This window comes from Cervus canadensis, chromosome 8 (genome assembly GCF_019320065.1).
Source record: "Cervus canadensis isolate Bull #8, Minnesota chromosome 8, ASM1932006v1, whole genome shotgun sequence".
NCBI classification, from domain to species: Eukaryota; Metazoa; Chordata; class Mammalia; order Artiodactyla; family Cervidae; genus Cervus; species Cervus canadensis.
Window position 1 is genome coordinate 31070092 of NC_057393.1, and position 63718 is coordinate 31133809.

The 63718-nt window shown below is 50.0% G+C and overlaps 2 protein-coding genes across 18 annotated transcripts; both read left to right on the forward strand.

Annotated features, from left to right (window-relative positions):
* The first annotated feature begins 7066 nt into the window (after positions 1–7066).
* On the forward strand, positions 7067–31091 carry HPS1 (HPS1 biogenesis of lysosomal organelles complex 3 subunit 1). 16 transcript variants are annotated; one of them, XM_043475760.1, is made up of 21 exons: positions 7068–7177; positions 8836–8942; positions 12044–12164; positions 12261–12377; positions 15746–15883; positions 16093–16235; positions 17209–17317; positions 18347–18507; positions 18984–19086; positions 19744–19836; positions 19978–20047; positions 21534–21589; positions 22898–23065; positions 23145–23324; positions 24410–24471; positions 24944–25078; positions 25157–25222; positions 26219–26363; positions 28454–28567; positions 29793–29875; positions 30374–31091. In XM_043475760.1, the coding sequence occupies exons 4-21, from the start codon at positions 12261–12263 to the stop codon at positions 30534–30536; spliced, it is 2106 nt and encodes a 701-aa protein (XP_043331695.1). In that variant the 5' UTR covers positions 7068–7177; positions 8836–8942; positions 12044–12164; the 3' UTR covers positions 30537–31091. The 16 variants fall into 16 exon arrangements, with proteins under 16 accessions (XP_043331700.1, XP_043331695.1, XP_043331694.1 ...); XM_043475759.1 differs by having other exon boundaries at positions 7131–7181; XM_043475762.1 differs by having other exon boundaries at positions 7162–7181; positions 8833–8942.
* A 1798-nt stretch (positions 31092–32889) lies between these two features.
* Positions 32890–57532, forward strand: PYROXD2 (pyridine nucleotide-disulphide oxidoreductase domain 2). 2 transcript variants are annotated; one of them, XM_043475773.1, is made up of 17 exons: positions 33006–33093; positions 36875–36952; positions 37100–37119; positions 39800–39893; positions 39974–40047; positions 44824–44979; positions 47114–47267; positions 49473–49534; positions 49627–49724; positions 51134–51275; positions 51638–51772; positions 53031–53103; positions 53357–53513; positions 53885–54039; positions 54764–54870; positions 56392–56512; positions 57280–57532. In XM_043475773.1, exons 2-17 carry the CDS (start codon positions 36934–36936, stop codon positions 57348–57350), a joined length of 1638 nt encoding a protein of 545 aa, XP_043331708.1. In that variant the 5' UTR covers positions 33006–33093; positions 36875–36933; the 3' UTR covers positions 57351–57532. The 2 variants fall into 2 exon arrangements, with proteins under 2 accessions (XP_043331707.1, XP_043331708.1); XM_043475772.1 differs by lacking the exon at positions 36875–36952 and having other exon boundaries at positions 32890–33093.
* Positions 57533–63718: the final 6186 nt, after the last annotated feature.

Sequence of the window (63718 nt, forward strand, 5' to 3'; positions counted from 1 at the left end):
ACCAGCTGAGCCACCAGTGAGGCCCAAGAATACTGGAGTGGGTAGCCTAGCCCTTCTCAGTGGATCTTCCCAACCCAGGAATCGAACTGGGATCTCCTACATTGTAGGTGGATTCTTTACCAGCTGAGCTACCAGGTAAGCCCTGGAGAAGCAATAGGAGAAGCCCAAAAATGCTGGTTCCAAGTGCCCTCAAATATTTGACTGACTTCTGAACTGTGTATGCGCAGAGTGAGACTCCAAAACTCTAGCAGAAAAAGAGCCAGAAGACTGAGAGCAGCAGAAATAGAAACTGCTGCTCAGTGCTAGGGAGAGAGTTTGAGTTCAAGTCCTACCAAGTTAGGGGAACTTGGTAAACACTTCAGACTTCCCAGTAAAACCCCCAAAAGCCCACACCTTAAGAGTAAGGATCACACCCTCTTTAGGATTAAGGAAGAAAATGAAATAGCCATTCTAACAAAGCCTAAGATCAAGCCTCTACAATCAAAATGAACTACCATTGATTCAACTGCCTCGTAGACCAAAACTCAACACCTCAGTGGAAAAGAACAGAATTCAGAGTCTTTTCAATGCATCCCTTACAATGTCTAGTATAAAATATAAAATTAATAGACACACAAAGAAGCAGGAATATGTGACTCACAGTCGGTAATAGTGTTGTGTTGAGCGATATTGGAGCCTGAGGCAATAGGAAAAATCATAAGTAATGATCATGTTTATGTTTGAAATTTTGATATTTTATTCATCATGTGTTTTATATTAATTTTGACTTTTAAAAACATTAATTCATATAGTATGTATCTTGATTACCAATTTTTGACATCCCTTTAAATTTTGCATTCATGATGAGTATCACATTCTCACCCGAATCCTAGTCCTGAAGCCAGCAAAGGAGAGAATACAGAACCACAAAAACACCAATAGATTTCTTGAACAGGCATAAAAAGATGAAAGAAGAAACAAAGAACAGACAGGACAAGTAGAAAACAAATAACAAGATAACAGACTCATAAACTTAAACCATGTTAGTAATCACAGTAAGTTGGCTTAACATACAATCTGACAATTTAGTCTGGCAGAGATTGTCAGTCTGGATAAAAAATTAGATCTAACTATATGCTGGCTACCAAAATACACACGTTAGATATGAAAACAGAAGTATGTTAAATGTGAAGGGATGGAAAATTACATATGTAGGAGAGGGAAAGGGACTTCCCTGGTGGCTTAGCAGTAAAAAATCTGCCTGCAAAGCAGGAGACCCAAGTTTGATCCCTGGGTCGGGAAGATCCCCTGGAGGAGGGCATGGCAACTCCCCCCAGTATTCTTGCCTGGAGAATCCCATGGACAGAGCCTGATGGGCTACAGCCCATGGGTCACAAAGAGTCACAACTGAAACAACTGAGCAAAGCACAGGGGAGGTAAAATTTCCCCCCAACCCTCTGAAGATTTCTGGCTGGGACTGACATAAACGGATTAACAGGAGAAAGGCATACAGCTTTTATTTAGTAATTTTTTCACATGCACATGGAAGCTCCCACAAGGAAAATGAAGACCCAGAGGAGTGGCAGGGTCAATGTGCTAATATACTAGGTTCAACAGAGTGTGGCAATTGTGAAAAAGTAACTAAACTATTTGAGGAGACTACAGAAAGCTAAGAATTTTTTTTAACAAAGTCTGTTTGTACAGATTTCTCTCCGCCTGGACTCCTCATTTCTGGAGACAAGGATGTTTCTTTTCTCCTGATAGGAGGAGGGTGTATTTCACACAGGAATTTAGTTTCATGCCCTGCTTTTAGGAAGACAAGGGAAGTGCATCTGCTGTTTTTTCGAGTGCCTTTAGCTCAAAATAATCAATATACCAAAACGGCATGTCGTGAACTTTACATGCCATGTTAACACTAATCAAAAGAAAGCTGTGATAGCTATACTATTCTCAGACAAAGTAGATTTAGTGCAACAAATATTACCAGAGATTAAAAGATAATTTCATAATAGTATGGGAGTTAGCACATTGATAATAATGTACTAACATAATTATTATAATTATTATAACATAATAATTATAAACTGAAAGTCGGTCAGTCGTGTCTGACTCTTTGTGACCCCATGGACTGTACAGTCCATGGAATTCTCTAGACCAAAATACTGGAGTGGGTAACCTTTCCCATGCAGGCGGATTCTTTACCAGCTGAGCCATAAGGGAAGCCCAAGAATACTGGAGTGGATAGCCTATCCCTTCTCCAGTGGATCTTCCTGACCCAGGAATTGAACCAGGGTCTCCTGCATTGCAGGCAGATTCTTTACCAACTAAGCTATCATAATGGTCTCATAAATATAATAATAATAATGATAAACACTTATGCATCAAATAACAGAGCTTCAAAATAATATGAAACAAAAGATGACATAACTACAGGGAGAAATAGACAAATCCACAATTATGATTAGAGTTCAAAACCACTCACTCAATATTTGATACAGTAAGTTCACAGAACACCATTAAGGATATAGAAAACTTGAATACTGCTATCAGTCAACTTAATCTATTTAACATTTATAGATCCCTCAACCCAGCAAAACAAGAAACCATATTCTTTTCAAGTATACGTGGAACATTCGCCAAGACAGACCATACGCTAGACCATCAATAAATGTCTTGATAAAAGTACTGAAATCACACAGAGTATATTATCTTATGAAAGTGAATTGAAATAGAAACCAATAACAGAAAGGTATGTGGAAAACCTCCAAATATTTGGAAATTAATAACACTTTTCAATAACTCATTGGTGAAAAAATCAAAACAAAAATTAGAAAGCATTTTGAACTAATGAGAAATGAAAAGACAACATATCAAAAGTTGTGGAGGCTGAGAAAGCAGTACAATGGGGGAAATTTATAGCAGTAAACTCTTTAGTTATAAAAATAAAACCTCTCAGATCAATGGTTCAGTTTCTACCTTAAGAAACTATTTTTAAAAAATAGCAAATTAAATCCAAAGTAAACAAAAGAAAGAGTAAATATCAACATAGAAATTGGTGAAATAAAAACCAGACAACCAATGAAAGCTGATGAAACCAATAGCTGTTTTCTTCGAGAAAAATCAGTAAAATCCTTAGTGTGACCTGAATCCTTCTAAATTTATTGAACAGAATAGAGCCCATAAATATATCCACACATGTATGGTCATCTGATTTGAGACAAATGTGTCAAAGTTAATTCAGTGATGAAAAGATATTTTTTCAGCAAACGATGCTAGAAAAACTGCACATTTGCAAAAACAAAAAACCAAGCCCTTCCTTTACACCACCTACAAAAATCAATTCAAAATGGATCATTGACCTAAATGCAAATCCTAAAACTAAAAAACTTCTGGAAGAAAACACAGGATAAAATCTCTGTTACCCTAGCTTCAGTTCAGTCGCTCAATCGTGTCCGACTCTTTGCGACACCATAGACTGCAGCATGCCAGACCTCCCTGTCCATCACCAACTCCCAGAGTCTACTCAAACTCATGTCCATTGTGTCAGTGATGCCATCCAACCATCTCATCCTCTGTCGTCCCCTTCTCCTCCTGCCTTCAATCTTTCCCAGCATCAGGGTCTTTTCAAATGAGTCAGCTCTTCGCATCAGGTGGCCAAAGTATTGGAGTTTCAGCTTCAACATCAGTCCTTCCAAAGAATATTCAGGACTAATTTCCTTTAGAATGGACTGGTTGTATCTCCTTGCAGTCCAAGGGACTCTCAAGAGTCTTCTCCAACACCACAGTTCAAAAGCATCAGTTCTTTGGCACTCAGCTTTCTTTATAGTCCAACTCTCACATCCATACATGACTACTGGAAAAACCATAGCTTTGACCGTATGGACCTTTGTTGGCAAACTAATGTCTCTGCTTTTTAATAAGCTGTCTAGCTTGGTTATAACTTTTCTTCCAAGGATCTAGCGTCTTTTAATTTCATGGCTGAAGTTTACCACCTGCAGTGATTTTGGAGCCCCCAAAATAAAATCTGTCACTGTTTCCACTGTTTCCTCATCTATTTGCCATGAAGTGATGGGACTGGATGCCATGATCTTAGTTTTCTGAATGTTGAGTTTTAAGCCAACTTTTTCCACTCTCCTCTTTCACTTTCATCAAGAGGCTCTTAAGTTCTTCTTCACTTTCTGCTGTAAGGGTGGTGTCATCTGCATATCTGAGGTTATTGATATTTCTCCTGGCAATCTTGATTCCAGCTTGTGCTTCATCCAGTCCAGCATTTCTCATGATGTATTCTTCATATAAGTTGAATAAGTAGGGTGACAATATACAGCCTTGACGTACTCCTTTCCTGATTTGGAACCAGTCTGTTGTTCCATGTCCAGTTCTAACTATTGCTTCTTAACCTGAATACAGATTTCTCAGGAGGCAGGTCAGGTGGTCTGGTATGCCCATCTCTTTAAGAATTTTCCACAGTTTGTTGTGATCCACACAGTCAAAGTCTTTGGCATAGTTAATAAAGCAGTAGATGCTTTTCTGGACCCTAGCTTAGGTGAAGACTTTTTAAATAGGACACAAAAAAGCACAAAGATTTCTCTTCTTCAAAAGTCACCATAAAGGGAACAAAAAAACAAAAAGACAGATTGGCTAAAACAAGTAAATAAATAATGATAATAATGCAAAACAGATACCCGATAGTTTGTATCTAAAAATATAAATTATAGAAATAATAACAAAAATGATTCAATTTAAAAATGAGCAAATGATTTGAATGCTTCACCAGAGAAGAGATACAGATGGCATATAAGCACATGAAAAGGTCAATGTCATTAGTCCATTTTCCAGGAAAATGGAAATCAAAACCACAATGAGATACCACTGTATACCTGCTTGAATGACTAACATTAGAAAAGGGCAATATCAAGTGCTAAGGAGGCTACAGAGCAACTAAACTCTTAGTCTTGCTAGAGGGAATGTAAAATGGTGCACACACTTTTGGAAACAGTTCAGCAGGATAATATAAACATACACTTACTATACAGCCCAGCCACCCCACTCCTAGGTATTTACCCATGTAAAATAGAAATTTATCTTGACACCAAAACTTGGACAAAATACAAAATTAGTAGATAAACTGAATTACAACAAAATTGAAAATTTTTGTGCCACAAGTGATAACATTAAGAAAGTGAAACGACAACCACATAACGAGAGGACATTTTTGCAAATCTTATATCTAAAAAAGGTACTTGAGTGCAGAATATATAAAAGACACTTAGGACTAGATAATAAAAGGACAATATCAAAACAGGCCAAGAATTTGCATAAACATTTCCCCAAGAAAATAGCCAAAAATCACATGAAAATATGCTAAATATCAAAATTAGTCTCAGCATCAAATCTAAATCACAATGAGCTATCAGTTCACACCCACTGAAAAGTTAAAACAAAAGTCATTCAGTCCTGTGTCTGACTCTTTGGAACCCCATGGACTGTAGCCTGCCAGGCTCCATGGAATTCTCCAGGCCAGAATACAGGAGCAGGCTTCTCCAGGGGATCCAACCCACGAATCAAACAGGGATCTCCTGCATTGCAGGCGGATTCTTTACCAGCTGAGCTACCAGAGATAGCTAAATTAAAATAGACAATAACAGGTGTTGGTGAAGATGCGGACAAACTAGGATGCTGATATGTGGGAATGAAAACTACTAGTAGCAGAAGTAAGAAACAGCAGCACATTCACTTGATGGAATTTATTCAGCCATTGAAATTCATGCTCAGGAAACGTCTGACAAAGAGAAACATGAGTGAAAAGAGCAGGATATAGAGGGCGCAGCCAGAATGGCCTCAACTGTGGGCTGCAGAGAGAGATGCCTGCAGCGGGGCTATGTGCTGTAAATGGAGAACTGGAAGATGTGGGGCTTACGGTGGGCTGGGAGGGGCGGGCGCCGTGGAGGGGAGAGTGACACTCCCCTGGTGGAGGCATTAATTCTTGGCCCCGGCCTTGTCCCGAGTGGTGCTCAAGCTGCTGTACCCCGGCCAGTCCTCACAACTCATTGCTTGCTGGGCTGTGCTTAAAGCTCCCAGGGGGCACCGGGGCATTAACAGGTGATTTGCGTGGGGCTTTCGACCCTGCCGTAATCTTCGTCACTTTTCCCAACCTTCAACCAATAAAAACATACACAATTTTAAGAGACTCTAGCAAACACAGGTTCAAAACAAAGACCCTAATGTCCACCCCATCCCCCAAATGAATTGAGAACCCTTATAAAGAAAGTCTAGTGTTGGAACTCTGGGGATAACTGGGTCCTTCTGCAGATTGTGTCTCTTCTGGGGATAACTGGGTCCTTCTGCAGATTGCGTCTCTTCCAAGGAAACCAGGAAAGCAGTCCTCACCCTAGAACTGTGGTTCAGCGCACACACACACACACACACACACACACACACACACACACACACACACACACACACACACACACACACACACACACACACACACACACACACACACACACAAGAGGGTGAGGAAGAGACCAGCGAGGAGCCAGGACACCTGCGTTCTGATACTAACTCTGCCCTCAACAAGTGATTTCTCTCTGGGCCTCAGTTGGAACTCTGGAGATAACTGGGTCCTTCTGCAGATTGCGTCTCTTCCAAGGAAACCAGGAAAGCAGTCCTCACCCTAGAACTGTGGTTCAGCACACACACACACACACACACACACACACACACACACACACACACACAAAAGAGGGTGAGGAAGAGACCAGCGAGGAGCCAGGACACCTGCGTTCTGATACTAACTCTGCCCGCAACAAGTGATTTCTCTCTGGGCCTCAGTTTTCGCTTCTGTAAAATAGGGACGTTCCCAGAACCTAGGTGGGGAGTGGCTTGCGCTTAGGCAGGTTGCGGGGCCCAGCGCAGTGGCCGATGCAACGGGGGCCTCTGACGGCTGCCGGGGAAGCCCGCACACTGTGGGCCTCGCCGCCCTCCTCGTTGACCGGAGGGCCGTAGCCACTGTCCCGCAGGAAGTGAGGGTCGCAGTCAGGGGTCGACGGTCCCTGTTACTTAGCGGGAGCAAACTGCATGGCGGCGGGCAGAAGCCTAAAAGCCAGGCAGAGGCGGAGCGAGCTTCCAATCCGGCCCCAGGCGGTCACGTGGGCGGTCACGTGACCACACCCGGAAGCGCGGCGCGGACTCCTGGCAGGTCGGTAGGTGTTTGGCTACGACTCGGTGCGCACAGTCCGAGGGCCTCGGTGGGCTACGGGGCTTCCTCCGGGACGCCGGCGCGGCCCTCCCGGAAGCAGAGTCCCCACCGCCAGCCTCACTCACCCGGCGTGGAAACGTGGGCGGGTCGCTTCACTTCTGGTAGCCAGAGTTTCTGCAGCTACGAAGTGGGGCGGTTGCCACTCTGAGGTTCGGGGAATTGGGGGGTGAAACTTCTGCGTAAACTGTAAAGTGCAAGGCAAACAAGAAGGCTGCCAGTGGGCAGGTTCTACTGCTGCGTCCTCCAGCCCTTCAGGGGCGGCGGTCATAGGGGCAGTTTGGGGGGAGAATGGTGAAAATGAGTGTTGAGGGGTGCGGGGGGAGAGAAGGGGCAGACAGGTTCCCCAAGTTGCCCCGGCTCCATCTAAAGCTCCACTGAGTCCCTCCTTAGAGCAGAGAGCAGGGAAACCACAAAATAACAACAGTGAGGTCCTCTTTCGAACAGACCTTTTGAAACAAAAGCAGAACTTAATGTCCACTAGAGAGTATTTCCATGTTAATGGGAAGATGGCTTAAGGTCAGTCATGGCAGTGATGTAGTAGTTAAGTCTCATGTTGCAGAAGATGCTGAGCCCTTCACAGCCCTTCTTGCCTTTTGTTTGCTTACAATGTTTGGCTTCCTGATTAAGGTAAAGCTTTATATTGTTCCTGCTTTTTATCATCAAAATAGGAGTGGTTCTGGAACTAGTTTAGTTCACCCTGTTTTTGAGGAGGGGAGCTGGGAAATAAGCATAGTGACTCTCCTACCTCACCTCTCCGTGTGAGAAGAGCTTTCCAGGTGGCACAGTGGTGAAGACTCTGCCTGCCAGCGCAGGAGACACAAGAGATGTGGCTTCAATCCATGGGTGGGAAAGATCCCTTGGAGAAGGAAATGGCAGCCCATTCCAGTATTCCTGGGTGGGAAATACCATGGACAGAGGAGCCTGGTGGGCTACAGTCCATAGCGTTGCAAAGAGTAGCACATGATTGAGCACACACCTCTGTAAGAAAGTAGTTTGCTAAGGATGTGACTGCCTGGTTGCTCCCTGACTCATTAGAACCCTGGAGGGAGATGGAGCCAGAGGTTGAGCCCAGAGAGGTGTAAGTGCCTTGGCAAAGCCAGAACTAGAACCAGGTCTCCCATGCCTGTTGTATTGGTTTACTGCCATTCATTGGAGCATCCTGGGATATCTCCTGTCTTCCAGGACTGAGTCTCTGTCTCCCTGGGATGTACTGTGCTATTTCCCAATAGTCACTCATAGCAGGCTCCCTGGGGGTGCCCAGGGTAGGCTTGCTGACCACACCATGGTTCAGAGTGACCCACAGGGAAGTGAGAGCGCTCAGGAGGAAACAGTAGGTGAGAATTACTGTTTGTGGCCACCTGCTATGTCCAAAGGACTGTGCTTGCCGGGTCCATGTTCTCCATTGTGGGAAGGCAGGGGTGAGCAGTATGCGGAGCACTGGGACACCTCCTGGCAGTGGGGAGTGTGTTCTGAGCAGACTCCCCAAGAGCAAGAGAGAGACCTTTGACCACTCAGTCCTCCACCATCCCCGGAATGGGCAGCAGTTGAAATGAGAGCCTCTGCTTACTCTTACGCGCCCCCCACCCTGTTTTAAGTAGGTCGTGGAATGCTATGCTGCTCTCCATGAGCTGGTTGCCGAGTCTGTCTGCTGCAGCCCTTTCTGAGCCTTCGGCTGTCAGGAAGCTCTGCTGTGCTCCTTGCCACGGTAGGTGATTCTGCCTGAGATGGAGGCAGGCGGCACCCACCCTGGGGCTGCTCGGACTATGGGAGGTGGACAGGGTGAGGCAGGCAGAGGACTAAACTCTCTCAGGCTCTGCAGAACTGTCTCAGCCCCATCCCCTGCCTGCCCCAGCTCTGCATCCTCATGTCACCTTTGCCTGTTCTGTTCTTCCTCCCTGGCATCTAGGTGATCATCACAGCCTGTTGTTGTTGTTTAGTTGCTAAGTCATGTCCAACTCTTTTGTGACCCCATGGACTGTAGCCCACCAGGCTCCGCTGTCCATGGGATTTCCCAGGCAAGAATACTGGAATGGGTTGCCTTTTCTATCTCCAGGGGATCTTCCTGACCCAGGGATCGAACCCACCTCTCCTCCATTGGCAGGTGGATTCTTTACCACTGAGCCACCTGGGAAACCCCATCACTGTCTTCCAGACCTCTAAGCTACACCTTCTGAATCAGCCCCTTCTTCCTCTGGCCTTCAGCAAGGAGTGGACCCACATTACCCCACACCAGGATAACTGGCCTCCATAACCTTGACCCCACCCATCCATGGCACACACCCTTACCAGCCTGTAGGGACTCTCTGTTCACAATAGTACAGCCCATTATTCTCCAACCCACCCACTTCCTTCCCATCAGGCCAGCCCCTCGAGTCCCGAACTTTGCCAGGCTCATCTGGGAGTCCCAGGGCAGCCTCTTTCGGGCCCACCTGCCCTCACGCAGCAACCTTTCCTTTCACGCCCCATTGCTTTCCTGGTCTCTGCTTTGTGAGTAACAATTCCGTGGGAGTAGGCTACGTTCTCTGTTTTTCACTGTGCTGGAAACACTGTGAAGTTACGTGCTCGGAGTTAAAGTTGATAATCCAACTGGAGACTGGGGAGGAACTCCGTAAGTATCACCAAGTTGGTCACCTAGGGGATCCTGAAGAGTATAACTGAGTCTGAGACCTCGAGATAACAACAGTCCTTCTGAGGAAACTGGACGTCCACCCATGGCAGAGTTAAGAGCAGGGCTTCCTCATCACTGTCGTGTCTTAGCACACGTGTAATGTGCTCGTGTCCGTGTGACATGCTGAGGTACAGCAGAATATCTGAAGCCCCTGCCTGGGGCAAGCAGCTGGCCCAAGAGCTCTGGCTTCACCAGACGTGGCCAGGCTGCCCCAGGAGTTGAGAAGGTCAATGTCTCACTGTACCTCAGGAGGCCAAGGCCCAGAGTAGGAAGCTGTGGATTAAAAATCTACCCTGGTGAATAAGAAAGCACATTTTACATAATCAAGCATTGTGTGTTGCAGAGAGGGTACATGTGTGGGTGATGGGGAAGGAGGTCTGAAAGGGCAGAGGATGCTGGTGGAGGTGGCCGAGGAAGCAGCAGCTAAGCAGGGGTGAGGAGAACTGGGGCCAAGGTCACACAGCCTCTGTGTCCACCAGGGCAGGAGGAACTTGTGATTGAAACTCCCATAATGCTGGACCCACTGCCTGTGGGCTTTGGAGCTGATACTCTGGAGCTGTTTTTGACTTGAGTAGAAGTACTGGACCACCCAGAGTCAGGTGCACTAGCCCCCCAGTGTTCCAGACGAGGCCCTGACTGCCTGCCTCCCTTGTGCAGTCGACCCTGTGTCCAGATCATGAGCTGGGTCCTTCTTCACGCTTGGCCCCGGTAGGCTGGTAGTGTGTCTGATGCTGTGTTTAGAGAGCCTGGATAACACAGGAAAGGGCCCAGCCTTGGCATTCAGTTCAGTTCAGTTCAGTCGCTCAGTCGTGTTTGACTCTTTGGAGCCCCATGAGCTGCAGCACGCCAGGCCTCCCTGTCCGTCACCAACTCCCAGAGTTTACCCAGACTCATGTCCGTTGAGTTGGTGATGCCATCCAACCATCTCATCCTCTGTCATTCCCTTCTCATCCTGCCCTCAATCTTTCCCAGCATCAGGGTCTTTTCAAATGAGTCAGCTCTTCGCATCAGGTGGCCAAAGTGTTGGAGTTTCACCTTCAACATCAGTCCTTCCAATGGACATGCAGGACTGATCTCCTTTAGGATGGACTGGTTGTATCTCCTTGCAGTCCAAGGGACTCTCAAGAGTCTTCTCCAACACCACAGTTCAAAAGCATCAGTTCTTTGGCACTCAGCTTTCTTTATAGTCCAACTCTCACATCCATACATGACTACTGGAAAAACCATAGCCTTCACTAAACAGACCTTTTTTGGCAAAGTAATGTCTGCTTTTTAATATGCTGTCTAGGTTTGTCATAACTTTCCTTCCAAGGAGTAAGCGTCTTTTAATTTTCATGGCTGCAGTCACCATCTGCAGTGATTTTGGAGCCCCAAAAAATAAAAGTCAGCCACTGTTTCCACTGTTTCCCCATCTATTTGTCACGAAGTGATGGGACCAGATGCTGTGATCTTAGTTTTCTGAATGAATGTTGAGCTTTAAGCCAACTTTTCCACTCTCCTCTTTCACTTTCATCAAGAGGCTCTTTAGTTCTTCTTCACTTTCTGCCATAAGGGTGGTGTCATCTGCATATGTGAGGTTATTGATATTTCTCCTGGCAATCTTGATTCCAGCTTGTGCTTCTTCCAGCCCAGAGTTTCTCATGATGTACTCTGCATATAAGGTAAATAAGCAGGGTGACAATATACAGCCTTGACGTACTCCTTTTCCTATTTGGAACCAGTCTGTTGTTCCATGTCCAGTTCTAACTGTTGCTTCCTGACCTGCATACAGGTTTCTCAAGAGGCAGGTCAGGTGGTCTGGTACTCCCATCTCTTTCAGAATTTTCCACAGTTTATTGTGATCCACCCAGTCAAAGGCTTTGGCATAGTCAATAAAGCAAAAATAGATATTTTTCTGGAACTCTCTTGCTTTTTCGAAGAGCCAGCAGATGTTGGCAATTTGATCTCTTGTTCCTCTGCCTTTTCTAAATCCAGCTTGAACATCTGGAAGTTCACGGTTCACATATTGCTGAAGCCTGGCTTGGAGAATTTTGAGCATTACTTTACTAGCGTGTGAGATGAGTGCAATTGTGTGGTAGTTTGAACATACTTTGGCATTGTCTTTCTTTGGGATTGGAATGAAAACTGACCTTTTCCAGTCCTGTGGCCACTGCTGAGTTAAAAATAGGAGTAACTGAAGATTCCTGCTTTGCTGTGAGGGTGCTGTGAAGTAACACCAGGAAGGCCCTCGTGGTAGTGCCCAGCACACAGTAAAGTGCAGTAAGTATTTGCTGGGATTATAATTTTTTTTGTTACTCAGGCTGAGTCTGTGGGTGTGGTGCTGGAGGGGACCTTCACCTTGCTTCTCCTTGGCAGATGAAGTGCGTCTTGGTGGCCACAGAGGGTGCGGAGGTCCTCTTCCACTGGACAGATGGGGAGTTTGAAGAGAGTCTGCGCCTGAAGTTTGGACAGACAGAGAATGAGGGAGAAAAGGTGAGTGCAGGGCAGGAGGGTCAGACAGGAGGGACGAGCACAGCGCTGTTGGGAGGCAGGGGAGCCCGCCCTCCCGCCCTGGCCCAGGGTGAGCAAGGCTGCCTGTGTCCTGGCGCCTCTCACACCCACACATCCTCAGAGATTAGCCCCTGATGCTCTGGAGGCCCGTGACCCACCCTCACCCCATGAGATTTTGAGCATCTTGTCATGTGCTTATTTTCCACTTTATATCTTCATTTGTGAAATGTCTCTTCAGGTCTTTGGCCTACTTTTTGTTGCATTGATTGTTTCTTATTATTCTTACCGAGTTTTGAAAGTTTCCTAGGTGTTATGGATATGTCCTTTAGTAGATACATGTTCTGCAGATATTTTCTTCCAGTCTGTGTCTTGTCTTCGTATCTACTGCACAATATCTTTCAAAACAGATATTTTTAATATGATAACTCCATGTTATCCACTTTTTGCTTTTATGGATCATACTTTTGGTGTCATATCTAAGAAACCTTTGCCCAACCCAAGATCACAAAGAATTTTTCCCATATTTTCTCCTGGAAGTTTTCTAGTTTTAGGTTTTATATTAGGTCTGATGATCCACTTTGAATTTTTGTATGTAGTGTATAGATTGAAGTTTATTTCTTCGCATATAGATATCCAGTTTAATACTTTAATGTGACAACTTGACGATAGTTGTCCTTTTCATTTAGATAAATTCTACTGTACATTCTAAAGGAATAATTTATTTTGAAATTTTTTCCAGATTAATTTTGTATTGAACACTTTGTTATTGAGGATCCAGTAGAAAGTCCTTGCATTTCTACAGCCACACAGACTGGTTGCCTCTCAGTGTCCTTCCTGGTCCAGTGGGCCTGGTCATCAGCTGAACCAGTGCCATGTCAGCAAGTTAGTTCACCTCAACATCACTGATGCTCTTTAGGAATAATACAACGTATCAGAAATCATAGACATTTAAGTGATTTTATTTAAGCTAAAAACAGGTCTATCTGTTAGGCTCCTTTATTTTTTAGTAGTCAATATACATAATTTTTAAATTAAGAATTTTTAAGTATTTTAGTTCTTAAACCATTGCATCAATATGGTCTAAAAATTTAAGAGGCAGATGATTTGACGGTGTTTCTCTTCCTCTTTTTAAAAACCTCAGAAAGGAACAAATTCTGATTTTTCAGTTCCTAAATGACTAGCATAAAGAAAAAAAGTCTTCAAAGTTTTATTTCTCTTGGATAAAACACTTTTTTCCCCTGGTCCTATAAATAACATGACTTAATTGTAGGAAATTTGGGAAGTAACAGAGAAATAGTTTTTAAATGACCCATAATTCTTCTACCTCAAGCTATTAGCTCTTCAATATATTTTCTTTGGGTCTTTATCTTTTACAAATAGTTGAGATCATACCACACTTACAGTTTTAATTCCTGTGTTTTTTTCACTTGCCATTATAGCAGAAGCATTATTCCATTTTGTTAAATATTGTCAAAAGCATAAATCTTAATAGAAACATTATATTCAGTATATGAATAAATATAGCATCATTTATTTAGCCATTTCCCTGGTACTTGGCATGTATATTGCTTCTAGTTTGCTATAGCTATTGCTGTTGGGAACATTTGTGCTTGAATTTTATCCCACATCTCATTATTTCCTTAGGATAAATTCCTAAAAAAGAATCATTGATTCAAAAGCCATTCAAAGATATTGTACCACTATATAACCACACCACATATCAATAATACAAGAGAATTCTCTTTACACCCTAACTACACCAAAGATTATCATTCCCCCACCACACCACCAAAACAAAAGAATTCCTGTCATACCTGTATACCTAGTGAAAGCTACTACTTTTAAAATGAGTTGCTGTATACCATCTAGGTTTTTAAGTCACATTTCTATTAATGTAATTGATTCATGACAGTTCCAGAAAATTATGGTACATGAATAATTCAACCAGCATTTCCCTATGGGAAGGGATATTTATTCAACAAATACTAATCGAGAATCCACTATTCGCCAGCCTCTCGGGGCCAAAGCAGTGAATGTAGCAACATGACCCTGCACTCGCAGAATTTAGAGGGTAAAGATGAACCAGATGGCAGATACTGTGGGTTTTTTTTTAACCAGAGTGTGGGATGGGGCAGGCTGGGATGGGGTGGGCCTGAGGATGGTCAGGAGAGGAGCCACCTGAGCTAGGTGACTGGCAGCCCCTGCAATAGTGGACACAGGCCTGGGTTCCTGAATGTCCAGTCTGTGGGGGGAAATTACGCCCCACATGCCGTAGCCCCCTTTGTATTTCAAGTGCCACACAGTACCCCTGGCCACTTGCCTGTTTTTCTTTTCAAGGCCAGGTCTTACTCAGCTCCTTGTAGCCAAGTTAAAACTAGGACTCTGCTTCCTCCCTGTTTCAGTCAAGGCCCCTGAGATCAGCATGGGGAAGGTCAGCTGTGCCCTTGTACCTGTTCATTCTTGTGTCAAGAACTTGACTTATTACCATTCGCTCTGACCTTATTCCATTTTCATTCACAGATCTTCAGCACATCTGTCCAGTTTCTTCTTGGTTTTGTTCTGTTCTTTATTTGGAAGGCAGGGGGAATAGATGAGGGAGGAGATTATAAAAGTAAAGGCATGCTTGTCACCGAACTAGGAAAGTATAGAAAGATATAAAAACTAGGGGGAGAAATCATTCCTAATCCTCCTGTTCAGAAGCAATCACTTTAATGATGTTGAATTTTTAAATATTTTTCAATACTTTGTTTTTCTGTGCGTTTGAAAGTACAGAGCATTTACAACCTTTTTTTTTAAAAACCTGACCCTGTATCGTAGGAATTTTCCACGTCACTGAGGTGCTCTGATATTTTAAGTGCTTTGTATCTTCTCATTGTTCAGATGTACTGTTGTATATTTAACTCTTTCCCTGGTACTAGACATTTACATTCTCTGCAGTTTCTTCTGCTATAAATGATGCTGCAGGGAGCATTTTTGTGCCTGTATCTCTGCCCTGTTTCTGACTGTTTTCCTGAGGATGCTTTCCCTAAAGGAGACTTAACTGCAACAAGGGGCCTGGACTTTGGTGCACATGTCAAACTTTCCTAGAGTCGGCTTCCTCTGTGGAAGCGTGGCCTAATTCCTTACCTTTCCTTCCAGAATTAAGGCCTGAACAATGCAATTAGCTGCCTAACCTTTCCCAGTCTTCCTGACCCAAGATTTGGGGCAGGGTCTCCCTGTCAGGACAGTGACAGTCTCCTGGGTGTGTCTAGAACTGTGGAGCCCTTGACGTCAAGTTCCGGGTCTTGTCCATTCCTTCGGCCCCAGTGTCTGGCCCCCTGAGCAGTGTTGTTCTCTACCCCTGCTTGCAGCCTCCCGCCCTGGAGGACCAGCTTAGCACCCTCCTGGCCCCGGTCATCATCTCCTCTGTGACCATGATGGAGAAGCTCTCCGACACATACACCTGCTTCTCGACGGAAAATGACAATTATCTGTATGTCCTTCACCTGGTGAGTGTGCCGCCGTGGGGCCCGTGTTCCTCTGCCCCTTGGTTCCTCGGACAGTCCACACGCCTCTTCCTCATCTTGAACCGCAGACTCCTTTAGAAGGCAGATGCTGCAGCTTAGCAAAATCCCCTCGGAACTGACCGCCCCCCTGCCCCTTCTCCCATCTCTGTCCCTGGGGGCTGGCTGACATCAGCTGATTTCTGTGCCTGCAGTTTGGAGAATGCCTATTCATTGCCATCAACGGAGACCGCACAGAGGGCGAAGGGGACCTGCGGCAGAAGCTGTGCATGCTCAAGTACCTGTTCGAGGTGCACTTTGGGCTGGTGACCGTGGACGGACAGCTCATCCGAAAGGAGTGAGTCCTGGGGTGCTGTGCTGAGCCCCTCTCAAGGCATTGGTGAAGCTGCTGGCCCCACTCTGCCCCTGCTCCTTCCTGGCACCTCCCTGGGGGTCTCTAGCTGACGTTTGTCATATATGTGTGAGCGAGAGGCTGAGAAGTGAGGTGAGTTGCTCAGGCACCTGCCTCCTGGTTCCACCCCCGTCCCACTCTGCTCCATGGCAAGAGCGCAGCCAGATGCACCCCCACTGTGTATGGGTTCCCCGGTTGTGCTGTGTGGCCCCTCCAGGTGTGCTGTGGAACCCCCCCCCAGGTGTGCTATGGGACTCCCCCACCCAGGTGTGCTGTGGAACTCCCCCCCAGGTGTACTGTGTGGCTTCCCCAGGTGTGCTGTGCAGTTCCCCCCAGGTGTGCTGTGCGGTTCCCCCCAGGTGTGCTGTGTGGTTCCCCCCAGGTGTGCTGTGTGGCTTCCCCAGGTGTGCTGTGTGACTCCCCCCCAAGGTGTGCTGTGTGGCTTCCCCCGGTGTGCTGTGTGGTTCCCCAGGTGTGCTGTGTGGTTCCCCCAGGTGTGCTGTGTGGTTCCCCCAGGTGTGCTGTGTGGCTTCCCCAGGTGTGCTGCGTGGCCCCCCAGGTGTGCTGTGTGGTTCCCCCAGGTGTGCTGTGTGGCTTCCCCAGGTGTGCTGCGTGGCCCCCCAGGTGTGCTGTGTGGTTCCCCCCAGGTGTGCTGTGTGGTTCCCCCCAGGTGTGCTGTGTGGTTCCCCCTACTCCCCCCCAGGTTTGCTGTGTGGTTCCCCCCAGGTGTGCTGTGTGGTTCCCCCCAGGTGTGCTGTGTGGCTTCCCCAGGTATGCTGTGTGGCCCCCGGCTGTGCCGTGTGGTTCCTCTGGGTGTTTGTCACGGGAGCTTGCCCAGCTCTGACAGTGAGCCCAGGCTGCTCCTTTGGTTAAAGCTGGGGACACCACTTTTCTGTGGGTCTCCCTCGCTCTGCCCCAGGCTGCGGCCCCCGGCCTTGGAGCAGCGTGAGCAGGTGTGGGAGCGCTTCCAGAGCTTGCTGTGGACCTACAGCCGCCTGCGGGACCAGGAGCAGTGCTTCGCCGTAGAGGTGACTACTGGGTGCGGGAGTCCTCGGGCCACAGAAATGTCAGGCCACGGGGGCCAGGCAGCGTTGAGACCATGCTTTGACATCTGTCCCCCACCCCAGTGAGTGAGGGCACCGGCAGCCCCTCAAGCTCATGCATTTCAGAGGGTTGCTCTTTCTGGCTTCACAGTTAGGCACTCTGATGGGCCTCCCTACAATAACACGGCTAGACTTTGGGTAAAAGAGACTTCTTAGTGCAGTTTTTGGGCTCTCAGTAAATTATGGAAATTTCTGAAGTTAGCTCCCTCGCCTCTGATCCCTTCCCCCAAATTATATTGAGCTGAAACTAGAGTAGAAAGTAGTAAAAAGTAAGCAGCACTAAAGTCAAGATTGCCTGAGTGCAAATGATGGTACCAACCTACAGCCAGCGAACTACGCCTCGGGCCAGCAGCGGCAGGGGAGCTGAGCCTCAACTCCTACTTAAGCGCAGATCTGAGGAGTAGGCTGGTCATCAGTAGCACCCCCTTGCTCCCTATTGTAGACAAACACAGATTCTCTGTAGGTCAGAGAATTGGTTCTCCTCTTTGTATGCATCAGAACCATCTAGAGGACTTTTAGGTGCCTGGGCTTCACTTTCTCAGTCAGTTAGGCATTGAGGGTGGGAGGCTCTATAATTTGCATTTGAACAAGTTCCCAGGTGACGCTGCTTATGCTGGTCTGGGAACTACATGTTGAAAGCCACTGATTTAGAGGAGAGATGAAGAGCAGCAAGTGTGAGCTCACCGTTAATAGTCAGGTTCACAGGAGAATGAGCCATGAGCAAGTGTCAGGGGAAGCAGCCCCCGACAGATGTAGATCCCCCAGGAGCTTGATACTCTGGTACAGACCGAGCCCCTCAAGGGCACAGCCTGTATCGGTCTGAGCCTCTGTGCTCCCAAGCTTCTGGCACATGGCATGCGCTTACTATGGCCCGAGTGAATGTGTCACTAGACTTTGGCTGGGACAGGAGGAATTGGGGTGACATGGCTTCCATCCCCCTGCCCGCGTGCCCAGGCCGTGGAGCGGCTGATCCACCCTCAGCTCTGTAAGCTGTGCATCGAGGCGCTGGAGCGGCATGTCATCCAGGCCGTCAACTCCAGCCCCGGGCGGGCTGGCGAGGAGGCCCTACACGCCTTCCTGCTCGTGCACTCCAAGTTGCTGGCTTTCTACTCCAGGTGAGCCCCAAGACCCCTCACATTCACCCTTTCTTCCAACCCCTTCCTGAAAAGCACCACCTCCTGGGCCAGGGAAACCTTCCAGACCTATCACTTCCAGGAAGCGTTGCTTCTTAGATTCTTAGTTCTTCATCCCCCTCAGTTCACTCCCCTCTCTGATTTATTCCTTCCTGGAATACTGTCTCAGAGTCTGAATTTAGGGTTTCCTGATACGCCGTTCCTGGTCCCTGCTGGTTTTCCACTGGTCATTGTCTTTTTTTCAACACAGCCAAGTTTTATTTTTAAAACTGAATGAGTTCATTAATTTTGTATATTCCATGTCTTTCTCAGAAGAGGATAAAGTCAGCTGGCATGTTTATAAACTGTGGAGGGCAGGGATCCTGCCCCAGACCCCCTTACCTGCCTTCTCCCATCCACTGCCACCTGTGGGCAGGGGCAGTGGGCACATGCTGACCGGCTGCCTGTCCTCTCCACAGCCACGGTGCCAGCTCCTTGCGCCCAGCCGACCTCCTGGCCCTCATTCTCCTGGTGCAGGATCTCTACCCCAGCGAGAGCACAGCGGAGGACAGCGACCCCCAGGTCTCTCTCGGGGCAGCTCTCTGGGCAGTGGGAGGCCGCCAGAAAGGCGACTTGAATGGCCAGTCTGGAGAGCGCTGGGCAGGCAGCTGGGGAGACTGGTTTCTAAGTCTCAGTCCTGAATGTGTGGTTGGGCATGACTTTTCTAGCTGCTTTCAGGTGCAGGGAATTCTAGAAGGGAGGTGGATTCATGGGTTAAAAGTGCAGGTTTCTGGAGTCACGTAGTCCTTTGCTGTGCAAGTACTCACTCCATCGGAGCCTCAATTTCCTCATCTGTGCAATGGGACAACCATGGCATCTACTTCTCAGGGTTGTCATGAGGAATAAAGGTGGCAGTTTACTTGGAGCCCAGCGGTGCCTGGGGCATAGTGAAATGCTCAGTAGGTGCTGGCCAGCGTGGTTGCCACACCATCCTCCTCATCAGTGGCAGTGTGGCAGTGATTTGGATGCCAGTTTGTTGGACTTTGTAGAATTTCTGTGGTTCTGGAGAAAGACTAGAACTGAAACACCCCTGGGAAGTGAGGGCGCGCACTCAGGGCTGTGCAGTGGAGTAGGCGCAGGGGCTGGTGAGTCCCCCAAGGGCTGTGCCGTGAAGCGCTGGGAGGAAGAGGAGCCAGTCAGGCAGCTTTAACCAGCATCCGCCGGCCTGTCCTGTCACAGCCTTCCCCACGGAGGCCCCGCCGCAGCCAGAGCATCCCCGTGCAGCAGGCCTGGAGCTCTTGTTCTGCAGACCTAACCAGGAATTCGGGGACCGTATGTGCTTTGTACTGCGGGGAGGGGCCAGGAGGGAAGAGGAGGGGAAGGTCTGCCTCTCCTCGGAGAGCAGGGTCCAGGGCTGGGCCCCGTGGGAGAGCCTCCCTAAGGCCTCAGCCCAGTGCCCCTTCTCTCTCCCAGGAGACAGACAGCTTCTCCCCCATTGAGGAGTACTTCACACCAGCTCCTTCCCCCGGGGAGCAGAGTTCAGGTGAGACCTACAGTGGAGGAGGGACCCTGGACGGTGAGGGGGAGGAGGTGGGTGCCAACTGGGAGCCCTGGGAATCTGTCCTAGGGGTCAGTGGATCCCAATGCTCTGTAAGAGCCCAGGCACAGACACCCACATTCCTAGAGCCCAGGACGCTGTCTGCTGCAGCCTCTCTGTCTGTCTTGCCAGCTCCAGCTTGAATTCAAGGACTACTGAGGCCACTTCAGTGATCCATAAAACTTCTTATGACAAGTCGATTTCATTTAAAAGTTCAACTTGCATATGTGTGCTCTCACCGCCTTCTCTTTCTTTTTTGTAGTTAATAAGTAATCAGCTAATTAATAGTTTATTTCCAACACAATGGTTTAAAATATCAGTATTCAATCTGTATAGTTTATACTTTACTTCCAAAGTATGTGGACAAACAATAAAAAAAAACCCAAAAATGTTTGAAATATTCTTAACAAGGCAAAAAAGGAGCCTGGGACCTCTGAGGCCACGTGGCAGCTCATCTCTGCTTGTCCACTTCTCCACGGCCAAGGTCACAGCTCTCCTGGGTTTTGTAAGCTTGCCACGAGCCCAAACACATCAGAAAGCGCTATTTTGGGGTGATGGCTGAAGTTCCGTTTTCTTCTCACTGCTTCCTCCCCTTGTTCCTCCTCCTGACCCCTTTCTCTCAGAAAGAGTTTTTTCATGCCTCAAAGCTGTAAATAATTCCTGTTCCACAGTGCACAGAAGTCACAGCTTACGAACAGCTTGAGTTGCTTTCGTCCATTTTAAGTCAGGTGTTTGAAACACAGATACAGGCTTTCCCCAAGAAACGCAATTATAAATGATGGTTTTTTGCAGTGAAATATACAAGAGAACACAATTAGTACAAAGCTATAATATTTCAAATATGTACTTGGTTCAGTAGTTTTTGTGAGCTGTCCTAGGAAAGGAAATCTAGTTCAGTTCCCAGCACACAGTAGGTACTTCAGTAAAAGTTTGCTGATTGACTAAATGAGCGGGGAACTGTAGACGGTTTGTGCTGCCTCCCAGGGAAGAGTGAAGAGGCACTGTTATAGCCAGGGAGGGGCTCACAGGGGCAGAGAGGACAGAGACAGGGAGGGGATTGGGGGCTGAGGAGGGGTCTGAGGGACCTGCCCCACCACTGCGAGGTCCAGGGACGGGAACTCGTGCCCAGCAGCCAGCTTGGGGGTGGGGGGGGGCGGAGGGGGGTGGCCAGGGGTGCCTCTCCTCTCCAGCCCAGGCTGCCCTAGCTGTGGTTCCATGGAGGGAGCTTGCCCTGCACTTGCCAACTTGGGGTAGAATGAGAAGGGGAAGGCTCTCCAGTTCACACTGAGGTGCTCTGCCCAGTGAAGTGCTGTGAGCTGCCAGCGGGGGAAGGGCCTCTGTTCCATCCTCCCCTGCTGACAGGCTGTTGGGCCAGTATTTACATTTTCCTACTGTTTCTGTCATCCTGTTATCATCTATGGTCTGTCTGCAGGTAGCACCATCTGGCTGGATGGGGGCACCCCACCTACTGACTCTCCCCACGTCCAGGTGAGTTTTTCCTGGGGGCCCAGGGTGCTTGGCCAGGGTACCAGCTGATCCGAGATGCTGCAGTGGGCCCTGGGGACTCTGAGGGCTTCTCCTGGGGTGACTCTCCAGCCATGCCAGTCTTCCTGGTACTGTCTCACGGCTGTCCAGCCAGTGCAGGGGACAGAACTCAGCCCAGAGGTGAGGGCCAGGGGTAGGGTGAGGAGTGGTGGGTGAGGGTGGCCTTCTCCCTCCCTCCACCCCTCCTCCAGACACACAGCCTCCACTTCTGAGAAATCCCCACCCTCACTGTTCTTGGGAGTGAAAGTCTAACTTAATTTTTAATGGTTTTTGTTTTTTTTTTTAAATAAAAGAGTAAATATGTTCACTGTAGAAAAATTGGGGAAAACAGAAGTAAAATATGGAAAAGGAATAAAAATCACTCAGTCCCAACCCCAGATGTTAGCTTCTGTTGAACACTTTTGGAGTGTTTCCTTCGAGGCTTCCCTATGACTTTATAAATGTATTTATACACACACACACACATATTTATTTTTTCTTTTACCCAATTTGAATCCTAACGCTCTTCATTATTTTTTGTTTTGAGCATTTTCCCATTCACGAGGCACTCCTTGGCAATGTGGTTTTTAACGAGACTATTAAGAGTGCATCGCCTGCATTATGTTATTATTTACTTAGCAAATTCTTGGAACAGCCAGTGCGTTGCATCCAGTCCTTTGCTGTCATCGTAAGACTACCATGACTTACTTACAAAGAAGCTTTTGTGGCATCCCTAATGATTCCCTTAATTTTCCGCTTCTGCCCACTGAAGACTCTTACTCAGAGCCCTCCTGAGGCTGGAGTCTTCTCACTGAGTCCTGGAAGCCCTCACTTGTACCTTTAGAATGACTTTTGGAGGTCTGGAAGGCAGTCAAAGGATCAACTGTTAATAGGCTTTAAACCATTTGTGTACTTGAAGTTGGGGAGGAGCCTCCCCCCCCCCGCTCATGCCATCCCATCTGCTTTTCCCACTTTGCTTTCTTCCTTTTCCCCTTTCTTACTACCCACCACCTCTGTGTGGCGTCCAGTCCTGACTGCACAGAAGGGCCCCGAAGATGCTGAGAGAGACAGACAGACAGCAGAACGGGAGCTGCCAGGGGAACCTCAGCAGAAGGCCAGCATTTAGGAACTGGGACTTTGGGGGCTAGAAGAGTTTGTCCCTCGAAGTTCCGAGGGAGACAGCAAGTGGGCAGCTGTGGGGGGGACCCAGCCTGGGGAGGACGCCCGACGACTGCCCCTCCTCTCCCACTGACAGCTCCTCTTCCTCCCCAGATGGCTGAAGACACCCTCCAGACGCTGATCCCTCCCTCCCCAGGACCCTCTGGCCCCAGAAGGATTTTCCTGGATGCCAGCGTGAAAGACAGCTACTGCCCCATGGTGCCACACACCATGTACTGCCTGCCCCTATGGCCAGGCATCAGCTTGGTGCTCCTGACCAAGGTATCAGTGCCCCCACCTGCCCTGGGGCCGTCCCGGCCTGGATGCCCACCCCACGGCCGCCCTGCACATCTCCCCACAGTGCCCCAGCACGCCCCTGGCCCTGGCCCTGTACCAGCTGTTGGATGGGTTTTCTCAACTGGAGAAGAAGCTGAAGGAGGGGCAAGAGGCTGGGAGCACCTTGCGGTCCCACCCCATCATGGTGGACCTCCGCCAGAGGATGGACAAGTTTGTCAAGAATCGAGGAGGCCAAGAACTTCAGGTGAGACGCAGGCCCCGGACGCCCTACCTCGGGGAGGGGAGGCAGGGCCTGTTCTCATCACACCAGAGGGGCCAAGGCTTAGGGGAGGGGGCCAGCCTCTGCCCCACCCCCACCAGAGGACTGTGCTCCTGATCCCCTGCAACGCAGCAGTGCCATTGATATTTCCTAAACATTCTTGTGTGACTTTGGCAGAACACGGGTTCCAGCTCCCGTGATTCAGATGAGGAAACCAGGGCGGGACACAGATAAACGATGATTCAGCCAGAGTTACCAGACGGGTGAGCGGTGGAGGAAGAGCCCAGCTCGAGGGCTCAGTAATGGCCAGTGGTCGGCCCACCTTGCCCCTCACCACGGGGCTGGGCTCACAGGCTGCAGGACACAGGGAGACCGTTCCACCCACAGGGGCTTAGAGCCCAGGCGGGGTCATGAGGCCCAGACACAGGGACAGTATCTGAACAGAGGAGGAAACCAGGCACAATCCAGGCAGGAGCCGAGGAGGGACTCGCCAGAGGAGAACCCTGGGCTGAGATCGGAGGCCGTTCATGTAGCTGGCAGGGCTTGGGTCTGTTTGAGGAACTGAGATTCATTGCGGCTGAAGTTTGCTCTGGTTTGAAAATAAGCAAGGGATTAGATGAGGCAGAGCAGGCGGCCGAAGCCCAGTCAGTCCACAGCGCCCCATGTCTCTTGGTGCCCAGCATGCCCCAGTGAGGTCTCAGGAGGCAAAGATCCCTGAAGGGGATCAGCAACCCCGCCCTTGTTTCCAGCCACCCCACCCTCGAAGCACTGACCTGTCTGTCCGACAGCACTGATTTACATGTCTGCCAGCGAGGCCAAGAGCCTGGGACTCGAACCCAGAAGCTGCTCTTTAAGTAAAAGCCTGCTGAGTGACTGGACCACGGTGTACAGTGGGCTGTAGCCTGCTGGGGGCCCTGCCAAAGACCCAGCCTGGCTGTGGACAGCAGCTGTGTGCTGGGCCTAAATAAGCCATGGAGATGGGGAGCCTTCTAGAGCCCGACATCAGAGCTCCCCTGGACCTCACTGTGGGAACACTGTCAGGAAGACACCTGTCACTTGTCTGCTTACAGAGAACCTGGCTGGAGTTCAAGACCAAGGCCTTCTCCAAAAGTGAGCCCGGCTCATCCTTGGAGTGAGTGGTGGGCTCTGAGGTCAAGGAGGGCATCGTTTGGACAAGGGGGCAGGTTTCCTCCAGGTCCAGGAGGAAAAGATGCTTGGACAGAAGGGGTCCTGGGAGGGCAGGTCCAACCCCACGATGCTGAGGGGAGGCTGGGGGCAGAGAAGACAGAAGTTGAAGAGCAGGGCCTGAGGACCCAACACCACTAGCAGAGACCCAGCTTCCGCATGGACCCAGCGTGACCTTGGGCAAATCACTGCGCCTTGTTTCTCCATAAAATAAACCAGAAGGTTGGAGGTGATTTGAGTTTCTCAGAGCCCCATGCTGGGGGAACATGAAAGCTGACTCCCAGCTCAGTGAGGGCCAGGGTGTAGTTCATCAGCTGCGTCCATCAGTCCAGGAGGAGGGTGACCACAGGGATGGGGCACCGTTCTGGGTGTGCCCTCCAGGATCCTTCCCTCTGTGACAGTTCATCTCTGGCCCCCAGGCTGCTCCAGGCGTGCAGGAAGGTGAAGCGGCAGCTATGCATTGTCTATCGGTTCAGCTTCCTGACCATGACCCCTGGCTGTGGGTGCCCCCACCTGCCCCAGCACCTGCAGGACCAAGTCCAGACGCTCATGCAGTAAGTGGTGTGAGCCCTTGACGGCTGGGGCGGGAGCCGGGCAAGCCTCACCTTCCTGTTCCCCTGCTCCCTTGGCAGGGAAAAGCTGGCGGACTGGAAGGACTTCCTGCTGGTGAAGAGCAGGAGGAACGTCACCATGGTGTCATATCCTGATCCCCAGCCCTGGGCTGCTGCCTCCTCTGCCTACTCACTTGAAGGACCGCCACTTTAGGGAAAGAGAGCACATAGTTCGCATCTCAGCTTCCTTTTGCTGAAGAAAGTGAGGAGACTTTAGTGTCCTGGAAGTGTCCTATCTGTAGGAATGCTCTGAGGCTGGAATTTCGGAAATCCCTGGTGTCCCACGATGACTTCATAGAGATCATCTGTGTAGGTGTTGTCCAGCCAGCAAAGTGGCAGTAGGTCTCCCAGGAGGGGCAGGGGCCTGGGGTCAGGTAGGTTTGAGGGGCTGAGTCCCCCCTCCTTAGATGCTACAGTACAGTGGAGTATGAAGGCTCTGAGAAGGCCAGCAATAAATGTGTTTATCGGTCCCTGTTTAAAAGCCATCTTTAAGATTTACCCTTTTATTAGAGAACTACTTTTATCAAATACTGGTCTTCCCTGAAACTTTATATGAAGAATCTTTTTCAGTATTAAAATTTCCTGAGACTTCGGTCTTCAGCGTGCAGGTAGAAGGGGTGACAGAGGGCCTTGCCAGCCACCAGCCACTGCCCGTCCTCTCAAAGGACCCTTCCAGCTCAAGATGAGGCGTAGAGATGAAGAGGACTATGGTGAGGCGTGTGGGTGGCGGCCAGTGGGGCTCACTCTCAGCTCTGTAGCTCTGCTCACCCTGGCCTCACCATGTGTGTCATTTAAACCCATTCAGCCTGAAGATGGTAAACCATAAACATGCTGTGTTCCTTGGGAGCAGAACTCCCAGCGTTCAATGTGCCAGAGCCAGAGATACATTGTACTTGCATCTTAGGCCTTCTCGGGGTTGGGAGTTCAAAGGGAAAGTGAGACCTGGGAAAGACGGTATCCTGGGAGGGTGGCTGAAAAGGAAGCCTATGGGGTGAGGGGGTCAGTGTTTGAAGGAAGCCTAGGTGGATGGAGGAGCTCCTTCCCTGGTTCTGGCTTCAAAAGCACCTTAACTCAGCCCCTTACCTTCCTGGAAGACTTCCCAGGCCTGGTGCATTTCATCTACGTGGACCGCACCACTGGTCGGATGGTGGCCCCTTCCCTCAGCAGCAATGAAAGGACTTCATCAGAGCTGGGCAGGGGGCCCCTGGCTACCTTCGTCAGAACCAAGGTAACCTGGCCCAGCCCAGGCCCTCTCCCTGCGTGTCAGACAAGGTGTGCCTCAACCCCTGCCTGGGAGGGCTAGTCCCCGCCCTCAAGCCCCCGGGAAACTCCAAGCACCCCCATGGGAACCCTTACTGCATTCTTCCTACCTCTGCGTCTAGCTTTGTAGGCTCCTAAGAGAACGGTCCTGTCTTTGTCACCCTAGGGCCCTGGCCAGTGTGTGGGGCCACCTCCCCAGATGTGTTAATGTTCCTGGAGCAACAGAGTCTGGATAGTGAGGCCAGTGGGGGAATGGCCGGGTCCCAGTAAGGGTTTGTTGAGTTCACTAAGACAGAAAGAGGACACACAGGTTAATGGATTTGAGTATCAGGATGTAAAGGTAGGTTTCTACAGAGGAAACAGTCTCCAGGCCTCCTTTTATTTTCTTTGATTCATCTTCATAGCAAACTAGTATTTTTGCTGGGGAGGCCTCTGCCACTTTATAGAAAACTATATTTTACACATTAATTATACATATTAGGTTACTATGTATTGTACATGTTACATATATTTTACATTATTATATATTATATATGTATATTTTCTATATCCAAGTAAAGTGTGTCCACAGTGGTGAAAACAAGGTCACTGACAGCCCATTGGAGACCCAGCTCCGCCCCTCACTAGTTGTGTGGCTTGGGGCGGTAGGGAGTCTTAAGTTTCAGTGGCCTCTTCTATAAAAGAGAACAGTAACACCAGTAACGTCGTGGAGTTAGTGCACAGATTACAGATGCACACACACGGTGATGCGCAGCATGTGGCACCGAGCGTAGTTGGGGTTGGTTGAGCATTTCCTGGGACCATCCACACTGGCATCTTCATCTCCTTCCAGGGTAGCTGGGGTTATCTTGGTACATTTCTCTCCGTCGTTTTCCTGTGCAGTTTGTTGTAGTTGAGGTCATCCTTCATATGCAGTGTGTTTCCCGCATTTTTACTTCACTTTGTATCTGGTGCATTTCCTCATGTCATTAATTCTTTATCAACATGATTCTCATCAGCTCCACAGCAGTCCATCATGGGAACGCAGCATCATGTACTTAGCCATTTCCCCAGTGTTGAACACTGAGATTGTTCGCAGATTCTATCATAAATAATTCTGGGGCACACACCTCTAGGCATTTATCCTTGTCCTCATCTCTGATTATTTTCTCAATATGGGTTCCCAGAAATGGAATTATGAAGTCAAGTGGGAGGAATTGTTTTTAAGGTTATTGATATACGTTGTCGAATTGCTTTCCTGAAAAATAGAGCAAGTCCATGGTATTTGTTTGCATTTAATTAGATGCTGTGTGTGATCAGGTTAGGAGTGGCTCGTGTACACCTGTCACTAAGCATCTTGGTCAGAGTGCAGCAGGCCTTGGCCAGCCCTGGGAGGTGGGGGGGTGGGGGCAGAGGTGCCCCCTGCTGCCAGCTCCTCTCAGGCAGCTCACAGGCAGTGGCGGAAGTCCTTGAATCAGGGAGGAGAGCCTCGCAGAGAGGACCTGAGGCACGTTGACCCTTGGTCACTGTGTTCCCATCGGTGCCTTTGGTGAGCCCTCATTCACACTTCACCTCAGAGCAGGGGATGTCCCAGGGCCAGGGCACTGTGCATCCAAACACTTTTCTAGCACTTTCCTGGCATAGAGCCACGCCAGAGATCCTCAGCCCTGAGGGGGTCCGTGTGAGCCCTCGACATCAGAAGTGTTCCAGGTGGCCACCCTCTCATCTCTTTGCGTCCCTGGCTCTGTTCTGGCCTGGAAGATGAATTTTCTACTTTATAGCTTGTGTATATAGTGAAGATTCATAAAGTGTTGATACGTATGTTTTGTCCTTGCAGGAGTGAGAGGGATAGGTAGTCCGTCCATCCATCCATTGTCCGTTTATTACTAAGCTCCTGCTCTGAGCCAAGGCTGGGCCCAGGCACCAAGGAGGAAGATGAGCAGGAGAGGCCCCTGGCCTTCCAGGAGCTCCTCCTCCAAGTGCTTTTCTTCACTGGGATTTGAGAGCTGGAGCCCAGTCCCCGGCGTGGGGCGAGGGCCACCCTCAGGCTGCAGACACAAGCACTGTCCCCTCCCCCAGGTCTGGTCTCTGATTCGGCTGGCACGCAGATACCTGCAGAAGGGCTACACCACGCTGCTGTTCCGCGAGGGGGATTTCTGCTGCTCCTACTTCCTGTGGTTCGAGAATGACATGGTGGGTGTGGCTGGCCCAGGCAGGGCAGTCCTGCAATTCTCCCTTTCTCCTGGATTCTGTTCAGTCTGTCTCTCCAGCTGTTCTTGTCACCAGTGGGACTAACAGTGAAGCCCAGCTGGTTGGGACCCAGAGCTCAGGTCCACCTTTGCAGTCAGGCTCTGTGACCCATGCCCCTAGTTCTCTGAAAAACTCATGCTGTTGTTCAAGAGGCATCCAGGTGACACATGAACAGACCGCCATGCCCCGTGTGAGCAAGGATGCTCAGCCTGTACTTTCTGTGGTACAAAGCCTCGCTTCCTCTTCCCATTGCTGAGACAGGTAAATGGAGGCTGAGAGCAATCTGCCCAGGGCAAAGCTCGCATGCCCTGTCTCTGCCCCTGGCAGCACGCCCTCCTTCCTCTTAGCCTGAGGTCGTGGCATCCCTTTCCACGGTGCAGTGTGGCTGTTGGGGTCTCACCGCTCTCACAGCCTCACACCTATACAGCCCATGTGTTGGTTGGGATGAGTGTCTCCGATCCCATTTTGCAGATGGTGGAACTGAGGCCCTGAGATCAAAAACCACGGCCAGGGCACCGAGGTCCTAAGTGATGACGTCAGAACCCAGGCTTGGCTTCCTGACCTGCAGGCTCCCATCTTTGCTCTGTGCCCTCCTCAGAGGTGCCCAGGACGTGGGGCTGAGCATCACCTCAGCCTCTAGGGAGAGACAAGGCTCTCTGTGTGTGTGGTTGGCCTCATGGGGTAATAGGCGGGCCTCACCATCCCGGTGGGCACAGGACTGCAGGAACCCCATGACTCCGCCTGGCACATGGTGGGAGCCCAGCAGAGCCTGAGTCGCTACCCCAGCGTGTCCCACCCTGGGATTCCCAGTCCTTGCAGGGAGAGACTTGGCCTTTGGTTACACTTTGCTCTAACTGACACCTCCCCAGTCGCCGTCCCTCACACTGAGCCAGGTGCAGTGGTTGGTGGGAAAGAGAGCTACCACCGTGGTGCCCGCTATGGCCCCAGGAACTTTGTTCATCACATCTAATATTCTTGGGAGTTTATTCTTACCCCAGTTCACAGATGAGAAGAGAGGGTAGAAAGAGGTCAGTGCATTTTCCCAGCACCAAGCACTTGCTAATCAGGGCTGAGCCGGGCCTCAGACCCACTGTGTCTGACTCAGGCCCATGGTCTTCCCACCATGCCGACCGCCTCCCCACTCACGAGGTTCCTCCTCCTCCCCCAGGGACACAAACTCCAGATCATGGAGGTGCCTGTGCTGTCTGATGACTCAGCTCCCGTCGGCATGCTGGGAGGAGACTACTACAGGTGACGCTGACCCAGAGGGCCGCTGGGGGACAGAGGGGGACAGATGACAGATGATAAGTGCCCGTCTCAGCAGAGGGAGCAGCCCCTCCTTCAGGACTGTTTCCTTGCCCCCCACCCCCGCCCCTAGCCCGCCCCCCTTGTTAGAAGCTCCTCACGGCCCGGCACTCAGAGGAAGAGAGTGGGGTGCTCTTGGGGTTCCTCCCCTCCTGTTGCACACCGAGACAGCATTTGCAGCTGCCTCTGCTGGGCTCCTGGGACCTTCCCTAGCTGGCTCTGTGGCCCCATAGCTAGGGCCGTGTTGTCCAGGGTTGGGATTCCAGGGGGTGGGCCATGGCGGCCTGGGGCTGAGCCTCAAAAATGGGGAGTCAGCAAGGAGCAAGGAAGTCCTTTCCAGCCTGGTGCTGGAGTCCAGTGAGGGACCTCATGCCCATGTGGTGCTGGGAGAGGCCCCTGGCCCGGCTCCCTCCTAAACGCTGTCCTCCTCCCCCTCTCCCCCAGGAAGCTCCTACGGTATTACAGCAAGGGCCACCCGGCCGAGGCTGTCAGCTGCCACGAGCTGCTGACCCTCCACCTGTCGGTTGTACCCACGGACGTGCTGGTGCAGCAGGCCGGCGAGCTGGCCCGGCGCCTGGACGAGGCCTCCCACATCCCCCTGCTCTAGAACCAGGAGGGCTGCCCCGTGCATCGGCCTGTGCCCCGGTTCCCCAGGCCTGCCTGGCTCACAGACATCACCAAGGCAAGAGTCTCCTCCTGTCCACGGTGGCCCCGGGGATGGCACGGTCCCCAGGGCAGCCCCAGGATGTCTTAAAGAAACTCACTTAGAGCCACCTCCATTGCGGGTAATGAGCAAACCCCCAAAGCCTTCCTTCTGGAGAAAGAAGAGGGCCAGTCTCCTTAGAGCAGCTGTGAATGTGGGCTTAGACCCAGGGCCACCCCACTTTGGCAACCACCTATGCATTCACCCCAGGAGACCGACAGGAAGTGCCCAGCTGTTGGAGTGGAGAGAGCGCCTCAGGAAGCTGTCTCCTCCCCGCGTGAAAGGTGCTCCCCTGGCTGGGTTGAGCTCTGGCTCTGCTATGTCCTCGCTGTGGCTCTGGACGGGTGTCCCCGACCTCTGAGCCTGTCTCCCCACACACAGTGTGACTGCGCCCCCGTCAGGACAGTCGTGGGGCTGCAGGACGGGCGGCAGGCACGCAATAAATTCTGGTCACAGTTACTGTTGTGGTCCCAGCCCCTGGCCCGTCTTGGTGGCCTCTTTGTTCCCTTCTTGGTTCTTGACTCCTGCCCCAGCCCTGCCGCAGAGGTCTGTGTCACTCAGTCCCACGGATCCCAGGCTGTGAGGCTTCTCAGAGCTTCCCGGGGAGGGGGCGGGTGGGGCGGGGTGGTCCTGGTGTGCCCTGGATTGAGAGCACTGCCCTGGGTGCAGCCCCCCACCTGAGAACAGACACAAGGACAAGAGGCCGGCAGGGCCTGGGGCCTGGGAGCGCCCACTACTCAGGCTGAGAGGCCACGGCTGGGACGGAGGGAAGAGAGGAGGCGAAAGCGAGCACGGCGCAGTGGAGCCGAGGGTTCACGTGTGACACCAGATGAGAGCCGAATTTCACGCAAAGACTGTTCTTTCCCTTTAAGTGAGAAGCTTGCGGGGCCATGGGTACTGAAAAAGCTAGAACCACACCTTGGGCTAAAGGCCTCAGAAGGTGGCAGTGAGGGACAGTCAGGCGGTGACGGGGACTGCCTTCCTCCTTAATGTCCTGACTTCACCAATGGGAATTGCCACATGATTGTGGAAAATACAGAAGAGCAAAAGGGGAAGAACTAAAGCCTAGATTCCACTCTTGTCACCTACTATTTTCCCTTACCTGTTAACCGCTATGTGATGTGGCAAGTCCAGTTTAACCAGTCTTTTTAGTTTTTCAGTATTATAAATAACACTGAGGAGAAGGTCCTGACTTGTATTTTAGCAGAGACACACAGAGTGTAAATTTTCCGTGGCGTGTGGAGGGGTGTCTGAGTTGAGAGTAGAAATGTCCCCAGAATTCCCTCTTACCCAGAGGCAGTTTTCCACATTTTCTCCTAATTGTGAAATGCACTTCTAATAGTGGGTTTCTAGAAGGCTGACACATGTCAGAGGTGTACAGAGACTCCCAACCCCTAGGGTCCTTTTATCCTACATGGGGAATGGCCTAACCAGTGGGCAGGGAGCAGAGGGGCCCCTAATTCAGGACAGGGCACAGGAGAGTGAGCACTTAGCTGAACATTTTTACAGATGTGGTCTTTAAATCCTTGAGGATTCTTGGGAAATGAGACAGGTACCAAAATACGCAAGAGAAATGTTCAGACCTTCAAAAGAAAAAGGCAGACCCCAGAATCACAGAGAACTGAACTAGCCCCCCAAACCTTTCCAACTTTGTGAAAGCCTATGAAGCAGATGTCATTAAAGCATTTGGGCAAGGACGCGGGGCTCTCTGGATGTCCCTGGGGCAGATTGCCCCCCTCCCCCTGCAGTGTTGCAGAGACCCTGGTCCTTCAGGCAGCGGGTCCCTGAGCCTGCTACAGGCATAGAGCAACTCCCTGTTACAAGCTGGAAGGACAGGAAGTTGGACCTGAGTCCATCTCTTTACTTGGATTCCCACCCCCAGCTCATCCTGGACATTGAATTCCTTAATGAGAAGCAGGACAGCGCAGGGGAGGGGACGGCCCTTTGGAACACACATGTACCCGCGCGCGCGCACGCACACACTCGTCTGAGCCTCAGTGCTCCGCGTCTGGGGCCCACATGAGGGGTAGCACGACGGGTCGGCACAGCGCCTGGCACAGCAGAGCCCTGGAGAAGGAGCAGCACAGTGATCGCTCTGGAGGCCTGGAGGCGCGGGACCTCTGCCAGGTCAACAGGTGACCGCCCAGGACTCTGCCCCGGGTAGACAGGCCAGGCCGCGGGCAACTCAGTGTCCCCATTTAGTCGTGGCCCAGGGCCAAATACGGCAGCTGGGCTGCAGCTCCTCCTCTTCCTCCTTCTCCCTGCTCCTCCCCCTGCCTGGAGAGGCACAAAAGGCTGCTTGCAAGCAAATTCCCAGCCTAGTCCTAGGCAGAAATGACCGCATATGGCCGAGGGCTCAGCAGGGCCATGGGTGCCTCTCCCCACCCCGCATGGAGACGAGCTCTCTCGGACACCAGGGGACGCCTGAAGCCTGAGTACGATGCAGTGGTGGTAGGCGCAGGTAAAGCGGGCTGGGCTGGATTTGAGGGGCCAGAGGGCAGCCTGCTCAGAATCCTGGTCGGGGGTCGGGGGCATCCACGCCCCTGCCTTCTCACTGCTTTGGCACAGGCTGGCCAGGATTTGGGGTGAGAGCAAGTGCTAGGGTGAAAACTCCACCCGTCTGCGAGCAGGTGCCAGGATTCTGGAGCTGGCTCTGCCGTCGATGTGCTGTGTGGCCTGGAGCAGATTTTCGCCCTCCATGGGCTTGAGTCTTCCCATCTAAGATGACCAGGGGGGCTAAGTGAGCTCAGGAGTCTCCATGTATCTCCTGTGAAATTAGCTAGTTGCTGCCACATTCTTGGAAAGCAAATGGTAGATAAGGCTTGCAAGGAAGGAGCCCTGGTACAACAGACCTGTGAAATCCTGCCAGCCCAAGTGTTCCCTGGTGGCTCAGATGGTAAAGAATCTGCCTGCAGTGCAGACCTGGATTTAATCCCTGGGTTGGGAAGATCCCCTGGAGAAGGAAATGGCAACCCACTCCAGTGTTCTTGCCTGGAGAATCCCACGGATAGAGGAACCTGGCAGGCTACAGTCCACGGGGTCACAAACAGACATGACTAACTAGTGTGAGCAGTTAACACAAGTGACCTGAGTTCTGGTCACCAGCACCTGACCACTGAGGCCATCCTGAAGACACTACAGTCATTCCGTCAAGGGGAGTTAGGGAAAAGTGACACGAGTCCCAGAGGTCCTCCCGCCTATCTGCAGAAGTGACAGCCGTCACTGCCTTGCCCAACTGGGTTGTACAGGACCCGCTGCAGTGATCCTGCCGCACTTTGCTGAGCCCCAGGCTGCAGGGCACTGGTTCCACCTTGAGCCTGTGAGGTACCAGGCCAGGACCAGGCTCCTTTTCTCGGGGCCTTCCACTCACAGGGAGCCTCAAATTCTGCTTCTGACATTTCCAACTGGGTTTATACAGAAAGGGGATGACAGGCCTGCAAAGACCTGCTCATCACACAGCTTTAAAGCTGCATCCCTTTTTGCGCCTTTCTTCATTTTCATCCCTACGGAGAGCTGTCCTGTGCTGCTAAGTGCTTACCAGTAACCTCTCCAGGGGAGAATGTATGCATATATATCCATACATAAGTTTATTGTAAATACTGAAGTCAAAGAAATGTAGCACAGTTTTGCAGATAAAATAGACAATACTCTAAATTCCAGGCAGCCAGTCCACTCTTAGCAAGTGCTTGTGACTTTTGCTGAACTCAGTAACCAACCTACGGCTGCAATTAGACAAATGAAAATAGTTCTGAAGGAAACATTGTTTGATATTTTTATTTTCTTTAAAGAGCAGAAGGAAAGTGAAACAAAGATTTATGTCAGAACTTCTCTCCTCCTTCAACAGTTGGAATGATCTTGCTCAGTCAGATAATATTTTGCAAACAGGAGAAGAACAATTCCTCAACTGTTTGCTCTGTTTCACAATGTAACTGCTATGGGCACAACTCTCAGTTAAGTTTAATTTGCATTATTAGCATTTTCTCCATCACTTTCTTAAGTCTAACAACCAAAAAAAAAAAAAAAAAACCCAGGCCCTGGTGTGTAGTGTTCGTGGATTTCCATGGTATGAATACTCCCACTGCAGCCTTTTTCTAAGTTACCAATGTGATGTCTCTGGATGTGAATTTGGGAGAGAGATGCAGCCAGGCATCATCAGGTAGCGTCGCCCCTGTATGTGTCCATGGATGTAAATAACCGTGAAGGCATAGACAACAGGAAAATATAGTAAAACAATTAGGAAGTGACAAGCTTTGAGTGAGATTACCTTTGTTTTTAATATCATTATTTCATTATGTAATAATATCATTATTACATTATATGTAAGTTTATATAATTTTTATCAGGGGCTGTGTTTGACAACTGTCTCACCAACTTCCAGGGCTGGGGGACTCCAGCTCCAGTGCCCACTGACTGGGCTCAGTAAACGGAAGTTACTCCCCCTTTTCTGCCCTTGGAGACAACTCACCCCTGCTGTCTCTTGGCAGAGAGAGTTGATCCTAGGTCCCCAAGTACCTAGGTGAATGGCTCACAAGTGTGCGTCCCAGGTGTGAATTTTTCTTCAATGTTGCTTCTCTGATTGCCAAGCAAGGCAGGAAACCTGGTTTGAAGGCTTATCCAACCTGAGTGAGGAGCACAGCAGCATCTTCTGAGATGCAGATCATCTCTGCTCCCTGAAGTAACACCAGTAACATGGGCATCACCCTGATTCAGTTATTTGACCAAATTTGCCTAAAGGATGACCCAAGGAGCTTGTTAAAATGCAGTTCAAGGGCTCCCTACCTGGTGATTAGGGTTCTGAGGGGATCATCACACCTAACCAGCTCTTGGAGTGGATCTGATGTGGCGCCTGCAGCCCACACATTCGGGAACCCACGTTCAGCACACGCCTCCCCCGCATCCCTCTGTGCCTACTGCCTAAGGAACCCTGCATTCAGGCCTGGAGATTAGCTGAGCCCGCAGATTAAGACTCCTTCCAGGGGAAGAGAGAGGTCACCAGAAGCCTCAGGACAAAGTTTCAGCCACAGCTAGAGTGGGGGAGTGGTGGAGGGGAACTTGGGCTATTGGATCCCTGCCCTTTGCCATTTGAGGTCTGTGTGTTTGCGGGCTTACATGTGATGACTGAACTGGACCCTGTTGCCTGGAAGCCTTTATTAGTTTTCCAGGATTTATGATCAGCACTGATTATGGGTCCGCTAAGGCACAAGTGCTTTAGGTATATTACTGGTCATCCTCCCTGCGACACTGCAAGCCCAGTAGGCCCTCTGTTTATACATGAAAAAGACGGCAGACACCAGGGTGAGCCCAGGACAGTCTGCCTTTAATTCGCTGTATGTGTTTGAGCATGACTTTTCAGACTTCAGATTGCAATTCATTCATAATTCCCATCCATCACACTTTTTTAACTTTCTTAAGAAAATTATCAAAAGCAGGTAAAAACAGTACTATATCAACCAGCATTTTTAAATGAAATATAATCAAATAGATCATGACATGCTTATCACATGATGATTCAATATTAGTTCATAAAACACGTGCTAGGCCTGTGAGTCTGAGACCACCTACATCTGAATGACCAGGGAGCTTCTGTGAAGTCCATCCTAGTCCCTGCCCCCAACCTGCCCAGTCGATTCTGGGGAGGGCTCCAGGAATCAGTGATGACACACGTTTTCAAGTGATCCTGAAGCTTCTCAGAGCTGGAGGGGCACTTGGCTAGCCATGGACTTGGTGTGGGACATGGGACCCCAAACCAAGTTCAGGGCTTGCACCCCAGAGGCTGCCTGCCTAAAATTTTTGAAAAGAAACTTTATACCAGACAAATCTGCACAATCGTCTAGCACCCTGAAGCACACTCAGCAATTATAGCAAACGTTGAGGTTGTATATGTTGAGTTCATTTTGAGCTCTTCTGTCTCGGGAACACTGGAAACTGACAAAGATTCCCCTTCTGGAGCAGTTGCACGGCCTGCTTGGGCAAAGCAAGCCCTGCTTGGCAGCAGCTGTCCACATGACCAGCACTCACCTGGATGACCAGGGACACCGGCCTCAGAGCACAATCATGCCTCCCTCTCTTCCCCTAGGTCAACTCTGACACTCCCTCCGACAGTCATCTTCTCATCCTCCCTTGCTGGAAGCCCAGCAAGGCTTTGTGGGGTCGCTTTCATCTAATGCCTGTGGGTTCCCCTTGTCCCCACTCCAGCATGAGCCATCGGCCAAGCCAAGGTGACAGGACTTTTTTCAATTCAGGGCAAGAACCAGGGTTTTGTGACTCCCCGAAGACCAGGTGTCTTACAGTATCAAGCTAGATGCTGTTCCAACATCCAGGTACAGGTGAGGGGGTCCCCCAAGTTCTGCTATCTCGCCAGGATCTTCATGGGCATGGGGACAGGGGTGGGTGGCCACACTCCTCAAGCAATGTATCTGCGCACTGACCAGTGTCACTTTCCTCCCCTCTCCTCTGTCTCGTTGCAGGACACAACGGGCTGGTGGCTGTGAGTCCCTCCCCCTCCGCCCCACTTCACTGGCCCCTGGGTGTGTGGCTCCCAGCAGGAGTGTGAGGAAGCTGGCAGGATGAGGGTCGCTGAGGAGAAGCAAAGGCCAGCTGGTCCCCTCACCCTGGTGCTGACCAGTGACTGGCTCAAGTGGACATCCACAGTCCTTAAAGACGATATAGGATTGCTTGCCTCTCCTTAATGCTCATAGGTTTCCCCCTTGACCTTTCAAAACCAAGGTGATAAATGGCTGGGAAAGTGTGTAACAGACATAACACGGGAGGCAGGTTGGAACCTTAGGGAGCAGGTAACTGGGGCTAGGGGCCCTGTGACCCCAGATGGTGGGCTGTCCTTGTATACAGAGCCAATGTTCCCCAGCTAGGTCTAGGCCAGGCACCACCTTGGGGAACATGCAGCTACACATGGTCCAAGGTGCACCCTGGAGACAGTGAGGGAGCCAATCCAGCAGAGGAGGCAGGGCCCTGCCCGGCACAGTTGGCATCTGGGTCCCAGGCTGACCGCAGGCCAGGGTGACCCTGAGGCTGTGCTTCTCAAACCAGAGTCCATGTACCCCTCGGAGGCCATAGTGTGTGGTGGAGGTTCAGGCCTCAAGATTCACACAGAACATTCTCCTGAGCAGCGTCTGCTCTAGAATATGAGTGCAGGGGACGCAACAATGTGGAGAGCCAGGAGACCTGTGTTACGTCTTAATACTTTCCCCCAGTATAGCAGTTTTATTCGAACAAGTTACAGGAGACATTATTTAACTCAAGTGAAAGTGAAAGTCGCCCAGTCGTGTCCAACTCTTCGCGACCCCATGGACTATACACCCCATGGAATTCTCCAGGCCAGAATACTGGAGTGCGTAGCCTTTCCCTTCTCCAGGGGATTCTCCCAACCCTGGGATTGAACCCAGGTTTCCCACATTGTAGGTGGATTCTTTACCAGCTGAGCCACAAGGGAAGCCTAAGAATACTGGAGTGGGTAGACTATCGCTTCACCAGCTTATATTCCCGACCCAGGAATCAAACCAGGGCGTCCTGCATTGCAGGCAGATTCTTTACCAACTGAGCTATCAGAGAAGCCCCCTATTTAACTCAACTGATCAATGATTTAAAACACTGATTTTTATATTAATATGAACATGGGTTTGTCTCCCAGCTCAGCTACTTTCCACCTGTGAAGGTTAAGGCCAGTCAGCTTATCTCTCTGACCCATGATAAAATGAGAATTAAAATGCCCACCCTCACTGAATTGAGGGGAAGGGAAATAGATGATATGCCCTGAGGGCCCGGCTCAAGAAGCCTTGCACAAAAGGTGACCTTGGGGCATCCCAGGATGAAAGGATATAGGAGGAACTTACTCTAGGTTGTGCACTTCGCTGGATGATTTGGGGACAGCCTCAGAAAGTAGGGAGTTGGCCCTAGACTGGTTACTGTCAGAGAGAGGGGGGCATCTCTAAACCGTGTCTGCAGGGAGGGGAGATTGGCGTGCAGAGAGCAGTCACCACGCACGCATGGCATCGTGCATCTTGGCCAGGAGAGCCAGTGTTTGGGATCTTGAGGTGATCCACAGATCTTGTCTCGTCTTTGCTGAGACACAATTGTGAAGTGGCCCTGCTCTGTCACATGTATCATGGTCTCAGACCACCTCTGTCTGTAGTCATCACTGTGGGACTGTTGACGTCTAATGGGAGAAACATGGCTCACCTCTGAGGCCAGGCCAGTTTCCGAATGTGACACGGAGGCCCCTCTCCCTCCTTTCTCGTGAGGGTGTGTCAGGAGCGTAGATTCTGTGTACAGACCGGATTCAGTTTCCACACCTCTCCTCATCAGTTCTGTGAACTTGAGCTGTTAGCCTCACTGAGCCTCACTTTCCTCCTCTGTGAAATGGGAGAATCACGGTGCCTACCTCTAAGGTGGATCATATGAGGCGATGCTTGCACAGCATCTGGCATAGCAGTCACCAAAAGTCTACCTTCTGAGCTACACCATCCATGTTATCGCCTTGGTTGTGGTGATGGTGGGAGGGCCAGCATTTTAGGTCAGTAGATGCAGGACTAGTTTGGTTCAACAAATATTTATTGATTTTCCACCAAGTGCTAGAGAAAAATTAATACTCTCCCTTGAAACATTTGTTCCCCCAAATGACACCGTAATATAATCATAGCTTCCTTGACTGAACACGTCCCCATGTGCCAGGGGGACCCCTGTTTAAGTTCCTTCTAGGAACCAGCTCAGAGAATTCTCACAGCAGCCCTGTGAAGCAGGAAAAGTGGCTGCTGCTATCATCAGCCCCATTTTTGCACAGGGGGAAATTGAGGCCAGATGGATCAGGTACTGAGGTCGCCCCAGCAGGAAAGGAGGGGAGTGGAACGGTGTCCTCAGTGCTCACATGACACGCCCCCCGGGCTGCTTGCCGCCACCCCACCCAGGAGATGGGCACGAGCTCACAGAGGCTCCAGGCCTTGCAGGAGGGAAGGTCACCTGGTGCTGGGAAGTGGAGGGGCGTGAGCAGTCATGTCAGGTCTCAGAGGACATCTGAGGAGGTGGGCATTTAAGGAAGGGCGGGGGAAGGGCATCTCAGAGGAAGGGACAGCTTGAGCCAGCCCTGTGGTGAGGTCCCTGAGACTGCGGGTCGACCCCAGAAATAAAGGGAAGGCCTGTGTGCCTCGTCCCAGGCGGCATACCTGCAGAGATTTGGGGTGAACACGGCGGTCTTCGAGAGACGCCACGTGATCGGGGGTGCGGCTGTTACAGAGGAGATAATCCCAGGTGAGCCAAAGAGGTGGGTGAGGGATGTGGGGGTGACCACTGGTGATCACTGTGACTGTCTTCATCCAATTCATCTTCAGGGTTTAAGTTCTCCCGAGCGTCCTACCTCCTCAGCCTGCTACGACCGCAGATTTACTCCGAATTGGAGCTGAAGGTAAGAGTGTGTGTGTGTATACATGTGTGTGTCCATCCACCTGCTCCGTGCCCTGGGGGCTGGGAAAGTGGGCAGCTGCTACTCTTCCCTCCGAGGGTGTGTCTTCTCCCATGCTCTCCGTGATGCCTGCCCACAGATGGGCTTCGTCTGGCTCACCTGTTGTCTTAAAGATTGAGAAATTTCACACACAAATCAAACGTCTCAAAGCCCATGTTCCTAGATGCCGCAGCAGCTGACCCCTTACACGAATGCCATCCTGGCTGTGCTTTGACCATCACTCCCTGGGGCCCTGTCCAGCCCCCAGAGGAGCCCTTGGGCACCCGGGCACCTGTTTGCAAAGCTGCCTTAGGTCCTAGGCCCACCTGCTGCCCTCCTTAGACCTGGGAGCCAGTCACCATCCCCGCAGCTTGAGCAAGAAGTCAGACTTTCGGCTCTTCGGGCTCCTGAGCCATTGTAGGGCATCCTGGGAACTCCCAGTCTGCCCCTGTTGACTCCTCTTAGCCTTACCTTAGTCCGCAGCCTTGCCCCCGCCCTTTCGGTTTCCTTTTACCCCTCGCTGCCTTTTTGACAAACACAGTCGTGTGTTCCCGGAGCCACTTAGCTGCTGGGTGCCTCTGTCACCCACCACTCAGAGAGGGTCCTGGGTGCCATCTGTGTATGATGCTGACAGCACTTCAGCACCAACTCTGTGCTGAGTTTGAAATTAATAAGACATTAAGCCATGGTCACCCATGAAAGAAATGATTCTTTGAGTCCCCGAGACAGCGAGCACACCTGTCACCAGCCAGGATCAGGTGAAATCCTGCCAAGGCCTGGGGAGGGGTCTCTGTCCCCAGACAAACCAGCTTACCGCTGAAGGCAATTTTCAGACATGCTAGATATGCACGGTGGCAAGTGCATGGGTAGGAGCCCCCATTTTATGGGGGAACTCAGGGGGTTAAGCTCACACACAAGGAAAAGACCGAGGAGCCAAGTCTAGCCGACTCCTCCCCCTTGTTCTGAGCTCTGATGTGCCGCCGCCAGGGGCGTCTTGGTAGCCACCCTGCTCAGCCTCGTGCACTTGGCTGGTGGCCGTGGGTCAGGTCTCAGATGTGAGCTCTCAGGACCGACCTCTGTCCTAGGGAGAGCACAGGGCTGCCATTTCAGCCTCTAGAACCTAACTGTTCAGTTTTGAATCCCTGCTCTGCCATTAGCAGCTGTGTGACTTAACCTTGAGGTGCCTTGTCTTCCATATCTGTAAGATAGGGGTGTAATCTTACCAGCCTCAGAAGGCTATTGTATCATCACTGTGGGACTGTTGACATCTAATGGGAGAAATATGGCTCACCTCTGAGGCCAGGCCAGTTTCCGAATGTGACACGGAGGCTCCTCTTCCTCCTTTCTCGTGAGGCTATTGTAGTAGTTGGTGTTCACTCATCATTAGCACAGTGCCCAGGACAGCCAGCTGGGACTCCAATGCTTTGGCCACCTGATGTGAAAACCCGACTCGTTGGAAAAGACCCTAATGCTGGGAAAGAGTGAGGGCAGGAGAAGGGGGCGACAGAGGATGAGATGGTTGGATGCTATCATCGACTCAATGGACGTGAGTTTGAGCAAACTCCAGGAGATAGTGAAGGACAGGAAAGCCTGGCGTGCTGAAGTCCATGGGGTCACAAGGAGTCAGACATGACAGTCACTCTCTTTATGGGAGAAAGTCCTGGAATCAGAGAAATAAATGAATCATGTTCAACTACTTAGACATGAAGCAAACTCTGGGTTCTTCTTGGATCCCTTTTTGGGGGTTTATTGATTCATTCATTCAGCAAATGTTTTTGAGCATCTGCCCTGTGCCAGGCCCTGGGAGAGACATGTGGACTGAAGGTGGTGAGGGAGGGTGGCGAGGCTGAGCTCTTAGTGAGAGAACTTCAGGTGGAGGTAAGCACACCTGTAGAAAGGAAAATAAGGCAACACAACAATGAGGGCCTGGAGGCCCAGCCTGGACTGGTGACCAGGAAAACCTCCCTTGGAGGTGGGGGGGAAATTGGAGCTGACATTCAAATGCCAAGAAGTCACCAGCACTATGGACATCTGAGGGGAGAGTATTCCAGTCCGAAGGAAGTGGGAGTGGACAGGCCTAAGGGAAAGGAAGGTCAAATGGCCGGAGCAGAAGCACCAGGCAGAGGGGCAGCAGACAGTATGGGAGAGGGGCAGGGCCAGAGGAGCCTGGGCCTGTGGGCTGCAAGGAAGGGCCTGCGTTTTATCTGAGCACAGCAGGGAGACAGAGGAGGTGCTGAATTGGGAAGCGAGGTGATGGCGTTCATGACTTTATGAAAGATCAGTCCTCCTGCTGGATGGCGTGGATTGTGGTGGAAGTTGTTGCAGGGCGGCTCAGAAGGTGCCAGCTGACCTGAGGCGGGGCAGAGGGATGGGGAGATGTAGACAAGGTCTGGAGGCTGAGCTCTGAGACTTGGTGATGGATGGGAGGCCAAGGGTGAGGGACTCAGAGGAACTGAGGGTGCCTCCTGCATGGTAGAGAGTTCACTGTATCAAGAGGAGCCAAGCTGGAAATTCCTCCAGTTCGTAATCAAAGAAATTCCCCATCTCAGCATTAGGAAGGATCCAGTAGCTTTCCCAGCCCCACCCCTTCCAACACTCAAACTCACCCCCACAATGCTCAGTCATGGAGATCCTGCAGTCTGGAACGCCCGTGGTTGGGGGAGACTTCTGCTGTAATTTTGGAAAGGCCTCTTTGGGTTTCTGTGTGTTTTCCTAGCACTTCTGCTCACAGATCTCGTTTCTGTCCTCCTGGGTGGTGCCCTGTCTGCAGCAGTGCATTTAGTCAATAGACTGTGTATTGACCACATGGTGTCTAGATGCTGCAGATACAGCGCTGAGCAAAAGAGACTAGCCCCTGAGTTCACAGAGCTCACATTCTACCTGGGTAGACAGAGGAAAACTAAGTATGTCATTGACCAGGTGGTGATAAGTGCTTTGGAGAAAAATAAAGCAGAGCCAAAGAGTCGGGGGGAGCTGAGCATGCTGCTCAGGTAACATCTGAGCAAAGACCTCAAAGAGGTGGGAGCAGACCAAAGTGTATCTGGGGGAAGAAGTCTCTAGAGGCCAAATCTGTCAAGTTGCATACCTTAAATACATACAGCTCCTTGTATGTCAATCACATGTCAAAAAAGTGGTTTAGGAAAAAAGTCTCTAGAGGAAACAGGAAGTCTTATTTGTAGTGGTAGCACAGGCCCCTTTTATCTCCACCTTCTTTGAAGAAGTAAATGTGCTCTTGGAAGGTTCTGTGTGCTAATCAAATATTTGTAAATCAAATATTTTAAATGCATCAAGGGACCTTCCATTTAAAGTGACCGTGGAGTAAATGAGTCTGCAAAGTAAATAAAAGGGTTTTTTTAATGTGAATAATTTATCTACCTTGTGAGTATGGATTTTCACATAACTGTGGCTTTATTGTGTCTTTCTCAGTTTTAATTATTTCTGAAATGGGAGCATTTAAAGACTACTGCTGAGAGCCAGGACTTTGGAGTCACAGGGATGTGGTTTGAAACCTGGATCCGCCTCCCTCTGTGACCTTGAACACGTTATTTCACTTCTCTGAGCCTCTGCTATTGCATTTGTACAGTGAGGATGATATACTAACAGAGCCATTGTGATGTAACCATTGTAAGCCCTAGTATAGTCCCTGGCACTGGGTAATGTGGCATAGCATGGCGGGGTAGGTATGTGTGGCGTCGCATGGTGTGGTATGGTCTGCCAGAGTGTGCCTGGGCAAGAGAGCTTTTTATGTGCTTATATCAAAGATAGGAACCAGGACCACATCCCTTGGGAAACTACATGTATATGTTCGTGCTAAGTCACTTCAGTCATGTCCAACTCTCTGTTACCCCATGGACTGTAGCCCTCCAGGCTCCTTGGTACATGGGATCCTCCAGGCAAGAATACTGGAATATATTGCCATTCCTTTCTCCAGGGGATCTTCCTGACCCAGGGATTGAACCCACGTCTCTTATGTCTCCTGCATTGGCAGGCGGGTTCTTTACCACTGGCACCACCTGGGAATCCCCTGGGTACCTGCATACAGGTACCTAAATACATACAGGTCAGGTCAGTTCAGTTCAGTCGCTCAGTTGAGTCGGACTCTTTGTGAACCCATGGGCCACAGCACGCCAGGCCTCCCTGTCCATGACCAACTCCCAGAGTCTACTCAAACTCATCTCCGTCGAGTTGGTGATGCCATCCAACCATCTCATCCTCTGCCATCCCCTTCTCCTCCTGCCGTCAATCTTCCCAGCATCAGGGTCTTTTCAAATGAGTCAGCTCTTCGCATCAGGTGGCCAAAGTACTGGAGCTTCAGCTTCAACATCAGTCCTTCCAATGAACACCCAGGACTGATCTCCTTTAGGATGGACTGGTTGGATCTCCTTGCAGTCCAAGGGACTCTCAAGAGTCTTCTCCAACACCACAGTTCAAAAGTATCAATTCTTCAGCGCTCAGCTTTCTTTATAGTCCAACTCTCACATCCATACATGACTACTGGAAAAAGCATAGCCTTGACGAGACAGAATTTTGTGGGTAAGGTAATATCTCTACTTTTTAATATGCTGTCTAGGTTTGTCATAACTTTCCTTCCAAGGAGTAAGTGTCTTTTAATTTCATGGTTGCAATGACCATCTGCAGTGATTTTGGAACCCAAAAAAATACAGGTCACCCAAGCACAATCAGAGAAGGGTCATGGGCAGATCCCTTCAAATGTTTACCTGTACTGTCTGTGTTCTGCAGAAACATGGGCTGAGACTTCATCTTCGAAACCCCTACTCCTTCACCCCCATGCTGGAAGAGGGCGCAGGGGGCAAGGTGCCCCGGTCTCTTCTGCTGGGCACAGACATGGCGGAAAATCAGAAGCAGATCGCCCAGTTCTCAAGGAAGGATGCCCAGGTAGGGAAAGTTACCACTGATAGATATTCTCCTCCATCTCAGCCTGGAGGCTGCTCTTTTTTCTTTTTAAACATTATTTCCTGAGAGATGGGCTCTTTTTTAAAATTTTTTTTTTTTATTTGACTGCCCCAGGTCTTATGGTTGCTGTATGTAGGATATTTAGTTGCAGCATGTGAAAACTAGATCCCTGACCAGGGATTGAACCTGGGCCCCCTGCATTGGAAGTGCAGAATCTTAGCCACTGGACCCCCAGCGAAGTCCTTTGGAGGCCACTGTTGAAAGGAAATGGGCCTGGTTGGAATTCTCCTAGGGCAGGTTTTCCAAGGCCACAAGGGTGTGGACAGGCCACCCCATCTGCCCTACGAGGGCTCCAGTCTGTGCCAGCCTTTGATCTTGGGCACTGCAAAGAGAAGGGGTGGAGAACAGTGGCTAAGACCAGTGGACACGGGAGACCCTCAAACCCGTTTGTGTTCAGCATGAAGCCACTGTTCAAGTTTCAAAAGGGAATCCACTGATATGTCCTTATACCTCTCCTTCTTTCAGACAGAATTCCAAGTGGTTATCCATATTAAAGCACATGAAGGTCAAAAAGAAAAAAAGGCAAATCAGAGACAGTTAAGGATAGAACAAACTGGATCAGGAATTTAGGATAAGAGAGTTACAATAAATATTCATCTATTTTGGCATCATTCCCTGGCAGCCCAAGGCAAGAATGTATCCGTGATGATGAGCAGGTCTGATGCAGAAGGCACAGTTTTTCCCTTGGGACTGCACTGCGAGGAGTTTGTTGGGTAGCTTTGTCTAGATGAGTCATTGAATGTAATGGGTCTGGTGTGACTGGTTTTACAGACAGAAAAAGATTCTCTGAATGGCCATTTGTTGTACCAAGCCTAGATACAAGCCAATGGCGTACCATTAACTCATATCTTGGTGGAGACATTTTTCTAAGAAGAACCTGGGTTAAGCAATCCATGCGGGATGACTTTTGTTGTTTTAATCTACTATCGGGTAAAACCAAGAAAACCACGGATCCAGCCTCTCTCTTTAACCAGTGGTTTCCTAACCTGGTGGACAATCAGGTCACTTGGGAGCTTTGCTTTTTTTTTTTTTCTTTTTAAGTGCTTTTCACATGATTCTTTTGTACAGTTGCACTCTGTAGGTTGCACTCCCTACACTCTCTCCTCCAAGTCCTACCCATCTCAGATGCACTGGAGAGGATTCAGGACAAGACTGGGTCCCTGGGCTACAGGACAGTGGCCGTAGCCATGGCTGGTGACCACAGGAATAGGAGGCAGAGGCCACATCTCAGTGTGGAAAGTCAGGAGCAGAATTCTGGTTTTGTCTTTGCACGTTGTCACATTGAAGACCTGTTGCAGGGAAAGCTGTTTTACCTTCATTTTAATCAAGAGTCTCCAGTGCAATTCAACACAGAGCTTTTCTTAATGTAATAGGTGTTAGAATTCCATGGGTATATCCAAGGGTTCTAGAACCAAAAATTAAAAGCTCTGGGCTAAGAAGTAAGATAGGGCCTCAGGTGGCATAGATGTCCATCCCTGCTCCTGTCACCCATCCAGGGAAGAGGGATCATAACCAGGCTGTCATATGCATTCTGTTGTAGGAGATAGTGGGGTGAAGGGAGGCAGGGTTCTGTTCCTGATGATGATGAAAGGATGTGCGGGGTGGGGTTTGCAGACCAGGAAGGAACAGTCAACATGCTGCGGTACAGAGCATGAGATCTTACTTCTACCAGTAAGATATAGAAAGACAGGACAGAGAGAAGAAACTTTTAAGTGGTCTTTGGTTTATCACAGAGACCATGTCCTAGGGGGTTTGAGTTTTCCATGGCTGACAACTGGCCAGCCTTAGACCTTGTCCCTGCCACCCCCTGGTGACCTCCTCCTATTACTATGCAGGCTCTCTCTCACCGCCCCTAGTGCTGACACAGTGCACAGACCTAGAACTGGGGGTAACTCTGCACGGCCAAGAGGAGTCATGCTTGGCAGGGCGTGGGGCCTGAGGAATCATCAAGGCTTGGCTGGGGGGCAGCAGGCCAGGTGGTCTGGAGGGCAGATCATGGGGACAGGGTCCTGTAGAATTCTAGGCAGTGGGACCTTGACTCAGAGCCCTGTTCCAGGCCTTTCCCAAATATGAGGCATTCATGGATCGCTTGGCATTGGCCATTGACCCTCTGCTGGACTCAGCCCCGGTGGACCTGGAGGCCTTCCAGCGGGGTTCCCTGCTACAAAGGCTCAAGTCGCTGTCCACCCTCAAGCCCCTGTGGCAGGCAGGTAAGTCCAAGGGCAGGTATCAGCGCATGATGAATGCTTTCATGTGGCTGAGCCCAATTTCTCCATGATTGGACATAAGCCTGAACCTCTGAGGCAGCCTGCCAACTGCTGTCAATTAACAGGGGCTGCCTAGAGCGCTGTAAGTGAGACAGTCTTATCTTAGGCTGGCATGCTCTAAAAAGGGAACCTGAACCAAAGGCTTACGTTCAAGTCGTTCATTTTGAAGGGGGATCCTAGGGAAAGGAGGAGGAATGGGAAAGAGGGAGAGTCAGTACCAGGGTGCGTTACTGAACTGGCCACCACTGTGAGTGATAACGTCCTGCCTGGACCTTCTGAGGAGCCTTAGGGAATGCATGTGACAACGTGCCCAGGAGAAGAAAGGGGAAACATTTACCCACTGGGTTCTGTTCCCCAGCATTCAGAGGTTGCCCCCATGGGTATTAACTCCCACATGAGGCACTAACTTCTGGGTTGTGCATCCATGGGTGCCAAGCGAGTCCCATGGGTATTCTGTCATGGTGTCAGAGAGGCCCCAGGGAAGAAATGAAGAAGAAGCGCATCTTACAGGCCTGAGGTGAGATGCGGTCAGGTTGCACTGTGTGCAGCTGGCCGGAGCCTGCATATAACTCATCACCATAGCCATCGCTGGGGTAGGCTGAGAGAGATGGGGCCAAGGGAGTTTGAAGAGATGCCCCCATACAAGAAGGATGCTAGATGATTGGACTCAGCAGGAAAATATCTGTGGCGAATTAGTGATGTCTGCCGTGAGTATGAGAAGGGAAGTTTCACCAAGCCTGCTATTATTTTCTACCACTCCTCTAGGGTACAAAGTGTACCCAAACTGTGGTGCTGGAGAAGACTCTTGAGAGTCCCTTGAACAGCAAGGAGATCAAAGCAGTCAATCCTAAAGGAAATCAACCCTGAATATTCATTGGAAGGACTGATGCTGAAGCTAAAGCTCCAATACTTTGGCCACCTGATGTGAAGAGCCGACTCACTGGAAAAGACCCTGATGCTGAGAAAGATTGAAGGCAGGAGGAGAAGGGAATGACAGAGGATGAGATGGGTGGATGGCATCACTGACTCAATGGACATGAGTTTGAGCAGACTCCGGGAGATAGTGAAGGACAGGGAAGCCTGGTGTGCTGCAGTTCATGGGATCACAAAGGGTTGGATACGACTGAGCAATTGAACAACAAACAACAAGGATACAAAGACCAGACCGTCTATATTTTACAAAAATACTGAGCCAGTTAGCTGTGGTCACAAAGTTGCCACATAACAAACTACAACATTCCAGTGGCATGTAAAAATAAACTCTTATTTCTCGTGTGTCTGCATGGTTTAGCCGGTCCCAACTGGGCTGAGCTGGTCTGATCTGGTCTCATGCATGCATCTGTGGCTGGGGCAGCCCTGCTCCAGGTGCCTCTCATCCTCTTCTTGGAAAATGCAGGCTCGTCCAGGCATGACCTTCTTATATCAATGACAAAAGTGCAGACGGCAAACCCCGAGGTGCAGGCCAGTTTCAAGCCCCTGATTGCATCAATTTGGCAAACACTCCAATGGCCAAGCAAATCATGTGAGCCCAGAATCAGGAAGTAAGGCAGGTCCACTCAGCTAGGGTGGGAGGCAGTGCAGTTACAGGGCAAAGTGTGTGGACACAGGGAGGGTGAAGGAGCCAAGCTAGTAGAATCTATCACAAATGTCAAGAGCAGACATTGCCTCCCACATCACCAGTCCAAGGAACCTCATGCAATTAACATGCATCAAGCAGTCACATAGTAAACATTTATTGAGCAACTGCTATGTGCCAGACAGCAAGCTCAGCACTGGGGCAAAATACCTAGAGTTCATGACCTCTACCTTCAAGGTTCTAGTGCCCAGTTACTCTCTGAGCTAGTTTAAATCAGTGTCAGAGAAATGGGTTAGCCAAACCACTGCCTCCCAGGGTACAGCCTTAGAGAATTCAAAGAGAGTAAGATACAAATTTAAAATGGCCCCAAAATAATTCTAACAGTTAAAATGTATTAAGTGCCTATAGATTTAGAAATGCTTTACCTACCTCATTTAATCCTCACAGTAGCTTTTAAGGGTAGAAAATATGACTCCCATTTTATAGATAAAGAAACAGGTGCAGAGCCATTAGGATCAAAGTGCTCCCTTCTTGCCTGTCTCGGTTTACATTTTATGAATCTCTTCTTTCAGGTTGCATCCTGGGAGCCCAGCTGCCCCAGTATTACCAGGTCCTCACAGCTCCAGCTGCCAAGGTGAGTGGTGCCCCAGCCTCAGGCTGGACCTCACCATGATGGGGCCTCTGCTCCCCAGGTAAGCCCTTCTCCCTGCCACTCTGCTTTCTCAGGTGCTGGATCAGTGGTTTGAGTCTGAGCCTCTAAAAGCCACTCTAGCAACGGATGCAGTGATTGGAGCCATGACAAATCCCTACATTCCAGGAAGTGGGTGAGTGTGGAAGGTGAGGTGGGGCAGTGGGAGGGGCGCAGATACCCCCACAAGAGCGAAAACTATCACTCATTGAACTCACCCGATGAACCAGGCAGGCGCCAACTACTTCACACAGGATTCATTTAACCCTCAAGGCAACACTGGAGAGCTGTGGTTCAGAGAAGGGATATATCCTTCCCAAAGTCACCCAGCTAGTAAGGGCAGAGCTGATTTCCAGCCCGACTTGTCTGACCCCCGCACCCCTGCCAAGTCTTCCTTCTTAGCCACTGCTCCCCACTGCTGCAGTAGAAGAGCCTCGGTCCTATCTCCTGCTGTGATGTCTCAACATGAGTATCTTCTCTTTCTATCTATGCATCATCTATCCATCTACCTATCTATCTATCCTCTCTCCCCTTCCCACGAAGCCCCGTTGCCTGCCCCTCTCCCGCAGGCCCTTTCCCTGGGTTCCAGGATGAGCGCGTATACACACACACACACCTTCACATGGATGGGACGCTGCCTTTCCCTTTGTGAGTGGGAGGTGTGCTGACAGCCTCATCCGAGAGGGGGCAGTCAGACACAGTGAAGTGTGCAGTTGTGGTATGACTGAATGAGTCCTGTAGGAGCAGGAATGGAGGGTGTGTGTGTGTGTGTGTGTGTGTGTGTGTGTGTGTGTGTGTGTGTAGGGATAGAGGATGCTGCCAAGTCTTGGGCCATTTCCAGGGCACCAGAAGATGCAGCTAGAAACTGTCAATGTGGCTTATCTCTCGAGGGATAAGAGCATCCCTCAGAAGTCGTTTTTCAACACACAGTAAGCCAGCCCCAAATTTCCCAGGGCCATGGAAAAGGCGGGGGTGCGTTGGCAAGTGCTTGCAACACCTTGACCAAGATCAACCAGCCAATTAGGATTTTCTAGCTGGGGCCTCCGGGTCCTTTTCTCTGTGGGTGTCCAGGAGGCTTTGCCACTGCCCAGTTTGTGAAATGGGCCTTTAAGACATTTTTTTTTCCTGTTAATTCTTTCAATAAATATGGATGGAGCAGTTGCCTGCACTAGGTGCTGAAGACACTGTAGTGAATGGAGCTGAAATCCCCATGGGAGAGGCAGATATAGAATGTGGAGTGGAGAACTACTTACTGTGGGCATTGTGATGGGAAAACGAGGCAGGGAGGCAATGTGGTCCAGGCTCAGAGAAGCCCCCATGAGGAAGAGATATTTCATCTGAAACTCTAGGGACAGGAGGAATTAGCCAAACAAAAGAAGAGGGAGGAAGGGGGTTCTAGATTCCAGAACAGCATGTGCAGATGTAGAATTGCAAGTGAATTATGTGGTCCATTCAAGGCACTGAGAGAGAAAGAATATTTGCACCTAGAATTCTGGGGAGATTAAACCCCATCTCCAGCCACTGATTCTGATTATCTGTCTTCAGGTATGTGCTACTCCATCATGTGATGGGAAGTCTGGAGGGGATGCGGGGGGCCTGGGGCTATGTCCAGGGTGGCATGGGTGCCCTCTCTGATGCCATCGCAAGCTCAGCCACCGCTCACGGAGTCAGCATCTTCACCGAAAAGGTGAACAGCCCCTTGACACCCACCCCGATTTTTGGCAAGTATCTTAGAATAGAACACAGTCTCAGATTCAGAGGGTCCTTAGTTTACTGATGGACAAGGCTGGGTTTGGGCTCTGCACACTGTCACTGGCTGAGCAGCTATGACCCAGGCCTGTCCCCTTTTGAATTTGCACTACTATCGCACATTTGGGGTGAGCCTTTGCATTGGGGAGTGGGCTGATGCCTCACCAGGATCTGCAGGAAATCGGCAGGGGATGAGAAGGCTGTGAATGCCTAGGAGCAGCACAAACAGTGGAAATCCCCCAAGAGCCAACCCTTGTTTCCCTCCCCGGGGGTCCTGGGGGCTCCTGCCGGTGGCCCTAGACGGTGGCTAAGGTGCAGGTGAGCAGTGGCGGGCGCGTTCAAGGAGTCGTGCTGCAAGACGGCTCGGAGGTGAGAAGCAAAGTGGTGCTGTCCAACGCGTCGCCACAGATCACCTTCCTGAAGTTGACGCCACAGGTGAGGCTGGGCCAGGAGGTGAGGCATCTCTCAGCACAGGCGGGGCTGGGGGTTGGAACCTGGGGGCTTCAGGGGGCTGCATCAGGGTGGGAGATGTGAATGCCAAGTCTCCCCACACTTGGGGAAGCCTGTCCTTCTCCACTTACCTAACAGGCAGGTAGCAACAAGCCTCACAGGTGAGGGAAAGGTCCAGGGAGGTGAGGTGACCGAGCCCAGGCAACTGGCGATTGGCAGAGCCACAGCTAGAACCCAAGTCTGATTTTCAACCCAGAGTTGTTTCTACAGCTTTCCTGCTGTTCTGATTTTTCCCCTCTAACCAGCTCTGATTCCACTGTTTATGTCAATAACCCATCATCACATGAACGTTGCATAATAACCACACAACTGCTGGGCATATCACAAGAGTTATGGATTAGTACACGGAGGAATCAGTTGATATTGACTGAGTTCAGCTGATCTGGGCTCAGCCACACATCTTCCAGCAGCTGAGGGGCACTCGAGGGCCCTGCTGACGGCTGTGGCTAATCCAGGGGTCTCAGTCAGAGTGTCTGGGATGACTCAGCTCTGCTCCATGTGTTTCTTATCCCCCAGCGCAATAGTCCAGACATGTCCTCAGGGTCTGGCGCACAGCATAATGGAGCAAACTCAATCACGCAAGTGCTTCTGTTTGCTTCCTATTTGCTAACATTAGCCTTGTCTCATGACCAAGCTCAAGAGTCACAGTGGGAGGGCAATAGAAAGGGGTGTCCGTATAGGGAGGGGTGGGGACTTGGAATAGCTTTTGCAATTGACCACATGTGCCCTGTCCCCCAAAGATGTGCTAATATGTGTATGAGCATGGAGCTCCCAATGACGTGGGGTTTATTCTTGGGGACAAGGCATCATTTTTCTGAGTGATTCCACTAATAAAATTCAGCAAGCACCAGTTTCAAAAGCATCTTAAGACAATTTTGAGATCATCAAGACTTCCAAGAGCTTAGAGGCCAGAGGAGAAAGAGGCTGCAGCTCTTGGGCCACATCCATAGCAGGAGCTGGTCTGGGCCACTTACCGCCAGGACGCTGGCAAAGTACACAGGCAGAAGTGGTTAATACTGAGTGGGAGGAGTCCAGGAGGGCCTCACAGAGGAGGTGTTTTGGCTAACTCTGAGGGAGGGAGAGGATCTCCTGCAGCAGAGGTTGAGGGACCAGTCTGAGTAAAGCAGGAAGGCAGCCCCCTTGGGGCTTCAGCCACCCCTAGGGTGGAACCTTCTCTTTTCAGGAATGGCTTCCTGAGGAGTTCGTGGCAAGAATCGCCCAACTGGACACCCAGTCACCTGTTACCAAGATCAATGGTAAGAGGCACAGCGGACTGCAGAACTGTCTCTTCTGAGATTTTCTGAGTGAGAAATTTCCGTGTCTGGGAAAGACTGACCTGTCTCTATTCCTGCCCCCCAGCCTGCCCCCTGTTTGAAGGTGAAACACTTTTTCATGCTTCTTGTTTCCAGCCCACCAGGTCGGGGAGCAGGTGATGGGCAGAGAAGGAGGGCCCTGGAGGGGCTGAGGACCCAGGCCGCTGGGCCCTGACCCTCCCTTTTGGTCTCTCAGTGGCTGTGAACAGGCTGCCTGACTTCCTGGCAGCCCCCAACACTCCCAGGGGCCAGCCATTGCCCCATCACCAGTGCTCCATCCACCTGAACTGTGAGGACACCCTCCTTGTCCACCGGGCCTTTGAAGACGCCCTGGATGGCCTGCCTTCCGAGAGGTGGGGGACCTGGAGACGCTCGAGCCCCTGGTTAGATCACAGGGTGTGATGTGTGTGGCGGGGAGCAGGGCCCACTGCACATTCCCCTCCCTGGGCCGGCTGGGACCTGAGAGCCTGGAGCCTGGAGGTCTGGCTGAGTCAGGGACCTGGGGATGAGAGGGCTCCCCGTGGGTGGTCTGGGCTGTCCTGCGGGTCACCAAGCCCGTGCAGGCAAACACCACCATAGCCTTACGGAGATGATCCATCCGGCCCCAGCATCCCCAGCTCAGGTCTTCATTTTGTCCCGTCATCTCAGGATGGCTCCATGGCCCTTCCCTCAGGCAGGCGTTGCTCTTCAGGCCCTGCCCTCTCTCCTCCCCTGTCGTACACAGACCTCTGATCGAGCTCTGCATCCCTTCCTCGCTGGACCCCACCCTGGCCCCCCCTGGCTGCCACGTCATCTCCCTCTTCACTCAGTACACACCGTACACGCTGGCTGGAGGCAAGGCCTGGGACGAGCAGCAGAGAAACGCTTACGCAGACAGAGGTAAGGAGAGCTAAACCGTCAGGTCTCCATAGTGACAGCTGGCTGAGTGGCCTGAATGGACCCCTCACCTCCTGATGGCCCCACTCCGAATTAACACCTGCAAGCCCTGTGCCAAGGAGAGAGGAATACCCAAGGAAACCAAAATCAACACAGTGAGTGCCTGCTGGGCCCAGGCTGTGGGCCAAGAAAGCCAGAAAGACATAGTTCTTGCCCTCAGGTTGCTCACAGTCCAATGGGGGAGAATAATAAACCAATCTTACAGTCAACAGACTGTGTGAACCAAAGGAGGAGCCACAAGCCAGAGTGACAGGAAAGCTTTCCAGAGAAAGGGACATTTGAGCTGGGTTTTAAAGGGTGAATAGGAGTTGACCAGGCAGCAAAGGGCATTCCAAGCAAAAGTAATAACTTGAGTGAATCAATGAGGTGAAGAAATTTTTGCATATTTAAGGGGAGACAGAGTTTAGAGTTGGAGCATAAAGGTGGGAAAGAGTGGGAGGCTGGAATAATCTGAGACCCACAGGCCTTCATAAAGAATTGTTTATTTGCTGGTGGACTATGTTGTTTGTTTTGTTGTTGTTGTTTTGCTTATTGAGGTATAATTTGCATATAAAAATATTCATTTTAAATGTAAAGTTTAACGAATTTAGTAAACTTGCCAAATTGTATAATCATAAGCCTCTTCTTTTTCATAACGCTGTCTCATTTCCCTGTGTTTGGCACCCAGTGTTTGATTGCATCGAGGCCTACGCACCTGGCTTCAAGGGCTCCGTGGTGGGCAGAGACATCCTCACACCCCCTGACTTGGAGAGAGTCTTTGGGCTTCCTGGGGGGGTGAGTTCGTATAGGATGGGAGGCTTTCATCACACTCTCCCTTCATTCTCTTTGCACCTCCAATCCCTGACATGCCCACTTGGTTTTATCTTGGCCCTCCACACCCAGCCTCAGGCAGGGAGGACAGGGACAGAGACCACAGCGGACAGAGGACAGAGACACGATCAGTTGTAGGCAGTGGGGGAAGAGAGAGGAGACATAGACGGGAGAGGCAGCGCCCACTGGGCAAGTCACCAGAACTGTGGGATTTCTACCCGGACGTCCGTGTCAGCAACCCCCATCTGCCTTTCTCCAGAGGGACCTCCCCTCCCCCAGGCAGCTTGATCTTACACTTCTCTTCAATTTATCAAACGACTCACTCACTGAGCCTGGAGGCAGGGAGTGGGTAGGACACCAGGGCCAACACAGCAGCGACTAGCTGCGATTGGCTATTGAGTACTTAGATGTGGCCAGGCCAACGTGAGATGTGTTTCAATATAAAATGCACCCCAGATGGCAAAGACCAAAAAAATGCAGCAAGGCTCATCAATAATTTTAATATCGACCACATGTTGAAATGATATTTTGGTTAAATTAAACATATTATTTAATTGGGTTAAATTAAATATATTATTAACATTAATTTCACCAGTTTCTTTTTAAATGTTCATGTGGCTAATGGAAAATCTAAAAGTATATGTGTAGCTCCAATTATATTTTAACTGGACAGCATAGGCTGGCTAGAGAGTGAGGGAGGCCAGGCAGTGGAGAGGGAAGGGAAAAAGGGTTGAGGTGGAAGGCTTGGAGCAGGTGGATTGAGACATCTTGATAAATGCATGTGTAGAGACGGGGGTGGAGGGAACGTAAAGGGTCCACCTGGAGGCCGAGGAGGGGGAAGTGATGCCATCCATCTGTCAAGGAGGAAACTCCAGGGAAGAGAACAAGCTCAGCTGGGGACACACTGGAGGGGCAGGCGATGGTGACCCCCACCATGATTTCCAGCAGATGTTGGTCTTCTTGTCAGACCTACCCCTCGGGTGTGATCTTCCCCTTCCCCCACACCCCTCCCTCCTCGGCTGGTCTGACCCAGGCCATTGGAGTAGAACCCCACTTGGGTCCCAGCACCCTGGTCTGCCACTCACTGTGACCTTGGACCCTGGGGCCCAGGCTCAGATGAGTGTCTTGGCCAAAGGAAAACACATTAGCAGTCAAAATAAATCAAATTCCTCTACTTTTCAAACAGAGTGAGGGGGATTTATAGTCCACAACACAATTTTTAAAATCTCTCTTTTCTCTCCCATTCAGTTTCCTCACCCTCTGAAGATGCACCCAACCCTTCTTCCTTCTTGAAAAATGCCTCTAGGAAAATTCACCCCCAGTCCTGGGACATGTGCCTGTTCCCTCTGTTCCTCTTCTCATTCTGCATCACGAGAGCCCAAAAACATCCTGGAAGGAGAAGAACCTTCCTTGGAGAACAGGGGAGGGGAAGGAGGTGGAGACTGTAACACTCCTATGTTAACGACTATGGCCCTGCCTCTGCAGAACGTATTCCACTGCGCCATGAGCCTGGACCAGCTGTACTTTGCGCGTCCTGTGCCCCTGCACTCCGGCTACCGCAGCCCCCTCCGTGGCCTGTATCTCTGTGGCAGCGGGGCCCATCCTGGTGAGTGAGCCTCGGTCCCACTACCCTGGGTGGGTGGCGAGGGCTGGCCAGACATCAGAAGCTTGCAGACAGAGGGGAAGGTGAACAAGGCAGGAGATGAGAGGGAGGGGAGCAGGGAACTCCCAGGAAAACAAGCGCTCCCCTGCATTGAGAATTCTCCAGCCAGAACCCTCAGGTTCGCTCACCCCCTCTTCGTGAGGCCTGGGGACACGTCCTAGTGGAGGCATCTCTCCAGTTCCCCCTGGGGGTTGTGAGGGACCCATGTGTCTAAATTCTGCATCCATATTTGAGACCAGTAAGGATCAGCACAGTCCAGTTTCTCAATTTTAAAATTCTTCCCTGCTCCCATCCCAGGCCTAACTGACCCCATGGAGGCTCATCTCATATGGGTGCTTCCTCTGAGCTACGTGGGCCTCGGCCTCCCAGATGGGCCTGTACCGCCAGGTCTTCCCCTCAACCCCTGGTCCCACATTCTAGTTTCGTGCGCTGGGAGTCTTGCCATCTGGCCCATCAGCTCTCAGGCTGGGAAGGGCAAAGGGGGACACTTGCTTGGACCAGGCACTGGCCCTTCCTGCATGGATTCAGGAAGCCTGGAGCGGTGTCCAGGATCTGTCTTGACAATCCTCCCCCGTGGTTCTGTTACCCATGCCCAGCACCACCCTTTAGTCTTCCCTGTTCTGCTTTGTGGCTGGTGCCTTGGCAATCCCGTGGATAGAAGGGTGGGAGGGGGTGAGCACAGCTTTGGCTCATGGGAGGCTCCCTTCCAGGAGGAGGTGTCATGGGAGCCGCTGGACGCAATGCAGCCCACGTGGTCTTCAGGGACCTCAGGAGCATGTGACCTCGAGCTAACTCTGACCCAGGAAGATGAATTCACCCTTGAGATGTCAGTTTCCCAGGATATGGCCTGAGGCAAGCAAGTCCTCAAGGCCCAAGCCACTGTTCTAGAAGAAACATACAAGTCACACGGGGTCCTGGTTAACCTCTCATCCAAGGCTTCATGAATAAACTGGTTTTGCTTTATATAGATAGTTTGCATTTTTTCTGTGTATTAGTGGAATAGGTAATATGTAATAACCACATGGGGTAGACTTGTCTGGGATACTCAGTAATCTCACAGCATCAGCTCCAAACAATCCATGTGACCAACAAGCACCCTCTTCTCACTGCCAGGCCCCCACTACCAGCTGATCGGAGGACTGCCCTGGGGAGGCCCAGTCTACTGCCTTCACACTTCTGGCAAACTGTATAAGAAGGGACCCAATTCCCCAGCGCCCCACAGTTACCCACAGGGCCACTGCCTGGAGCAATGTGTGGCCTCTCCAACCATCAAAACCTCCAGAATTGGGCAGACAGCAGGTGGGGTGAGTGCAAAGTGGGTGCAACTGAGGGTCATCTGGGGGCCCACACTCCCAGTCTAGAGACTCGGCCTCTCACTTGCCATGAGCAAACCATGCCTGTCACATTACTGAAATCTTTCCTTACGAACTTGCATTTTTCTAAAGTGAGTTGGGTTGTCACTCTTGGTCTGAAAGAGTCCCACAGATGTCCCCATAGTAACGCACCTCTCCCAGCCAGCCCCTTCCATCCTAACAACCAAGGCCATGGTGCAGAGGCCCCAGAGCAGAGCAGGTGGGAGTTTCCCCAGGGCCTCTCCTCCCACCATGAAATTTATACAGAGTAACATAGATCTGCCTTATTACCAGGAGAAATATCAACAACCTCAGATATGCAGATGATACCTCTCAAATGGCAGAAAGGGAAGAGGAACTAAAGAGCCTCTTGATGAGAATGAAAGAAGAGTGTGAAAAAGCTGACTTGAAACTCAGCATTCAAAAAAATTAAGATCATGGTATCTGGTCCCATCACTTCATGGCAAATACAAGGGGAAAAAGTGGAAGCAGGGACAGACTTTATTTTCTTGGGCTCCAAAATCACTGCAGATGGTGACTGCAGCCATGAAATTAAAAAATGTCTGATCATTTGAAGGAAAGCCATGACAAACCTAGATAGTGTATTAAAAAACAGAGATACCCCTTTGCTGGCAAAAGTTCATATAATCAAAGCTATGATTTTTCCAGTAGCCATGTACGTACATGAGAGTTGTACCATAAAGAAGGCTGAACACCGAAGAATTTATGCTTTTGAATCATGGTGCTGGAGAAGACTCTTGAGAGTCCCCTGGACTGCAAGGAGATCAAACCAGTCAATCCTAAAGGAAATCAACCCTGAATATTCATTGAAAGGACTGATCCTGAAGCTGAAGCTTCAGTATTTTGGCCATGCGATGTGAAGAGCCAACTCATTGGAAAAGACCATGAGGCTGGGGAAGAGTGAAGGCAAAAGAAGAGCACGGCAGGGGATGAGACGGTTAGAGAGCATCGCCAACTCAGTGAACGTGGATTTAAGCAAACTCCAGGAGATAGTGGAGGACAAGGAAGCCTGTCATGCTGCAGTCCACGGGGTCGCAAAGTGTCAGATACAACTTAGCAACGGAACAACAACAAGCCTTATTACATAACTTCAATAAACCCAGATTTCTCACCTGTAAAGAGTTGTTTTAAAGATCAAATTGTTGCAGGAAGGGAGACCCCTTCCAGGGCCCGAAACTGGGCTCTTGTCTAATGAAGAAGGAATTCATAGGGCCTGGACTCCATCTCAGGCCTGTCCGTGCTGGTCGTGCTCGGCTGCCTCTCCAGTGGACTCTGAACTCTCTGCTTAGTGCCTGTGGGAACGATAATGGAAGGATAAGACACCCTCCAGACAGGGGAATCTTGAAGATCACATCCAGGTTACTCATTGCCTAAGAGGAAGCATACCGTAATCACCCCTGTCTCCGGACAGGTCATAAACTCTTTCCATATCTATCAGGATGTAATCACAGGCTTATCGATTATTAACTGGTTGGAATGTAACTGCAGGCTTACTGATTATTGACTGTTTGAACACATAACACGTACACATGGGGTAGGTGGTGGGTTTGGACACGTACACATGGGGTAGGTGGTGGGTTTGGACACGTACACATGGGGTAGGTGGTTGGTTTGGACACGTACGCATAGGGTATAAAAGATTTTCACAAATGCTAGACGGGGTCCTTGGCTAAGAGGAGACTCTGCCTTGGGCCCGCTGGCGTAATAAACTGCACTCCACTATCTGCATTGTCCTTCTGAGTGAGTCTGTTTCCCGGAAAGCGTGGCTATAACACTAACACTCGGAAATGAATTGTCCGAGGAGACACATGCTGACAAAGCAAGAGATTTTATTGGGAAAGGGCACCCGGGTGGAGAGCAGTAGGTAAGGGAACCCAGGAGAACTGGTCTGCCGCGTGCCTCGCAGTCTTGAGTTTTATGGTGATGGGATTAGTTTCCGGGTGGTCTTTGGCCAATCATTCTAATTCAGAGTCTTTCCTGGTGGCACAAGCGTCGCTCAGCCAAGATGGATGCTAGCAAGAGGGATTCTGAGAAGTGGACGGACAGGCAGTGTCTCCTCTCGACCTTTCCTGAACTCTTCCGGTTGGTGGTGGCTTATTAGTTCCATATTCCTTATCAGGATCTCCTGTTATAAAACAACTCATGCAAATGGTTACTATGGTGCCTGGCCGGGGTGGGCGGTTTCAATCAGTGTGCTTCCCCTAACAAAATAAAACAATAGATCACTATCTGTCATAGGATAATTTGGTTCACGGTGGTGCTCTTGCTGCTAATATTGTGGCTGGAGATATTATTGTCATTTCTAGATTCTGCAGAAGGCAGTCTTTTCGACATCCTTTTTAACCTGGCACCAGACTGAAACCAGCCTGCTAGAAGCAGTGTGACCAGAGAAGAGCAGAGAAATCTTTGGGTCCACCAAGCTTTTCCCACAAGAAGGGCTGTCAACCTTGTCCATTGGAACAGCTAAAATTTTGAGCTTGTTAAAAATTTGGTTTTAGCCTGTGTTCCAAGATTTGCCTTCCTCAAAAGACTTACCAGGGTGCAAGGAGGAGGGAAGGAAGAAAGAAAGAAGGAAGGGAGGGAGGGAGGCCTCAGGGTGAGGGCAAGCACTTCTTCTTAACACTTAGGTAAGGAGAGCAGAACTGAGTAACAAATAGGAACTTGTGAGATCCCAGGGGCGTGGGGTGGATTGCATCAGACTTGGTCTTTCAAAATACTATTTTTTGTAAATAAAAGTTGCAGATGCTTATTGCAGGAAAATTTTAAAATATAATAAGAAAGAACATAAAACTCAAACCTAATCTTACTTGCAGAAATCATCACAATCACCATTTTACAATGGTAATTTCCAGCAATTTTATATAATTGGGATCATATTTTATATTCTATAGGTGGGTTTGCACCTTTCTTTCCTTCATTTTACTTCATGTCACGAGCATTTTTCAGTCTCATAAAAATTTTTGGAAAACATTATTTTTAATGGCTGCTTGATATTCTCTTGTAAGGATTATGCAGGACTTATTTTAGGACATTGAGAGTAGCCTTGGCCTTGACTGCTAATTAACCTCCCTTTCATCACGTCCACTCTGACTTACATGACTCGCTCTCACCCCTAAGAGGGTGCTGCTGCTATCCTGGCAAACATTCCCTCTGAAGGAGGAAGAACTTGGAGGAGGGGCCGGGGGAAGCGAAAGAGCAGTGTTAGCAGTGAGAGGAAGAATTTCCCACTGTTCAGTGACTTCCTGTCTCTGTCTCACATCTCTGGAAGATAACATTTGGTTTCCACTTATCAGGGGCCAGCCCTGTGGGGTGCCTGGATTCCTGCAGGCCCCAGCATGCCACCAGCCAAGCAAAGGGGATGGCGCTTTCCCAAGATAATGACTGCAAATTGGCCGTGGATCAGTGATGGGTCCCTTGCTGACTTCAGAATATAAAACTCTTATAAGGATAAATAAGTCAGTGCCACGCTGTTCCCTGATTTACAGTTGCCTATTTCCCCAAAGCAGTAGGAAACACTTCCTCTGAGGCACAGCCGTGCACATGTGAACCTCACCTGGTTAAGTCATCAGAGCCAGCCCCTCCTGCTCTGACGGTCCCTGGGTGATGGTCCAGAGTCTGAGTGAGATGGAAGGTTTGCAGCTCTGGGAGGGATTCGGGCATCCTAGCTGGAGGAGTGACAGATGTGGCTGGCCAAGCCACCTGCGGCCCTTGTGAGTGTGCATTTTTCTGACTCACGTTCTCTTTGCAAAGTGCTTGACTGCTGAGTTCTGTGGGACACTGAGAAGGCTCCCGTGGTCAAGGAAGGAGCACGGCAGGGAAGAGGCTGGCCCAAGCACACGGTGACATTCTGTGGGAGTGGGAGACACGTGATAGACCACAAAAGGCAAAATAGGGAGCAACGTGAATGGACAGCAAGTCTGACAAAGTATATAACCTCACCAGGAATCAAAGTCAAGCAACTGTGTTTTACCTATAAAATTGAGAAAGATCATTTATAATAGAAAATTACCAGGTGGTCAGAAAATTATAAATAGAAATAGAAAATTATCTGTATAAAAATATAAATAGAAAATTATCTGGTGGTCAGAAAAGACACTCTTTTATGCACTGGCAGCAGCGTAAATTTGATTTTAATAATGAGATTCAAAAGCTAACGTTCAAAAGCCAACCCATTTGGTAGGTTATTCAGCATCTTGTCATTTAGCCTGAGGAAAATGTCAGAGATGTCCCCCGGGAGTTAGGTACAATCATATTCATGCAGTGTTATTGACAAATGGCAAAATATTGGAAAGAGTTTAAATATCTTGAAATACAGAATTAATTACATTAATCATGGTAACTAAACTGCATTGATGGAATATCAAAGTGCAATATTTTCATTTATTTGTTTATTTTTGGCTGCCCTGGTTCTTCATTGCTGCTCACGGATTACTCTCTAGTTGCATTACACAGGCTTCTCATTGCAGTGGCTCCTCTTGTTTCAGAGCATGGGCTCTTGGGCACATGGGCCTCAGTAGTTGTGGCTCACAGTTTTTGTTGCCTCATGGCACATAGGATCTTCCTGGACCAGGGATCTAACCCATGTTCCCTACATTAGCAGGCAGATTCTTAACCACTTGACCACCAGGGAATCCCAAACAGCAATATTTTAAAAATCATGCTTTTGAAGTAACTTTTTTAGTCACACTGAAAAAAATGCTACTTCCCTGGTGGTCTAGGGGCTAAAGCTCTGTGCCCCCAGTGTAGGGGCCTAGGTTAAATCCCTGGTCAGGTAACTAGATCCCACATACTGCAACTAATACCCAGTACAGCCAAATAAATAAAAATAATTTTTTAAAAAGGTAAGATACGGTGGAATCCCAATTTTTTCATATCGTAAAGATATAAAGATAGACATCTTTCTGTCACTCTCTAATATATAGGAAAGTGAAAGTGTTAGTTGCTGAGTTGTATCTGACTCTTTGCGCACTGTAGCCCGCCAGGCTACTCTGTCCATGGAATTCTCCAGGCAAGATTACTGGAGTGGGTAGCCAATCCCTTCTCCAAGGGGTCTTTCCCATCCAGGGATCAAACCAGAGTCTCCTGCATTGCAGGCAGATTCTTTACCATCTGAGCCACCACATATTTATCTATGAGATATGTGTATATGGGAGATATATGAATGGTATGTATATCATCCATATGCATAGAGAGAGAGAGAGAGAGACGGGGATGGAGACGAGCAGAGGCAGACAGAGAGGAAAGGCCTGAGACGCTCATATGTCAGCAGTAGACTGAAGTCTTTCTGGCCACATGGTGGCAACTTAAAAAGCGTTCCTTTCTACTTACATGTGACCTATCTTCAGTTCAGTTCAGTTGCTCAGTCATGTCCAACTCTTATTTAACTTATATGCAGAGTACATCCATGACCCCACGGACTGCAGCACACCAGACCTCCCTGTCCATCACCATCTCCCAGAGTTTACCCAAACTCATGTCCATTGAGTCGGTGATGCCATCCAACCATCTCATCCTCTGTCATCCCCTTCTCCTCCCACTTTCAATCTTTCCCAGCATCAGGGTCTTTTCAGATGAATCAGCTCTTCGCATCAGGTAGCCAAAGTATTGGAGTTTCAGCTTCGATATCAGGCCCTCCAATGAACACCCAGGACTGATCTCCTTTAGGATGGACTGGTTGGATCTCCTTGAAGTCCAAGGGACTCTCAAGAGTCTTCTCCAACACTACAGTTCAAAAGCATCAATTCTTCAGTGCTCAGCTTTCTTTTTTTTTTTTTTT

Bases quoted from the DNA above. Each gene is read 5' to 3' on its own strand.
- PYROXD2 (XM_043475772.1), top strand. From the start codon at position 32,967: ATGACCGCATATGGCCGAGGGCTCAGCAGGGCCATGGGTGCCTCTCCC. The intron at 51,276-51,637 runs GTGAACAGCCCC...CGGTGGCCCTAG, and splicing joins TCAGCATCTTCACCGAAAAG to ACGGTGGCTAAGGTGCAGGT. The intron at 54,871-56,391 runs GTGAGTTCGTAT...CTGCCTCTGCAG, and splicing joins TCTTTGGGCTTCCTGGGGGG to AACGTATTCCACTGCGCCAT.
- HPS1 (XM_043475765.1), top strand. From the start codon at position 12,261: ATGAAGTGCGTCTTGGTGGCCACAGAGGGTGCGGAGGTCCTCTTCCAC. The intron at 21,590-22,897 runs GTGAGTTTTTCC...CTTCCTCCCCAG, and splicing joins CTGACTCTCCCCACGTCCAG to ATGGCTGAAGACACCCTCCA. The intron at 26,364-28,453 runs GTAACCTGGCCC...CCCCTCCCCCAG, and splicing joins CTACCTTCGTCAGAACCAAG to GTCTGGTCTCTGATTCGGCT.